We start from the raw sequence: 72089 nt of genomic DNA on the forward strand, positions 1-72089 counted from the left end.
CGCATGTGCGGCACTGAACACATGCTATATGCATTAAGGAGCACTTTTAATGCACATTTCATTATAATGTGCTTTACCAGTCTTACTGGAAGTAAAGCAAAAGTGGGCATAACTAAACTAACTAACTAATGCCCACTTTAAAAATAACTAAATTTTCAAAGCAAATTGTTTTTTCATTTCCAGTATGTTATTACTATCATAGGTTTATTTACAAATTATGGATGTTTATTTTTTTGCAATTTCTCTCTGTATTAATAAAGTATCTGTTAAAAATGTTTGGGATCACCATCAGCAATAGAGAAATTCACAATCTGATTAACAAAGGTTTGCACCTCAGCTTTAGCTACCACAAAAAGTCATATATGAGGACAATCAGCAAAACATTAAGCATGTACATTTAAATAGAAAACATCTGCTTCTCTGACTTACCGTGTCCACTGTCCAGGAAGTCTGTGATAATAGCAGCACTACACGGCGACCATGGGCTGGTGCGGTTTATCCGGATCAGTGTCGGTGACATCATGTGATTGTCCTGAAGCTTTCCAAATACATCCTCACAAGCTTTCACATTATCATGGGGCATGTTGAATACATGGCCTGTGAAGAAAAGAGAAATTTTGCTTCTTTTCACTGTGCCAGTTGTGTCTGGATCATCGGCAAACCTCAAATAAACCAGTTCTGATTTTTTTTGCACTTAAATTCACCAACACTGCTGCTCTTAGGTTATTATCATGTCATCCATCTAACCACAGATACGTGAATCCTGTCTCTAGTACCTTCAGCACCTCGAGCAACTCTCCCTCATTTACTCAACTGGCCTTGCAAACCTACTTTACCAAAACCAGAGATGGAGATGGAAACAAGCGACTCAAAATAGGGCTCGTCGCCTTACCTCGGCTGTTTCTCAAAAGCCTAAAAATGAGCCTCAGGGATTTTACTTGTTGTATCTTGGGATATTCAGCGCACTTGCTGACAGTAGGTTTCAATAGATTTGCCATAAAACCGTCAAGTGGTGCCATCGATACGAACTATGAAAAGCAAATTCGGCATCTTAGACTATAATAATTTGGTGGCTTGGCATGTATACTAACCAAGTTCATGAGCAGTGGTGAATGCAGATGGCAAGCCATCGTCCTCGATCACTGAGCAGCTCCTCTTTGGGTCACACATTGTCCCAACGTCTGCCATGCCCAGAGTGTCACACGTAGAGGCTCCACACAGATCCTGGATCACATAAGGAAAATTAAGTCGAGTTAAGAAATCAGATACAAATTAGCTGAAATCCCTTGAGTAAGGTAAATTTCTATAGCAAACATTTACTGATAATTGGAGGACAGGATGCAAATCTGATAAAGCTTTTGAGAACTTCTGGTAAGCCAGGTTCTAGAAAATGTCCACATACACTCACTAGACAATTCATTAGGAACACTTTACTAATACTGAATAGGTCCGCCTCAGAACGTCCTCAATTGCATGTGACATGAATTCTACAGGGTGTTGGAAATAATCCTTTAAGAATATTGCTCATGTTGATATAACTGCATCACTGCATGCATCAATTCATCTTATTACAAGGGGAGTTATAAATTCAAATTTTCTTTGTTACAGTACATACACAACCAAACACAATATGACGTGCAGTGAAATGCAGGGAAATTGCAGCTTGTTCAAGTCACACCAGGACTTCTGATTTTCAGAAAACCAGAATACAGTTAAGACAGTAAATTTCATTAGCTGAGTGTTTAGAGAAATTGCCCTGGTGTCTAACCCATGTGACTCCAGGAAGAAAGGGGGATACACCCTGAAGGAAAGCAACAAAGCCTGGGGTGGACAAGCACACAGTCCTGGGGTGGGAAATAAATCCTCAACCCTGGAGGTGGCACCCTTGTATTTTCCAATCATATTATATTAAAACCAGTTCTGGTAACTTGGAAGAACACTAAAGCACACTAGATGCATTGTCATGTCCATGTAACCAGTTTGGCACATTATGATGCTGGAAGTCATTATAAGATGGATAAATTGAAGCTGCAAAGGGCTGCACATGGTCAGCAACAATAATAAGACTTGTTGTGGTTTTTGAACAATACTTGGTTGGTTTTAATTGGCCCAAAATGTGCAAAGGAAACATTTTCCACACTATTACACCATCATCAGCCTGTCCTTGGATTAATTTTGTTAAGGCCAAATTGTGACTCTACCATCTCTATGTAGCAGGAGAAATCAAGATGTCCTGCCGCTGTCCTGTTTCAGTGAGACTGTGCCCACCGTAGCCCCACATTCCTATTCTTGGCTGACATGAGCGGGACCTCATGTGAACTCCTGTTCTGTCACCTCAAAGTTTAATGTACTGTACAATTTGATATAATTTGGGATGCTTTGGGATGTGGCATAGCAGGAGATTCACAGCATGAATGTGGAGCTACAATATCTGCAGCAGTTATGTAAAGCAATGAGGGCAACACAAACCAGAATCTCAAAGGAATGTGTCCAAGACCTTGTGCAGTTCATGTTATAAACAACCAAGGCTCTTCAAATAACAAAGAAGGGTCCTGCCCAGTATTAGGATTAGGGTCAGGAATCACGAGTCGCCACCTGATACAATATTATTACAATACCTAGATGGCGATTTAATGAATATAGGTATCACAATTAAATAAATATCACTCACTGACTTACTCATACCACTTAATCATTTGTACAGGGTTGCGGAGGGGCCTGGAGCCTATCCCTGGAAACTCAGGGCCAAGGTGGTGTACACCCTGGACATGGTGCCAATTCATTGCAGAGAACACACACACTTATTTACACACTACAGGCAATTGGGGAACGGCATCAGACTAATCTGCATGTCTTTGGATTGTAGGAGGAAACCGGATTACGCAGAGGAAACCCACCAAGCATGGGAAGAACTCCATGCACACAGAGGCAGGAACTTAACCCCTGGAAAGGCGACAGTGCTAACCACTAAACCACTGTAGAATTTAATTTTCACTTGTCTGTCATCCGCCATGAGTATTATTTCTAAACAAACTTAGCAAAAAATTCACTCCTATCAAACACGACGCCAGTGTGGGAATAGTTCAGAGGGTACAGCCTGTAAGATTATAAAGAAACAGCAACATTTTACCACCATAAATGCCTCCAAACTCATGAGTGTGTTTAGAAACCCGTGACCATGCATAGTTTCTAACACAGGTCCAATATGTGTGGCTTCTAAGGTGTCTGGTGTTTTGAAAATTATGTAACAGTGTGTAATGATTGGATTTCAAGACTAATTCGCTCACAGCCTTTGGAGAAAAAGATCAATCACTTAAAGACATGCAACTTTTGATAAAGTAATAGGAAATGCATTTCTGTTGCCCCACACAGAAGCTTATGCACTCGGCACAGAATCAATAAAGTCCGACGTGATTGGTCATACTGTAGCTGATCAAGCTAAAAAAACGACAATTCTGGTTACTCGTCATTATAAACGTAATAAATTATTTAAAAATCTATTTTCCAATCAATGTGGGGATACATGACTCACAAAATACACAAAATAATCAAGATTTGTAACTGCTATGTAATATTGCTATGATTTGCCACAGGCAGACACAAGCCCACAGCGAGAGTGCTGAAGCTAATTGTCATCACTTCTTTCATTTCATCTTTAGCTGACAAGCTTTTACATTTTATGCCAAACGTAATATTTCTAAAAAAGTATCTTTTGCCATGTCCACTGATGATGTCACTAAAATCACTGTAGTAACCGTTTCAAATCAGGAAATGAAATTTTATTTGAATACATACGAGTGAAGTGACGCATACAGTGAAGCTCTTGGACTGCTTCTCAACTAGTCAAATTAGTGGACCTTTAGTAACTGGTGTATAAAAGTGAATAATCACAAACCTATAAATAATATATTTAAAAAAAATAGTAGAGTGTGTATTCCACTCTGCAGAATCTGCAGTCCCATTCACCCATGCCCATGAACGTGGGATAGGTTCAAACTATAACACTACCGAAAAGACCATCCTTGATACAACTTACTAATGCGATGACCCAAAGGAATCTTGAAAAAGTGAGTATTTGCTTGTGGAATCTTGATTTAACAAGAGATATTCCAGATGCCCAGTTAAAGATTCTCTTGAGTTTCAGGGCTACATGAGGTAATAGTTGCAATAAAACGCAGTGGTGTGAGCCAAGGAAAAGAAGTTTCCAGCTGACCTATATTTTGGTATCACACATCTCAAAACACATTTGCTCAAAGTATCCATGCTAATTATTTATCTGGGATTGATATACTAAATAACAAACTTTGAGGAAAAGAAATTATCTCAAACATAATAATATAGAAAAATAAAAAAAAGTCTTGTTTACTGGCCAAATTAATTTTGGCCTTCATGTTTCAAGCTAAATACACCGGACAGGCATGGTCAGACATTAAAGTGTGTCGCATAAGCTAACGTCCAAATCAATTGTACAAATTGTGCACTGGAGTTGTTGACCATTGAAAACATGATCCAGATGTGGACATGTGAGAGGGAGGATGGTTATTTGCAAATGCTCAAGACAGACATGTCTTAAGGAAGGAAAGAAGAAACGTCCCCTTTTCTTTTATGTAACAAGCGTATGTTTTGTAACCCAGTTCTTCCATCTGCAACCTCCTCTTAGTGTGAATCATGAGGGGTTGCATTGTTTACTGGTAACAAAAGCATCAGTGGCTTTTGTGTTAGTGTATTGCTTTGAAGAAGCATTCATTATCAACCGACAGAAACATTATTAACTGAAACACTTCTGCCACTACTTGGGAATTAAGGTTTTTGGAAAACTTGGTAGAAAATGTACCCCTAAACAATGAATGTCATACAGTAGATCATTTGCATTTTGTTAATATGCTCTTGTAGCACACCAACAGTGCGAAAACAATTAAGAAGTAGACAATTTTATAAGTTGCATAGCAAGGCAACATTTAAAGGATTTGACTGCAAGAGTAATGATTTCTTGACCTTATTAGTTTTGAAATGTAAGCATATCATGTCCTGAACTCTCTCATTAGGCAAAGGCATGGCTAGACACCCTTAGAAGGAAGGGTGTGAGAAGCACTGTGCTTCCTCTCTTTTTCTGCTACTCATGACTGAGTGTTTCCTTCAATTCTAAGTTCATGTGTAAATGAGTCACATTGAGCCTGGTAACAAGTATATACAAAACAATTCAAAATGGGAACTTAATTAGATTACAAAAGCATATAATGCCCTGTGGTTGTGTGTGGTGGGGGAAGCTGTCATGGAGAAACATATTTTCTGGAAAAAGGCTAGTCAGCCATGTAAACCTCACGTTACATTAGACGAGTGGTTGACATATTACACTGATAAAATAAACGATAGACCTTACTACTTACAAATGGATGTTAATCTAGATTTTACCGGATGTGTTCGAGTTTAACAAGAAGTTCATATAAGGAGTTGTGGATGAGTGCTCCTTTAACCTAAGTGCTTAAAGTCTAGAAGCACGAAGCTGAGGTCAATTGATTCCTTGTGCATTCGTAATGCCTCTTTGACTCTCTGCCTTTAAAGAGAAGGTATAACTGTTTTACCTAATATACACTTAACAGTCAATATATATAAATGTGTGTGTGTGTCTGTGTGTGTGTGTCTGTGTGTGTGTTTGTTCTGACACCTTCCTGACTCCTCTATTTGAGTGAACAACACCAGCCAGCTTTCGCTGACAACATGCAGCAATGATTCTTGGCCGTCCATGATCCTGTGGCCAGTTTATTGGTTTTCCTTCCTTGGATTACTTTCAGTAGGTTCTGACCACTGCAGACCAGGAACATCCCACAAAAGCTGCAGTTTTGACCCCTGTCAAAATCAATCAAGCTTACACTTTCTCATTTTTTTTCTGCTTCAAACACATTAGCTTCAAGGACTATCTCTCGCTCTCTTACTCTCTTTTCATCTTCTACCATATACTTCTTTTGCTGCTACAGGATAACAGCATATGTGCCATCTATATTCCTGTCTCAGGTCTGCATGCATGGAGTTCTTCCATTGCTTGTTGGGTTTCCTCAAATAATATAAAATAATATAAATGATGAATGAATGAATGAATGAATGAATGAATGAATGAATGAATGAATGAATAAATAAATTAATTAATTATTAGCTTTGTTCAGGGGTTAGAGAGGGCTTCGGAAATACACCTTTGTGGTAGAAGATAGTTAGCTTGCTTTAGCCTTAAACAAAGCAGTGAGGTGAGTCATGAACCTGTCAAATGTGTTTTATTGCTAAAAGTGCTACTGTGACTGGTTTTGAATGTGAGTTTTGGCAGGCAGCTAGTCCCCTATTTTCAGTACTGAGTACCGCCACTGAACCTTTTAGTGGTACATGGTACAGGACTGTCTCTGCCTACTTTCACCCATGCTTATATGTAATGAGGAGAAAATCCCTCACTTGACACAGAGACAAGTCTTTCGCTCACACTCTCTCTTTTTTTTACTCACTTGTTTGATCTATCTACTGTACATGTCATCTCGGTTTCTTTTAAACACCTCTCAAATAAATACCCTCTATTACTCTAAGACTGCTTATAAATGAACTCACTGCTGCAAATATGACATAACTTGAATCTTCTGAGCTCATTGGCTTCCAGTTAAATGGGATTTGGGGCTTAATAAATCGCCTGTGAGTCATCACTGAAATGGTAAGACTGGAATACATATTCTGTTCAGCCTTTGCATGTTTGTTTCAGCATACTCCATAAAGCCTCAAAGAATCACTGTGGAAGTCCCCTTCCAAGGTTGTATAACATGGTCTGTAATAGATTATACGAAGAATGCTGACAAATCAAAGACAACATGTGTACTGTGATGTGGCCAAATGTGCCAGCTAAGTTTAGCCTAAACTGTGCTAATTATTTAGAGCTTTTAAACTTTATAAATATGCATCAGCACAGGCTATGAAAAAAAAAAATCACTCCCTGTGCGAAATACAGTAATTTTCATGAGTTTTATCTGTTCCAAATGCTCCAGGCGCACTTTGAGAAGTGACTTAAGCATAAATTATATAACAAATGAAGCATTTCGTTCCTATAGCTGTCATCGCTACCACGTTTTTGGAAAACTACCATTTTTAAAATGTTTTATCCATAAACTAAAATCTGTGCTTCATATCTTTGATCTTTAATCTTTATTAGCCACGTCAACTATGTTTGTTAATAACTTGTACTGAATTCTAAATACAACTATATTTTGACAAATAGGGATAGTCAGTGCTCTGTAGCATTCTGCATTACCCACAATCCCGGCTGGAAATCTTCAATGCTTCAAGTAATAGCCATAGACTTTATAAAAATCAGTTCAATAATTAGCTTTGTCATTGTTTAAAAACTTTAAATGTCCTTTTACTAAGTTGCCATGATATGAAGAAGTTGCAGTGATTGTAAATGTCAAATGAAAAAAAAAAAACTCCCACTCCAGACTAGCTTAAAGAGACAGCAAAGTACTGTAGATAGGTCTGAGAAAGACTGTTGTGCTACAAGTGCTGGTGGAAAAACAGGAATAACTTGGAAGAAATGTTGCAGAGCCCCAGAGAATGACTTTCCCCATGCTGCAGCTGGAAAGGGCTTCTACAGCAGGTGGGCTTTGACAAGGTGGGATTTAGGGGGCTCTCCCTCTGTCTTTGGTAATGGAAAACAGCCTTTTTTTCCTGAAATGATGGGTGGAAGGAGAGGTGACATAGGAGACATGGTATCAGATCATTCCCAGCTGGAAGTGTGGTTAAAAGAAAATTCCATAGAAATGGGACGTTTCTTCTTGTTTTATATATTACACCTCTGTACAAAAGACCAATTTCCCTACTTGTAAATGGTCACTACAGCTGAACAAAGCCATTCAAGTTATTAGTGAAAACTAAAAAGTTGACAAAAATATAACAGAATGTTTTTATCACCTCTCTGGAATAACAATACATTAGCTAGTGCGTGAGAAGTGTGGTTTAGTAGATTGCATGTTGGAGTTCTCAGAGGAGCCAATACTTGGCTCTTATCACTGTCTGTTTAAGTTGTTCATGGAGTAACATTGTACGAGATTTGTTACAGCTCTGAATGCTTAAAGTAGCTAGACTATCACTGAACTTTGGATCCATGTTTATATACATATGCTCACATTGCTGACGTTCCCTCTCTTCTATTGAACGCAAATGATTTCTGTTGCCTAAAAATGTATTTGTCCTTTGAGAGCATTAAGTGCAGTGTAACTATAAAAACGTCGAAATGGAAGATCTGCACTTGGGCTATGACATTTTGCCGTCTCTTAGCAGAGAAGAACTGCTAAATCTTCAAGACCACTGGCCCAGGCCATGTGTGACTCAGACGCTTAGTTAGGGGAAAAAGACTTTGTTTGGTGTGTGAAGGACTGGCTGGGTGCCTGCACATGTAGGCGTTCCTGAGCAACAGCTGACAGTGAACGCTGACTTCAGTGTGGGTTTATTAGGGGTGAATCAGTGCAAAGCTTGACCCTACTGCACATGTTTGCTTAAAGACAAACTGCAGAGATCTTGAAATCTTGAACCCTGCTGGTCTGATTGTAAACTGGCACACTTATGAATAAGCAGCCAGATGAAGATATGCGTAATCTCTGTCTCGTACACATGACTGTAAAGACCCATCGTGGAGTATACACATTATGCTCAATTAATGTTTAAATATGATCTGTGGATGTCTAATATCCTAAGTAATTTAAAACAAGGAGCACAATCAGATTGACATTCATTTGCTAACAAGGGCATTGACCTGTAATCATAACTGACCCCTTAAAATTTCATTATAAAGAGTCGGTTAAAGCAAAGGGTTACCCTAGACGAAGGGAGATAAACTCAAATAGATATTATCCTTGTACACTGTATATTGTGTAACATGATCTAGTGATCAGACTAGGTTCACATATTTTCTTGAGACTGGATGACCTAAAGTGCATGCAGGACAACACTGAGTGTACTGTATGCATGTATTAAGTATGTATTTGACGTTTTCATATTATGTGATGCAGGTACATAAAGGTAAGTTAGGTATTTATATCAGGTCACTTTTTATAGCAAATGTAGCAATAATTTAACACGACATCTGCGAGAATCCATTCAATACCGATGGCTCGCAACCTTTCCTCACCTCTCTTGTGAACAGGATGGCGGTGTCCCAATACTCTGGGTGCTTATCGCTGTTCTTGTTTATCTTCTTTTGCCACGTGCAGAAATTGCGCAGGGTCATGGCTGCGTTACCAGTCACCTTGGGTCCTTTATCTTCGTCTGTAATCACAAGGAACTTGACCACCACGATGTTAATAGGGTTCATGATGCTTGGGTGTTTGTAGAGGCGAGCCGCCACTGCCATGAGTGTAAGCACGTAATGCCTCAGATCGTCACCGTGGAAATTGGCCATCGACTCGTCAGCCACCACGAGAGTCTCCACGTATCGAGGGACCGAGGCGAACCGCTTGAGCCGACTCCTTTGTGCGGTGGTTTTATCGCCGGTCAAAGCTTCGTCCGAGCGTTTAAACTTCTGCAGGGAGCGTTCGACGTCGGGTGTGAGACCACCGTCCACGCCACATCGCGTGGTGCCGTTGCCTCCAAGCTCGGAGTTGGCGCGTCTCCACAAATGGTGCGCGCTCTCCGCGCTCCGGTGCGCGCTGGAAGATACAGAGTCGTCGCTGGCCGGCTTGACAAAGTACTCCCAGCCGTCGTAGCCAAACGCGCCGCGCAGGCCGTCGCACAGACTGACAGCCGCGTATGAGAGGGGATCCGAATTCACGGTGCCCGCGTAGAAACAGCTTCGAAGGTCCGCGCGCTCGGACCCAAGCGGCATGCCCAGCGTGGAGAACGTGGGTGCAATGAAGCTAGAATCCGTATGCAAGTCGAGCACAAACTCCTGCCCAAACGCTTTTATTCGGAAAGCGACTTTCTTCGGCGATGCGCTCATTTCAGAGCCAACGAAGTTACTATCGACATAGTCAGGATTATCCAATCTGACAGGTTCACACAGCTGACGCTGCATGCAGCGCGCAAGTTTGCAAATCACAAATAAAAAGTTCACAAAAAGCACAGCCCGTGTAAATAAAAGCATGATTGCATGCAAAAGGCTGTACAGACCAAAAGGACAAGACTCAATGTTTATGAGAGGGGGAAAAAAGTCCTGTGAAATAAACCAGTTAAAAGTATTTAATCAGTGCATTTAAAGATAATCCGAATAACGGAAAGGGAATAAAATATCGCCTGTGAGCGTCCGATCCATTCCCTTCTTGCACCTGGATGCTTAGGAGTTCCTTCTCTTGCGCCGGCTTTATGCGCGCGGGTCATGTGTAAACTGTGAGTGCATGTCACCGGGGTTTTTGAAGGAAGGTCTTCGGCTGCGCTGATTGGCTAGCGCCTCTGTGCTCGCGACAACATTGCCGCAACAGTTACGCTGGGATCTCCCTCCCACTTCGCATGTTCGTGCGCTCTTGCAGCTCTGTGAAATTTTCTGAGAATAAAGGTACTTATTACACGCTTGCAACATGCCAAACGCATTCCACCATAGTAGCAAGTAAAATTAATATGACACTGTATATGAGGACTTTATTTTGACATTTAGCACGGTACTGTATGATTGTGGGATGTTTTTTAACGCTTTTGAACGGTAAAACGTCTTTTTTTTTTTCTTTGCATAAAAAAAAGTTTGACAGTTTGAGGGATTGGCAAACCCGCAGTGCCTTTCTGTACAAGCTATATTGTACTGATCAGGGCTTAAAACAAACTTTCTATAAAAGTATGCAAAGTAAACCTTTATATTTATTTTGTCTTTAGAATGTAAAAAGGGGGTTGAAGGCTGTGACATGCTTTGCAGATATCAGATGTTGCAGTTACAGCTACAGGCAGAAGGCCACATCAGGTTCCAATCCGGTCAGCCAAGAACTAGAACCTGAGGCTATCAAGAACAGAGGCTCACCTAAACTGGACACATAATAATAATAATAATAATAATAATAATAATAATTATTATTATTATTAGTCTGCAGCTAAAAAAACTCCCAGGAGTTCAGCAGTTTCTGAAACGCTTAGATCAGTCCATCTAACACTAACTTTTAAAGTCAACTTTTAAAATGAACATTGCTTAAATCACTTGACCTATATCTGCATTACTTTGCATTGTGTCACTTACATGTATTTGGCTGATTTGGATAACTGCTTGAATATGCAGGTATACAAGTGTAAAAGTGGACAGTGAGTTTATTTACTTATTATTTATTTACTGTACATATAAGACAAACCAACTGGTTATCATTTATCTTTACCATTGATTTTGTTGTAAATTATAGAACACTCAGCAAAATTTGTACTGCACATGTCTATCATGATTAGCTACATTAGCTTTTAACTTTGCTTTGAACTATCATCCTTTGTGTCCTGGGCAGGACTGCAGTTGATCCAGAGTCTGAACCCTTGGTCTAAAACAGGATGCATGGAATGTTTGTCCAGTGCAGGGCACCATGCACACATATTCCCATCTTGGGCATACTTATCAATCCATCTAATTTAATGGGAGGTAGGAGGAAACTAGAGAACCTGGAGAGGACACCCACATAGGGACAAAGGGAGATCATGAACAGACTCTCTACACAGACAGTAACTCAAGCTCAGGATTGAACCCAGGATGGGATCCTGGAGCTCTGAGATGGCATACCCACTGCACCACCACATCACACATTAAACGTGTATACTCTGTGGCTTAGTGGTTAGCACTGTCACCTTGCATCTCCGGCGTCCGGAATCGATTTCCACTTCAGGAAGTGAGTGGACTTTAACTCGGGCATGTTCTTCCCGTATTTCCCGTACTTCCTCCAAGTACTCCAGTTTCGTCCACAGTTCAAAGACATGCAGATTAGGCTAATTGGCATTCTCAAATAGTGTGTGAATGTGTGCATGAACATTGACCAGAGTTCCTACCATGGTTGTAAAAAGGGAATAAATACAATGGTCACCATTGGACTCCACGTCCCTAGTTGGATTACAGAGGTTCCTAGATGGATATACTGTTGTGTATACAACTTTACACCAATCAGCCATATCATTAAAACATTAACATTAAAACCACCTGTTTTAGGTTCCTGTTGTTTCACTGAAACAGCTCTGACCCCTCAAGACACAGACTCCACAAAACCTCTGAAGCTGTGGTCTGTATCTGGCATCAGGACATTAGGAGCAGATTCTTAGAGTGCTGAAAGTTTCAAAGTGGGCCATCTGTCGATTGGACTTGTATTCCCAGCACATGCAATGGATGCTTATCAAAATCCCTGAAGTCTTTGCCTGCTAAGCCCTACATACATCCAGCATAAATTATTTCAGCAATTTATGCCACTTTTTTGTGGGATCAGGCCAGATGGGCTTGCAGGCATGAATGAGTCTTGGGTGCCCATGATCCTGACATCAGTTTACTCATGGGTAATTAATAATAAATATTATTTAGTTTGCCTGGCCATTGTGTTAATATTATGGCTGATCACAATGACATGCTACACGAGCAGTGAAATAGGAATTTATGCTGTGAATTATTAGCATAATAATAGCATTATTATTTCCAATAAAATTGGCACTCAAAATTAAAGGTCAGATCTAAAAACTTCAAAAGATCTTTCATTTTCCCATTAGGAGAATCAAAAGGGTTCTGGATAGAACCCTGAAACCAAGATTGCTCCAGGAAATGTTCAAACTTGAATCTTTTAAAATCCTTACTTATACAAAGAAGATTTCACGAATCATTTACTAAGTGGCAAAAAAATCTATAGGCTACGTAATTAAATTCCATGCATCTCTTCACCGTGCAATCAGTTAAAACTGGTGCATGTGCAGTACAGTATAGTCTTTGTAATACAAACGTGCCATCTGGTGGTAAAGAATAAGAGGTAGAGATGATCTAAGGATTTCCTGATGATTTATTCAGCAATAGATATTTTATTTTATTTATTTTTTATTTTTTTGCTTTGTCTCGTTTGACAGGCAGATGTGATTGTGATTTTGTTTGTTATTATAAATATTTTATTTTATTATTTATTACGTGTAACACAACAGAGCGCGCCAGCAAAAATGATGCAGTGGCGCCACCTACTGGAGGTTTGATGATCGCCAGTAATCTGAAAGTTTACAAATAAGTTTCCTGTGTGTTATTTGTTGTCACACATTTGGTTATTTTAACAGGAGTTTATTGAGCTATTTGTAGTTTTAATGTTATTATAGACATATTTTTATTATTCGAAAGACGTGCCATTAAAAACACGCAGTATTCCACATGCTCTCAATCCCAATCGCGTAATTGGCCAAAATCCCATTGGGTCTAACTTGCACGTGTTTTGTTTACATTTCAGAACAATTTTGATAAGATGTTTTGTCATAAATAGTCTAATTTGCTTGTTCTATGACAGCTTACATTATTTCAAACAGTTTCATTCCAGGGATGAGTAGTCGGGAGTGCCAGACTGTGTTGACTGCTTTACAGCTAGTCCTTGTTTAAAACCCGCCCCGATTCGCACCACTATAAACCTGTCTGAGTTGTAACTGTGCCAAACAATATATATTGGGCCAAGGCCATTTTCTCCAACCCATTATGATTAAAAATAGCCTAATTTGCGGGAAACATTTCAGTCGGGAAACATTATCACCGGGTAAAACATTCCACGCATTAGAGCAGCCCGCGCGCGTGTGTGTGTGTGTGTCTGCGTGCGCGCCGTGTACTCGGGTAATAATAGGCAGCGCTGCACTGTTCTCAGGGGGCGTGGCCGGGAGTCCCCATTGGATCAGAGCGTTCGCGGTCGGTGCGAGTATCGGAAATAAACCGCGCAAGTTCAATAAGATTGCGAGTGTATAAATACCACCGACAAGGACGCGCACACACTGAGTGTACACAGGTCGAAGAGCGTTCTCCTTAATGGCGACCTTATGTTCAAAAGTGTCCCTTTGGTCTTTTCTGTGAATAGAAAGGCGCTGTTTGTTTCATCTAGTTTCTTCAGGTGCAATTTCTGTAGTTTGTTGTTACAACATTAACGTAAGTAGCTAATTAAGTTTTTAGTTTTATTTAGAAAATATTTGCATATCACCAGTCACCATGATTATCACCGCACATTTAATGTTGGCCACGGTTTTGTTCGCCGGACTTGTGCAATGTAACCGCGTGGATTTGGACGAGACCGAGGCGATACCTGTCAAAGTTTCTTTAAAGAAAGGTGGCCTTTGGCGAAGTGAGAACCGGCATGTTTTCCGAATTAATGCATTTGGGCAAATTTTCACGCTGTACCTGAGGCCGGACGACAGTTTCATGGCTCCTGCGCTACGCGTTCAGCGCATAAAAGCGAAGCATCTTTCGGCTGTTTTGAATGACTCTGAGCCTGAGCGCGTACTTGAGGAAATCCTGCCTGAGCCCAGAGAACACCAGCAGAAGCTCAGGAGCTGTTTCCACACCGGGACGGTAAATAAGGACGAGGAGTCGCTGGTCTCTGTCAGTCTCTGTCATGGCATTCGAGGAACTTTCGTGACGCGCGGACGAGAGTACTTCATCGAACCAGTCGGCGCGCGCAGTGGAGACGCGAGAAAGATTTCCTCTCAGCCTCACGTCGTTAAAAGGCGAGTGTTCTCCAGAAAATCCGGTGACGAGGACAACAGTCACGTGAAGCACGTTACCGATCAGTCTGACGAATATGAACAAAAAGCACCAAAGCGGGAACGGAGGTTCGTGTCAGCAGCCAGGTACATCGAGACCCTGGTCGTGGCGGACGCCTCCATGACGCGTTTCTATGGAGATGAAATCAAGGTAAAGTAGCGTTAGAATAAACTAAAATCATGGGCCAGAAAGCCACCTGCCCTGAACAATTTTTCATAAAATATAGTTTAATTGAAGCATAATAGGGTAATGCTAAACTGTTTTAATTTTGTATACTCAGGGTAACATTAACAACCTATTCATTTGTCCACGCAGGAAAATATTGCGGGCGGATGGTCTACAGAAATAGTTGTAGAAGCAGTTAGTCCGTGGGCTGGGCTGATGGGAATTGTGGATTCTAAATTGCTTTAAAATTCGTACTAATAAACATGTCTATTTATGAGTTGTAATACTTTCCATCTCAGATGAGATATTACAAAAGTTCCAAGAAGCGATTCATTTTGCGTGGGCGGAAGCAAATGGCTGTGCGTAATAGAGAGGAACTGCGGCGCTCACGCGATGAACCCGAGCACAGCCTGTGGGATATGTCAAAAACAGCACATTGTCGTTATAAATTGTATGGCTGTTATACTTAAGTACTGTAGACAAGAATGGTGACGAGCCAGTAAACAAATGCGTGATGAAACCATGTGCGAAAGCGCGCCAAAGCGTTTCCAAAGCAGCTTTATCTCGTGTAATTCGCGTTCCATGGAAAATCCACGCATCAGTTTTATCCATCAGTTAAATCCTCATTAGCTATGACATGTTATCTCGATACTGTCTCTGCTGAGTTTTTCCACGTTCTCCCACTTCCCAAAAATATTAGTAGGTACTGTAGATTGCCAACTCTAAATAGGCCCCAGATGTGAGGGGCCAATTGTAGGTGTGCTAAGTTCTCTATAATGGACAGGTATCCCATCCAGTTTAAGTTCCCTCCTCCCATCCTGCAACAAGCTTCAGTTTCAGTAACGATGGGCGGGATACAGCTATCATATAAAAGGCTATTAATATACTACATTGTTGAAAAAAGTGATAGGATATATGATGATGCACAAGAATACACCTTTATTATACTTCAGAAACCAGAAAATCTATGGTCCCTGATCTCTTGTATACATTATTTTAATATTATAATCAGTTTATGGCCATATATGAGTGAGTTAATGAACCCTGCAAATGCATCATCACGCATACACTTCCACATTAATGATTAATGAATTTTGCTCTATCTGGTTCTATCTGTCTGCCCACTACCCACTTACTCCTGTGATTTTAGCTGGTATCCCAGTCACAATACATACTACTGTATTAAATACTAGTATCAAATTTGTATATATTTAAAGCTCATTGGGGTCTGTGGGGGGTAGCTTGCTCTTATGTGCATCATGCAACAGCTAGACCGGATCAGTGCATCTCTGTCTGTTTACTAAGAAAAGGGTCATTACTGCATTTCTTTGCATGAATCGGACAACACAGTCCAGCCATGTTTATCATCTCAGACTTCGCACACAAAACTTGTGATCACAAATGTTTACCATGCTTCATGTTTTGTTGATAGTGTTTTACCAGCATCATGTCCTTCTGTAAACAGAGGATGCAGGGGAGGATTATTTTAAACTATGCTGTTGATAGTTGCAAGTCGTGTGTAATTAACTGAATGTGATTGCTGACAGAGCTGTTTTAGATACACTTTTTCTTTCTTTGTCCTCTTCTTTTCAATATATTAAAGAAGACTGACAGTAATAAACAATTTGTGGGGTAATTTGTCATAATTTTATTAATATAATAAATATTTTTAGGTGGCTCAGTGGTAGGTGTTTCGCCTGCCATGTCAAAGGCTCAGGTTTGATTCCCAGCCAGTGCCCAAAACCCAGCCACTGGATGCAGTGCTGGTCCCAAGCCCAGATAAAATGGGAGGGTTGCGTCAGGAAGGGCATCCAGCGTAAAACCTGTGCCAAGCTTGTATGTGCAGACCAGGTGGCGACTCCTTGCAGGGTCAGCCGAAAGACCAAAAACAACCTACTGTAACAGCAGTTTTTTCCTCATGCCAGTTGCAGTACTAAATGTAACATTATAGCCTGAGAATACATAATACATTTCCTACATTTATAAATTGCTTATGTGGTGTCATATAACATTTTCCAAGTAACAGTTCTCATATATTATGCAAGGATCATGACATCAGCAGTTGTCTAAGCATAAATAAACATACCAACTAGTAATAGTTTATTCCTAGTCTTGTTAGTGTGTTACATTATAATAATTTCATTTTCAGTAACTGCTTGACTCAGCATAGGCTGGGACATAACTGTGTCCGAAGCCTTTCTTGGGAACACTGCAAGTAGGTTGGGAATAACATTAGAATGGGAAGATTGGTGGTAAGGAATGCCTACCAGCATGTTTTAGGGAGGTGAAATGTAACACAGAAGGACATTAATTAGCGCTCATGATCAAACTAGGGACCCTGCAAGTGTGAGGTGGTAATATTTCAACTTAAGCCAACATGGCACATCATTAGAAATGCATGGAAATGAAATTACTATTTGAAATTACTACCAGAATTTCAACCAGAAAAGTACTGTTATTAAGTCAGAGATCTCCATTAGCTGTGATATTATGTACAGAAACAAAAACTCAAGACACCCATGAAATGAATGGGATTATGGATAGGCAAAAGGAGTTTGGTATTGAGCACTTTCCAGCTATTTTATTGACAAGAAATAGTTGTGGTATTTATAAATATTTGACTTAAAAAGATGTGTAGATTTTAGTGCAATTGATCATATGTACAGTGTTCAAAAAAATGTAACCAATTTACTACGACCTTATTTGCTATTTTTCTGCAGCACTACATATTAACCATAATGGGGATGGCCGCACAACTTTATGGCCACCCTAGCATTAAGAATGCTGTGACCCTAGTGGTGGTGAAGATGTTGGTAGTGGAAGATGAGGATGTTGGACCCGAGGTGTCCAGAAATGGTGGAATGACCCTACGCAATTTCTGCACCTGGCAACAGCACTTTAACCCAGCAAGTCCACGCCATCCTGAGCATTATGACACTGCCATTTTGTTTACTAGAGAGGTGAGCCATTATCTCTGTTTTAAATGTGCTTCTAAAACTTGTTAGGCATTTGTAAAAAAAAATTACATGGTTTGTACTGTTGATTTTTCTATCATTGATTTTCTATCAAGTGTTTAAGTTCTCTCAATTCAGAATTTTTTTCCCAACCACATTTATTCCACAAAGTTGACGGTTCAGCATAATCCTTCCAGGTTGTGATAATGTGTTAAAGGGTTTTAAGCCTGTTCCAGTCATTTTAAATATCCTTATTCATTTTCTTTGCTTAATCCAGCTTAATAATTTGACCCATTTGACAACTTTTTTTTTACCGGGCAGTAAAGATAAGTCCTCCATACACCTATACACACATTCACCCCGAAGTGCAATTCACGTCAGTAAAGCTGGCATGATTTTAAGTTTTAAGAGGAAATAAGAGAACCCAGAGGAAACCAACATGGTTACTGTGAGAAACACACAAGTTCGGCACAACAGTAGACTGTAATGAGGATCACAATTGGGATTGTGAGGAGCTGTGAGGCAGCAACACTAGTCACTGTGCCGCTGTACATCCCTTAATCTTTGATTACTATTTGATGGATAATAATGACTCCATGATAGCTGTAGTGATCAGGGTTTTGTTTGCTGGGCAGTTGTACCTCAGTGGGCTAAGGCTCTGGGTTACTGATCAGAAGGTTAGCGGTTCAAGCCCCGGCTCCACCACACTGTTACTGTGTGCCTTTTAGCAAGGCCCTTAAACCTGTCTGCTCCAGGGGTGCCATATCAAGGCTGACCCTGCACTCTGACCACAGCCCCCAAGCTGGGATATGTGAAGAAAGAAATTTCACAGTGCAGTAATGTATATGTGGCAAGTAAATGCTCAATTAAGTAACCTTTCTTTTAAATATGGTTTAGCTTAGGATTTGTAAAATATTCTGGTATTCTGACATTCTTCAATCATCCTCATCAGTATATTAACTGTGCTAACACCTTGCCATCTGCATAACATAATCAGAACGCTGCAATATAAGAAAGATTTGGCAGAATTTTGACGTGTCTCATTAGAAAGCCACTTTTTAGGTCAAATTAGACAGAAAGTGAGAGACTATTCTAGTATCTAGTACAGAAGGGTAACAGTAAAAAAGCTGAACTTAAAGCTGATGTTTGGCCAGACATTCTGTATCTAAAAGCAACAGAATTCATGTTTGTCTGAGTCGGACAGGCCAGATGTGTAGCAGATGCAAAGCTTTTGCTTTTCTCCAAAGATTTCTGAGAAGTCCTCCTTCATGGGCAAAGTTGCTCAATTCAGGGGTAGCACACATTTGAGAAAGGCTTCAGTTCTGGGAGTGAACTGCGAGACCAGCCATCTCACAGTTAAAAATTCTCCCTCACTCTTTTTAGTCTGCCATGTATTTGCTTCATTTTACGATGGAAACACTGACAAATATGTTTTGCTGGCAAGAGCCTATTGGGGGGAAAAAGGTCTGTCTGGAACTAATGGAGAGATGTCTGGATATCAGTGTCTGAAATCTGTCCCTCCTCTCCTTTTTTCTCCTCTCCTCTCCAACATGTTCTTTTCTCTCCTGTGGTTGCTGTCTCAACCTGTCCATCTTCCGACCGAATCCCTTATACACTTTGCCTCTTTTTTTACTATACTGTCTGCCTTTTGCCATTCCAGGATATTTGTGGACATCAGAATTGTGACACGCTGGGTGTAGCTGATGTGGGAACCATGTGTGACCCCAAAAGAAGCTGTTCAGTCATTGAGGACAACGGCCTTCAGGCAGTGTTCACTGTGTCACATGAGCTTGGTACAGGTCACATACATACAGTACACACACACACACACTTGCGTGCACACTGCACCAAATTCCAGCCCATGCCTCCATCTGACATCTCACACCCACTGAGTGTCTGGATCAGAGTGGACAGCCCAAATTTAGACTTAGCCATTCATTAATATGTCTCTAACCGTCTCAGTTTCACTTGAACACTTTCCATGATCACATTTGTCCCATTACAGAATGGTCAATCTGTAATAGCTTCAGGGAATATTTTTATTCCATTAGATCACCTTAATTGCACAGCTATTGGAATTAAGCATGTCACAAACAATTAAGTTCATATAAAATAAATTGATAAAAAAACGAGGTTCAGTAGCAGCTATGCTAAGCTAGTATTCTTTTATTTGTGGTTGTGCTACATGTATTTTGTACATAGTATTTTGACATTCTTCTCTCTCTGCCTTGCCACAGGTCATGTACTAAGTATGCCGCATGATGACTCCAAAACCTGTGAGAAATTGTTCGGTGATATCGATGGACACCACCTTATGGCTCCATTCTTTGTCCACCTCAACAAGACACTTCCCTGGTCACCATGCAGTGCTCTTTACATCACAGAGTTCTTCGACAATGGGCATGGTATGGCCTGAGTCATCATACAGATCCTATCACATTTGCATAAAAGTTCATAGGCAGTTCAGCCAGTATAGATTTTTTGATGATCCATGCATGTCTAAACGCAGCTGCTGCAAATAAGGTGGCTGAAATTAGAGGAGCAAAAATAGGGAAACTAACTAGACTGTTGGGACATCAATTGGAATAAATGAATGGAAAGGGGATGTTTGAAAGGGGATAATAAATAGACACATTTTCTACTTGACTGATCTGTCACTTAAACAAGGGGGCAGACTTTGCTTTAAGCATTTTTAATGATATAAGAACACACTAGAATATTTTCGTTGCATGTAAGGAATAGCATTCTAAGTATGTGTGAAAGTATTTAAGAATATGCAAAGTTAAACAAAGCCATACCTATTTATAAATTACACGGCTCCTTTTAAGATGTGGTTTTGAGTGTTCCATCGGTTTTTGGCACAAGTGCAGGTCATATTTCTTCAAGATCCATCCATGTCACTTAGTACCCATTTCAATACTGATATCTTAAATCTTAAAGTTGCTGTTACTTAGTTAAGGGAAGCTTGCCATAGAAAACAACCAGTGCAGTGGAAATCTATAAAAATGGAGGTCTCTGTTTTTACAAGTTTAGTCACACTTTTTTCATATGTCTATTTTGCCTTTACTTGCTCTCTAACCACTAATAACAGACCTGGAAAACCACACTGTGTAATTTTGCTGAGAATGTCAAAATTAACCACCTATGTAGAGTCTGCTCTTTTTTATTTCTTTCTCTCTTTTTCTCTCTGGGTGGTTTTTGCCCTCAATACAGCTTAATGTAGTCAGGTGACTGACACATGCCAGGCATGTCTGATATTGTTACAGGAAATGTGTTGAAGGTTTCCCATGGTTACTGTCTGTACAGTCTCCCAGAGGAGTAACTCATGCTTCAGCATTCCCTCAAAGCCTGAAAAAATGAACAGTGCATTGAAAAATAGCAAACATATTTTTGCGTGAGATTGATTTATCTGTCAGTATTTTAGTCTGAGCTCCTCACTCCCACTTCCTTGTGTCATCCTTAGTGACTAACACATTCCAGCTTTAATAGCTGTTTTCCGTCACTCAGATGCTGCTATTGGCAGGCACAGTTCACATCTATTGCAATTGCTTCCGCCATAGGTACACAAAAGCACCGATAAAAATGGCAAGACCTAAATTTTCAAGATTATTAGACTTATGCAAACTGGATGCTTAAAAGCCCTACAATCTGCCTTTTGATTCTACTTGAAATACACATGGGTTATGATGATATTCTGTGATTTAGAGCCCTGTAAGCACCAGTGTTAATGACTGAGCTGAAGTTGGTTTGTTCTGAAGCTGCAAAGTTATGGGTTACATAATGGAAACCTCCGGGTGAGACCATTCTGATTTACGCACATAATGAAATATTTCCCTCAAGCTACAAATGTGCACACCTGTTTATTCCAAATAAGTGGTGGTTTCAGCCAACTTAAGTTTCACATGCTAGTGTTGATGATGTCAGTGACTAGGGGGATTAAAGAAAGCAGGATAGCTAATTAAAGATGCATGGCTGTCTCTTGATTTGTGCATGATTGCATGTGTAGTTCGTTGAAAAAACAGTATTATGTCTTTCATTTGTCTGTCTTTAGGTGACTGCTTACTGGATGTGCCAGATAAGACCATTCCCTTAAAAGCTGAGCCTCCAGGCCACATGTTTGGTGTGGACCGTCAGTGCCAGCAAACGTTTGGGGAGGAGTTTGCCCACTGCCCCAATGCCCCAGAGGACCAAGCATGCATCCAGTTATGGTGCCGTGAAGAGGGCAAACTTCAGTGCACTACCCGTAATGGAAGCCTGCCCTGGGCTGATGGAACACCCTGTGGTGAAGACCAGAGCTGCCATGAGGGGGTGTGTTTGTCGAGCATGTTGACAGTGAAGGAAAATAAGGTATGTGTAGTAATAAACAAGCTTGAGTAAGATTCATCAAAACAAAAATTTTAGTACAGTAGATGTTAAATTATTGGCTAGTACTAAGTAGATTCAAATACCTACAGTATATGGGCAGTGCTGTTATCTTCAGTGTATCTGAAAATCTACCACGAAGTTCTTTTTTCACAAAGTGCATCACTTTATTTAAAAAATTCTTAAGTTAAGGTCACTATTTGCCTGAGATATCTTTTAGATGTCTGGACACTGAGTCAGACTATTAATTTTTCACTTTAACAAAGTAAGCCAGCTGCTGCTGTTAGACTCCATCTGGGTCCTTTCTCAGAGCAACATAAAATAATCAATCTACTTACAATCCAGTTCCATGAATGCCAGACATTCCTGTAGCCAAAGAGATAGAGAAAAACAACAAATGGCAGGTGTGACATTGAGTAAAAGATGGAGAGGCAGATAAATAAAAAAAGACAGACACAGAGAGAAAGAATGTACAGTACAATCTACCTCAAAAGTGTATTGAGGTAGATTATTACAACATCATATAACCACATTGAGCTCCACTACTGTCATCCATGAACAGGAATCGGACACTATCATCGGCACAAGCTGATAAAGATTAGGGGGGGAAAAACACCTGGCTTTTTTCCAGTTTTACCCTGTTTTATTTATTTATTTATTAATTTTTTGTCAGCTCAAACTAATCTAGTTCTTCAACCCTAATCTCTCTCATAAGCGAAGTGTTTGGACCACTCACATCTTCTTCTTCTTTGTCTTTCGGTTGTTTTTTTTGCATTATTCTGTGTAAACTCTAAAGCAGAGCAATAATTCTAGTCCTGGAGGGCCAGTGTCCAGTTTGGACACTAGCTTTCCAGGCCTGGGTTTGGACATCCCTGCTCTAAAGACTGTTGTGTATGAAAATTCCCAGATCAGAAGTTTCTAAAATACTTTAACCAGCCCATCTGAAATTAACTACTATGCCATAGTTAGGTCATAGAGCCACTTTATTATTATTATTATTATATATTTTTTTTAATTATGTGAAATGTATCTGAATGTTTTTTTTTTGCCTTGAGCTGCTGCTATTGGATTCAATTTAATTTTAGTTCTATAGCGCTTTTAACAATTGTCATTGTCACAAAGCTGCTTTGCTACATGACTGCCATCCTGCTTTTTATCAGGGTATGAAATTCATCCCAAGGTAATTAGATAAATTAGATTGCTGTTTTAGACTTGTGAAAAATAGGTCACTGCTCCAGACACTCCTGCATGCTTTTTACGTGTCACTTACTTGATTATTGTTTCCTCAATCCTTCCATATGTTTGTCATATGGATTTATTCTTCTTCCAGGAGTCAGTCAATGGTGGCTGGGGTGCTTGGGGTGCTTGGGGTCCATGTTCTCGTACCTGTGGTGGTGGGGTTGAGTTCTCCCATCGTGAGTGCACAGATCCAATGCCACAGAATGGTGGAACCTACTGCGTGGGTCAGAGAGTGAAATACCAGTCCTGCAATATTGAGACCTGCTCAGAGAATCATGGTAACATTTTATGAATACTGTACTCCTACTGTATGTTCTTTTCAGAAACATTATTGTGTGTTTTTTTGGTAAAAGTTAATATATTTGACATTGTGCACATTTCATGTGAAGTTGTGTGTATTGGTTCATTAATAGCCTTTAATTGCACAGGTAAAAGCTTCAGAGAGGAACAGTGTGAGAAATACAACAGTGATCGTTACTTGAACATGCATGGCAAAATAAAGGAGTGGATCCCAAAGTATGCTGGTGTTTCCCCCAGGGATAGGTGCAAACTTTTCTGCAGAGCCAGGAACAGCAATGAATTTAAAGTCTTTGAAGCCAAGGTGCAACTTGTTCTGTAGCTTTTTTTTTAACAATATAAAATATATAAAATATTTAAATTATTTTTATGATTCACATAAGATTTTACATATAATTTATTTTTTACAGCAATACTGATATTTTTGTGTATCAAATTTATTTACATTTATTTTAATTATGAAATTACCTCAGTAGTAAAACCCTCTTGCTGATATTTTGAACATAGTCAAAAGTTGTACTTTTAAACAGTAACCACTGGAAAACACTTGTTGTTTATGTGTTGATCAGGTCGTGGATGGTACAACCTGTGGTCCAGATACAACGTCTATCTGTGTCCAGGGACAATGCATCAAGGCTGGCTGTGACCAGGTCATAGGCTCCAATCTTAGGCTGGACAAATGTGGTATCTGTGGTGGAGATGGTACAAGTTGCAGAAAAATCAGTGGCACTCTAAACAAAGCTATGTAAGTGAGAAAAATCTCTTAAATTATTTGCAAGACTAAAACAGATAAAAAAAAAGTACTTACAGAAAAAGTAATTCTACTGGTGTAAAAATTTATAATAGTATTATATTTTCACAGCTTTGGCTATAATGACATAGTTACCATTCCTGCTGGGGCCACCAACATTGACGTCAAGCAGCGTAGCCAACATGGTATTAGGCATGATGGCAACTACCTGGCAGTGAAGGCCGAGGATGAAACCTACATTCTCAACGGGAATTTCTCAGTATCCACGGCTGAACTGGACATTCCAGTGCGTGGTGCTGTCCTTCGATACAGTGGTTCGTCCACTACCCTGGAGCGGCTTCTCAGCTTCCAGGTACTCCAGCAAAGCATAACCATCCAGCTTCTGTCAACAGCAGGGGACACTTCACCTCCCAGGGTTAAATACAGCTTCTACCTGCCTCGTGACCTTCCCTTCAGCAAGCCAGACTCAGAGAGGAGCCTTTCGACACATGCTATCCTGCCTTTTGGAGGAGCCGAATGGGTTCTGGGCGAGTGGTCCGAGTGCTCCAAGAGCTGCGGTTCTGGCTGGTCCAGGAGGAGCGTTGAGTGTCAAGACAGAACAGGAACCCCGACTTTCTTGTGCGACATGGAGCTGCGGCCAACTGACATCCGACCGTGTGGTGATCTGCCCTGTCCTGTATGGCAGATGGGACAATGGTCAGCCTGCTCTCGGACTTGCGGGGCTGGTGAGCGACAGCGCATCGCGATGTGCATAGACTACACAGGCAAGACCGTGGAACCAGAGAAGTGCAACCCAGATAAGCGGCCCGAGGCTGTTTCCACAGAGTGCTTTTACCAGGACTGTTAAAACAGGTTGTTTCCTGCAACAAAGCACAGGGGCAGGTAGTGGCAGAGGTTTAAGATCCATAGGGCAGGTACTGGATGAGAGAGCTTTTAACCCAACACCCTTACTATTGTGTATGAGGCTGATTATGCTTCAGATGCAAGCTAGGAAATGTTATCATACAAAATAGGTACAAATCATCTGTTAAGCCTCATAACAGTGTTAGATATGAGGTTTTATCTACATGATTAATTCTGATTGTTATTCATAGTTTTCTGTTTTACCTTTTAATCATCTAACCACTATATTAATATATTTTCCTGCCCCACTGAGATCTACCTCAAAGCGTAAAAATGTTGTAATACTAAAGGAAATGATTCTGTTTATAACTTTACTACAAAGGAATATTACCTTTGCAAACAATACTGCTGAACTTTATTCAGATATGACTGGTCAAATACCTCCATTTTAATGCATTATAGTCCACATCAGACAGACAGATGTTCTGTGAGTCTGTTTATCTAACTGAATTTAAAGCTACCTGAGACATGAACATACCAGCTTCACATGCAGGTATGTAGGTTCATGTTCCTCTCTTTAGGCTTAATCCAAATTCAGCTGCCTTTTAATAGATAAATATTCATACATATGCTTAAGTGCTATTTCACAAGTTTAATTTATTTGCCAGTTTGTATTCTATAACAGTGTGTTTATTATTTGTTAATACGTCTAATAATTTAATGCTGGGTAATATGAAATATTTCAGATTTATGCATTTCAACACTGGAACTTAGTCTTTAGCCACATAGGGATAAACAGACATTACCTAGGCCAACATGAGAGCTATTAAATAGTGAGGGCATTCAACGTCTTACTATCTGCTTTTAACATTCATCTGCTTTTTTTTTATATTATCAAGCTGCTTTATAGTTTGTCACGGTGTCAAGGTGAACTTGCTCAATCTAGACACTCAACTCCACTTTTGTATAGGTGACCATACTGTTTTAAATAACTGTGGTAAAATATGGCCTCAAACTCATCTAAATCTACCTTTTACTTTGTGTTTTCTCTAAACATCCATTGCCCTCTGGAGAAAAGTACTTTTCATACTATAATGCCTGGAAATTAGTAGGAATAAAAAATCTGAGACTAGCCTTATAAAATAGTGCAGTGCAATCAGAATGTTGTTATAACAAAAAATCCTTTTAGTTTTTTAAGCTGAAATGAATTTGAATTAAAACAATAGTAATTACAATACATAGACATGCAAAAAGTAAATAGACTTCTATAGTATGAATAAAATGTATGCATCAATATTTGTAAACATTCTTGTGCATGTAAGGTTTAGCTAGTAATATATTATAAAATGTTGGCTTAAAGAGGGAAAATGAAAATGAAAAGTTTGTTCTCAACAGATCTTCAACTGAACTACAATTCTGGTAGTTTTTCGAAACGAGTATTTAAAGATTCCTAATTATTTTTATCTGGCAAACCTCATTGTCAGATTGACCAACAATCTAGCCTTTTTGAAAATTAGAGATTTCTTTCTCATTTTCATTTCTAGGCGAATTTAAACAAGTCTAATCTGAATCCAGTCTGAAGTCATTTAAACAACTACTACTATCAGGTACTTCTTGCATGTCTGTGCATATACATTTGCATATCAGTTTAAATGGACAAGCTGCATTCCATGAGTATAAGTATGTTTCTCTGTTTGTATTACTCCGCTAGTCCATGTTCACTATATTAAATTCCAATTCTAGCAATAGTGTGTTACATTGAAACTGTTACTACAGTTAGTGCAGGTTGTCAGTCTGTCTGTTGCATGGCAACACTTATGACTCTAACCAGGTGTCACACCACTCATGACTCTGTCCATGTGTGACATCTTTGGGAACTATTTTCATTGCCGGAACAAAAATAAACAAAATATTTGGCCAGATTGTGATTGAAATGTTGGTTAATCTACTGGTTGGTAGTTGGTTAAACTTGATTAAAGTCGGTTAAACCTTTTGTTTTTAGACCTGTTGTATAAAAACAATAGCACGCTTACATTTGTGCCATTCTCCTGAATATCAGTATGACTGTATTTACCTGCAGCCACATCACTGCTGCACTTTTATTTAGTACAACAATCTTGTCCATATGATATTGTTTAAATGTTTGCCTGTCTCTCCTCAGATAAAGAAAACACAACAAAAAACAAAAACACCCACATAAATCCTGAATTTAAACATGTTAGTCCAAGGATTTGCATTCCTTCTAAATGAGATGATCTGAAATTGTGTAGATCTGAAACTAGGGCATTCTATCCCTTCAGTGAAGGTCTGTATAATGCTATTGTTATAGCTTCCTTTTTAAGGTATTTATTTTTTTTTCTAACTTAAAACACCCTAGTTGTGTTTTATTTCTTGTTGCTGATGTCTGTCCTATATAACTGATATGAACTGAATTCATAATGTTGTCTACAGTAAACAGTATGTTGTTTTATTTGGTGTGATAACCTGAATAAAACCTAATCAAGGTCAGTGGAAGACTTTTTGATTTAATTACATACATTATTAGGTGGCACGGTGGCCTCGCACCTCCACGATTCCTGTCGGGGTCTGTGTGCATGGAGTTTGTATTTTCTCTCCATGTTTGGTGAGAAACAAAGTCCAAAGGCATGCAGATTAAGCTACCTGGTGTTCGCAAATTGCTTGTAGTGTGTGAATTTGCGTGTGAAGGTTGATCGGCGGCCCTACCACGCTTAAAAAATGGGAATAAATACAATTACCATTGGCCTTCATGGTCCCTAAGTGGATTATTACAGAGGACATACATTATTGAGATTTCCATATAGGATAATTTTGACTGTCATAAGGTTTTCATGTCTACATGAGTGAACTAACACAAGTTATGGTTGATTAGATGATAAACTCTAAAAACCTTCCACAGCCAATGTACTGCACAGGCTATGTGGAAGCCAGCCAGAGCCTTTTGGGCTCGTCAGTCAAAGTAGATATCCTGAGGGCTACGCGAAGGGCATGCTGGGATAGAAGATGTAAACACCAACTGGCCCAGCAAAGGAGCTGCAGCTCCGATACGGCTAGATTTTTTTTTATTTTTCCACCCGTTATATTTTAAATACTTTTTTTCGGTAGAAGTTAAAGCAGTTAGTCACGACGTACAAGAATGTGACAATTTGCCACAAAAGAAAGGGAGAGAAGTAATGATGAAACCGCAGCACCAATGATAACACTGCCGAGCTAGCTAGCCCGCGCTAATATGGATAGCTCGCTGGTTAGCTTCATGCTCACGTAATTTTTTCTTTTCTCATGACAAACCTTCGTGTTTTTCCTGGTTTCGTTTAAAAGGTGAGTACACTAGATGTTGATATATGTTGTACGTGACATGTCGTTGCTTGGTCGTGAACAGACTCAGACTTTTAATGGTCGGCGTCATAGAACGTTACTTACTTAGCAAGCTAATGAGTTAGCCAGCCAGCTAGTTAGTTATATGAGGTTGTGGCTGTGTATTACTCTTAACATTCTGTGAAATACTCACCAGTAGCTTTAATCGTGTGTAATTGTTTTGTGGTTTTCTAGTTATTCTGTGTAAATAAGGTTATTAAAAGGTTTTTTATTATTCTGTCTACGCGTCACTTCGTGTTTTGGGTAAAATATAACCTCCGAAAATGCGAGAAATAATGAACTTTCGTAAAGCCGCGGGCTGAGCGGCACTGTAGCGCGTGCTGTTTTGACTGGAGGCAAGTTTACTGTTCAGCATGGGCGCATAAACAAAAGCAGCTCGCGCGCACAGCCACGCCCCTTTAACTTTCCCTCAGCAGGCCTTCTCGCAAGTTCTTAGGAAGAGAATACTGTGATGTACACTGCCTGAGTGTCTCACACACACACACACTAATATTCCATTGGCTCACCTTTAGTTGTACAGCACACAATATGGTGTCCAGATTATATGTAAAAAAAAATTCCCTGTGCCATCAGGAAAGGAAAAAAAAAGATTCCTTTGGTAATAGGAATTCTTTTTGTAAAAAAGTGATAACCTAGTCACTCAGTAAATTCTTGTCATCGGCTAAATTCATTTTATTGTCACACTAGCATTAGTACCTGTCATTTGACGGTTAAAGAAATAGTTAAAAATTTAAAGCTGAAGAAAAGCTAATCTTATTAGCTATTATTAGCTAAAAGCTATACATTATTAATATAAAGTTGTGTAAGATTGAATATCTTGTGATTGTTTACACTAAGTTGTACTTCTATCACTTGTATTCCGATTTATATTGAATCTGCTCAGACATTCAGTTTTTAAATCTGCTTTGAAAACTTACCTTTTCTTTAAGGCGTTCAATATTCCTTAACTTAAATTTCACTTCTTTATTATTTACAAAATTATTATTTAAATGCTTTTGTGAAGCACTTTGGTCAACACTGGTTGTTTTTAAATGTGCTATATAAATTAATTTGTATTGTATTGTATTGTATCACTTCAGCGCCGTTGTTTCAGCAGTGAAAATATTACCTAGTCCCAGTAAAAATATTCAGTATAGATTTTCTAATTAATATCTATTGGCGCATGTGTTTGTTTACATTGAGCAAGTAGCTTATTAGTATTTTAAGTGGATTATTAAATCTGGCGCATAACTGTTCATATCATCGGTTTTACACAATTTCTTTTACTGATTTCACTTATGGTGCAGGTTAAAACTTAAGGCAGATGTCTAAATACCGCAAAAGTTTCATTAAATTCCATCCAACGGTCAGACAAATGGCAAACACTTGAGGACTGGCAACGTTTCATTAAATTCTGTTCAGCCAGTTCTGAATGATGTTGTGACAAAATCTGTCTGGACACACATAAAGACAATTACATAATACATAATACATACACAAAAGACATACAGGCTAGACCTGACCAACTGAAGCAACCCCAGATTGTAACACTGTCTCCAGAGGCTCGTACAGTGTGAATGACGGGTGCAGGCTTCTTGCGCTTTTTTTCTTGCTCTGAAGCTCTTTTATCGGTCAGTCTGAACTCATCAGACCATATATATATTTTTTTTTTTCATTGCTTCAGACTCTAATCTTTATGGTTCCAAGCAAATTGATGCCTTTTTTTAAATTACTCTTACTAATGAGTGGTTTTCTTATGTCTAAACAGCTGTTAAGCCCCAATCTTGTGTGTTCGTATCACTTTGTATACATATGGAAATGCTTGTACTTTAATTTTTGAACATGAGGTTTTTACTGTTTTTATTTTACCAAGTGTTTGTGATCTCCATTCATGATTTATTTATTTTTTGACCACATTTATTACACAAAATTGACAGTTCAGCACTATCCTTCCAGCTTTTGATAATGTGTTCCAGTTCCAGTAACCTCAAATCATCTTAGCTGTTTTATTTTTACTTGATGCAGCCCTTCAAGCAAAAATAAAACTGATCCTTTTGAAATGAATTTTTATTTGTTTAAGTGAATTAGATTTTTTAAAAACAAATTCAAATTAGAATTGAAGATACTACGTTCATGTTAATTAAACACTTTATTCTTATCAGTCCACCATAGAGCCTCATGCACCCAAACACACATTCACATGTAAGGGCAATTCACAGTAGTCAGTAAACCTACTGGCATAATTTTAAGTGGTGAGAGGAAATTAGCGAATTTTGAGGAAACAAACATGACTGGCTCTTGACCCAGTTCCAGTCATTTCAGATCTCCTTCTTGTTTTATTTTTTGCTTGATGCAGCCCAATAATGTGACCCTTTTGAAATGCCGACTTTTTTTCGGCCTGGCAGTGTACATTATGCTATTTTGTCTATCTTATGACTATACTTTTAGCATCAGAGTACAGGTATCATTTTTATTTCGGTCTTATGATTAGAAATTTCCAGCATTAAAATGTATAAATAAAAGCAAGAAATTATTCAAGTGCAACTTTAGGATGTCTTGGGCGGGTGGGACAACTTGTTATTTATGGCTTATACCACAGCACTGATCGAGTTGAATCGAGCTGGTGCAAAGATCTTGATCAGTTTTATTTAATACCAGCTTAAACAGTTGTGCCAAACTACAGTTTTATATTGAGGTGATTATGTTGCTATAGTAACAGCTCCTTGCCGTGACCTTGTATTGCAGACCCTTTGCATAATTTAAGCCTAATAATAAATGGATTAAAACTGTTGATATGTTAAAACCTTGTGTAAGAGGTTGTTCCCCAAAAGATTAAGTCATATCTTAGTATTGCTGATCTACAGTTCATCTGAGATTAATAGATAAGATTCTCCATATTTTGCATTCCACAACACATAGTCATTGCAGAGTGTTTGTGTTTTCCCTTAGCGTCATGCAGATTCCAGTTTAAGAAGACTGAGTCATAGCTAACGGTGGAATGTAAATCTGTCTCTTTCTGTCTTTCTCTTTCCCGGATATACTTATTAGGGCTAGATTGTAAAATTCTTCTCTGGATTTAATAGTATCCAGCAGTTGACTTCCATGTGTATTTGGCCTTTTCCCAAGATCACGTTATAATCTTGCCATTAGATCTTTATTTTATATATATGTACTGTATTATTTTAGGCTTTTTCTATCTTTTCCAAGGTTAATGAAATTTGGTCTGCTTTCATCCAAATTTAGGATTAATTGTGATTTTATTATTTTTACACAATTTATGTTCAATCATTTCAACACTGGGCACAAAAGTTATATGTCGTGGTGTGTGTCTGTCACTGTCCATATTACAGCACAGTTAAGTAAGGATGATTGCAAAAGAGCAAAAGCAGCAGCACTCTAGGAAGGAAAGAATTTAGTGAGATAAAAGTTGGGTTTTTGATTTAAAACATAAAGCTGTGGGTCTGGTCAAGCTCAGATAAAATGTTCTTGGACATTGTAAAAACACTTTTTGTAAAATGCATGCATTGTAGGGAAATATTTAGTGTGCACAGTTACAAGAGGCTTTCAAGTCAAACTGGGACGTGTAACATAAAAACAATTAACGCCTAATCCTTGTAAAAAAATAGATAACCTGTCGTTAGACATGTATTTCTGTGGCAACTGTACACACAATCATTTGTGAACTTGAAAATTACATCTCGTCTGGGAGTTATTGCCACATCCCTCGTACAGTCCTGACCTCGCTCCAAGTCACTTCCACATGTTCAGGTCATTAAAGGAGTTCTTAGATGGGCCAACATTTTAGATGTTAAGCAGGCAGTCTGATCACGGCTTCAGCGTACTGAAAACTTTCTGACCTGATGGTATCCAAGTTATAGTAAATGGCTGGGACAAGTGCATTAGTGTAGCAGTGGATTTGATAGAAAAATAAATGGAGTTTTTCCTCTAATTACTGTGTTCTATTATTCTGCAAAAGTCCCGGTTTGCTGCATGAACACCCCTCGTATTAAGTAGCCATTAATTTACACAAATATCAAGCAGCTACATTTCTTTTTCACTTGTTTCAGTTTTAGTCTTAATGTATTATTGTTTAGCAAATAATTAATATAACAATTAATTAAATAAACTGCTACCTTCCATTCACTCAATAAGTTTCTGCATCTGATCTTGATCCAAAACGCTGTTCAAAGGAGTCTTTTCTCACTGTAAATCTCAAGCTTCAGAATGGTCCAGAAGTTTTCATAGGATTTAAATAATCTTGTCAGATTTGATGCCTTTGCTGGCTAGCCAAGTAGTGGTTTACCTTGATGTATATGGTGAAGCATTCTCATGCATAAAGCGCATGGATTTCTTTAATGTTGCTGGTTTCTTTTTATATCACAGCTTGAAGAAAATGTCTTCTAGAAACTGGCAATAGGGTACGAGTTGATTTTTTGATCATCAACACAAAATGCTCCGATTAGTTCTTCATTAGGAATCCCAGTCCACAATTATACCTCTTCTGCACTTTGCTGGTTTCTTCTCTGAATTGGTACTCTGTGTCTGTTAGTGATCCATCCACAGGTCCAATGTCAGAGGTGCATCTGTTTAATGTTAACTTAGAGTCACTCTCATTTTTAATGTCTGTAAAACCTTTTATAAAATCAGTCAGGTATTTCCTGACCCAGTCATGGCACTTGACACATTTTACTTGCTGACTGCTATGCTGACAGAATCATTGTAAACTTGTTTTATTTTTCCCAGAGTCTTTTGCAGTCACCTTGCACCTTATCTTTACCACATGTTTTTGGCAACTGTGTCATATTCATAAGCATTTGATTGCCCAGGGGTCAGACTTCAACAGTTTTGCAATCTGCAGTGAAATGCATCCCTCTAATAGGCATTATCCATCTTGGTTAAATCCATTTTTATGCCCATTTCCGGAGGTTCAGAAACTGCCTAATAATTACACTAATTTAAAATACAGTGTCTACATCATTTTAAGCAACATACTTCTTTATAAAACACTTTCATTTCATCTGAAAATAATTTTACGCAATTAGCATTCTGGTTTATACTGTATGCATTAGAGTTGGATAACATGCATAGAAATAATAAATATGGAAATACTGACTGCTGAATAATTGTGCACACAGTGTAGTTATGCACAGTTTTAGCTATTTTAACAGCTATTCTAATAAAAGTTTTTCTGTTTCCAAGGAAATCCATCCTTTATCAGTGGCGAAGATGGGAGTGAAGACATTTACCCACAATTCACCCAGTCACAGCCAAGAACTGTTGGACAAGCTCAATGCACTGCGCAGTGAGGGACACTTCTGCGATGTTACTATCCGTGTTCAGGGCCAGCTCTTCTCTGCCCACAAGGTGGTGCTAGCTTGCTGCAGCGACTTCCTTAAAGCTAAGCTCTCAGGGAAGCCAAGCGAGGACGAGGCCAGCTCGGAGGACAACAAGGCAGTTCTGGATCTTCACCATGTTACCGTAGCAGGCTTTGCTCCACTGCTGGAATACGCCTACACGTCCACACTGTCTGTTAGCACAGAGAACATCATCGATGTGCTGGCTGCTGCCAGCTACATGCAGATGTTTGCGGTAGCCAACACCTGCTCAGAATTTATGAAGTCCAGCATTTTGTGGAACTCGTCCTCAGCTTCCGGCAACACCGCCACTCTTCACCGGCCCCAGGAAACTCCTGAAGGTACCACGACTTGCACTCTGACTCCACTGGATGCCCTTTCACCGTCGCCAGTGTCTTCGGAATGCAGCGCACCCGAGCGGCCTGTCCCTGTGTGCCGTGAGTCTCGCCGCAAACGCAAAGGCTTCGCCAGCCCACAACCAACCTCCTCTTCTTCTCCACAAGTACCAAATCCTTCACCTTCTTCTTCTTCCTTCCCTGAGAGCTCTGCTCAGACCCTAGAACCCTCACTCGCTTTTTCTTGGACTTATCCATTTGGAGTAGATCGACGCTTCACATCAGAAAAGGCCAAACTTCCCGAGGGGTTGCTGGAGTCTAGTGGAGCATCCGGTCAAGATGGGGGCAGTCGGGCCCTGGTGGAGTACTTGTCCTGTGAGGGCCCTAGGTCTCTGAGTGTGGGTGGGACGGCCGTAGTAGAGGGGGAAGAGGAAGATGTGCAAGTGAAAGTGGAAAGGCTAAGTGATGAAGATTCACACGAGGAGGCATCTCAACCAGTTAGCGCTTCACACAGCACTCTGACTGACCAGCAAACTGTGCCTGGAAGTGAGCACACCCAGGAGGATCTGCTCATCAGCCCTCAGTCTTCATCCATAGGTAGGAATAATTTTAGTGAACTTAATTCTACCATGCTTACACAACTCCCTATTTGAAGTTTTATGACATAACTTGTATAGGTGCACCAATTGACTGGCCAGTGATTGGGATCTTTTTAAATCCCGGCTATCAAGGGGAGGGATGGCATATTTGCACCCTCATCACCTATAGCGATACTAGCCACCCTAACGATGCTGTTAACTGGCACGACTTGTCCCTGAGGATTCATGTGATTGCTAAAAAGCTCAGAGGATGAAGTTTGTCAAATAATTTTTATAGCCATTAATATTGAGTACCTTATTTTTGTCTAAAGCCCGCTATTTACAAGGGTGAGTCCAAAAATTATCCTTAGTCCCTGACTTATCAGCGTTTTCCATTTAAGGCTACAGTCTCCTGGTGTGAACACGTCACATCAGTACATTTGTAACCGCGGTGCGAGCAAAAATGGATGCCCCACTTGTGATCTACATGAAAGAAGAGCAGCGGGCAGTGATTGTTTTTTTTGTGTGTACCTGTTTCTGAAACAAGAGGATAAGCAGAAGCATTTGGATATCTGCAAACAAAATTTAGACAGATACACTAAGGAATCATTACTGGCGATGAGACACGGATTCATCACCACAAGCCTGAGTGTAAACGGCAGAGTATGGAATGGAAACATCCTCAACTGCTGACCAAGTCAACCATCAGCTAAAAAAATTAATGCTTACAGTTTTCTGGGATTCTCAAAATCATCCGAAAAAAGGTTTAAGAATCAACAGTGCTCGTTACAGTGAGACGCTTATTGAAGAGTTGAAGCATAAACTTTGCATGAAACGCAGAGGACTGCTGTCCAAGTGCGATGTGATCTTGCATGTCCATGCAGGTCCGCACATTTCTGCCCACAGTGTCGACACAGCTTTGTTTTGATGTGTTAAAGTATCCTCCCTATAGTCCTGATCTCACTCTATCGGACTTTCAACTGTTTGGCCCCTGACGGCAGCGCTACAAGTATGAAGATTCACTTCTGATGAAGTGGCTCTCAGCTCAGCCTAAAACATTTTTAATAAGGAAATATGTAAGGTTATTAATAGATAGACAAAATGTATTAAAAAGCAAAGGAGATTATGTCGTGGAAATTCAAAAAGTTAAAGTAAATTCTCCAGCCAGAGTGCACAAAGTTTGACTCACCCTTGTAAATGGGGCTCCTAAGGACAAATATGGAATTTTGTGGTGATAAATGGCAAATTGATAAATTGATCAGTCAATTCTTTATGGAAAACAACATGAATGATTTATCCTTAGTTGATAAGTTACTATTAAGAATTTAACCGATTATTAATGTGATGAGCTGATGAGGTTTATTTATGTGTTGTGTTAACCATGACAAACCAGCTGTAATCTAATGTGTAATCTAATCTAAGCTGAAATGTAATGCTACCCTAGCTATCCTTATTAAGGAGGCACCTTACATGCTTGCAAATAACATTTGAAAATTTGTATCTCTGCAATTCCTTTCATGAACACCGGATTGAGTTGCCGGCCTACAAACAACTTCCTCTTCCGCCATCTTTATTTCATGAAGAGCTCAAACTGTCAGTTAAAGAGCATGTACTGTAATGTTTGTGAGAATTTTATGAGCGCTTCATGTGCACAGCGGAAGAGGCGGGGCCATTTTAAATTCTAATAATAATAATAATAATAATAATAAGAAGAAGACATTAACTGATATATTTCTGTGATAAGAAACAATGGCTTGTCCTGTTACAACTGTTTAAATAAAATTTAAACTGCGCATGCGTCTGGTTATCATTAGAGATGAAGGGCGAAAAAAAGTTTGGTAATGCTTTACAATTCTTTGTGTGGTCGCCACACTGACCCAGTAGAGATATGCGCTGCTCAATAAAAATGTTTTAAACTCTTTTATTTGAAGTTCTTTTGTGTTGTTTAAATGCTGCCCTTAGGTTTTTAAATGGAAATGTGTTGTAAGGAATGGGCTGCATTTAATTTCTAAATAATGCTTTAGAGGTATGACTTTAACCTGTTTAAATGGTTCAAAAGTTTAATATTGCAACAACATCAGAAATTAAAACAATAACATCTTAATAAAGTGGTGGTGATGAATCGGATAATAAAATCAAATCGGCACTCAGTTATCGTGATATCATATAGGGTGTTCCCTGGTGATTTCCATCACCATGAATTAATTGGTTATATATCGATATATTATAAATATATATTATTTTAATTATTATGTTTTGAACTATCATTTTAGAAAATTGTGTAAAATTTGTGACTCTAGAAGGTTACTATATATCAATGCCTTAACCAAAAGTTATACTGTATTTTAATTTTTGCTCCCAAAATCACTTAAAATTTTCTCCTGTCAGACAGGAACATGTCAAAAGGCTCATGGGTTAAACAAACTTTTAAATCATCTACAGATACGAGGGATGTACTGAATGTGATGCAAACTTTTTATTAACTGACATAATCATTCAAATTGCACATTTTGGTCGAGTAACGCTTTCTCTGTATAAAGGTACTGCTCAGCATAGCCTTCATCACAAGCCATGCATCATCAGGCTGTGTTAATTGGTACTTTGACTCCAAAATCTTTTTTTCATTATTTATTTATTTTTTGTTTGTATTTGAGGCGATTCTATACAGTCCTGCAGGTGGCAAGCTCTAAATTAGTCACAAATTATTTGGCAAGTTTGTTTAAAATTGTACGGGAAAAAATTAATCATTATATTTATATACAGGATACTTATAGAATCACAATCGGCCAAAACATGGTATTCGTGCTAAAAGGTGTCTCACCTAGGTGAAAAAGTTAATTTTTAGATAGAATCATATAACACCATTTTTTTTTGTAATACTTAATGCTTCTTATCTCCCAATCCATGCTTCGGTATTTTGTAAATATGCATACACATTTATATTTTTTATCAGATAAAAAGAAACACATTTGCTAAATACAATTTCATGCCTTTTTATGTAGTGTCCGTAACCTTTTGAATTCAAATCTTTCAATGATCTTGAATGCCATTCCAAAGAAACTTGGCCAATTTAGATTTCACATGAAAAGACGAAAGCCTGAAAAAGTTTATTATTCTAAAATGTAAAATTAACATATTGCAAAATGAATATTACATTTTTACAAAATTAATTGAATTGAACATCATTAATTTTTAGAAAATAAATTGAACAATACAGATTTTTACCAAAAAATAATTTAAGCAACAATTTTTACAGGTCATATGTATTTAGAAGCATGCACCAATTTTTGCACAATACTCATAAAAGAAATATGAATAGTAAGCAATTATCATGATTATTATTATTATTATTATTATTATTATTATTATTATTATAAATTATTATTGTTTTAAGCAGGACAATAAAATGATTTCTCCAAAACAGCTAAAACTTCCAACTTTAAGCAGGATTGGTCACTTCAATATTGCATAAACCTAGCTTTTTTTTCATGATACATTTTCTGTATTATATGTAACATGAAAAATAAAAAAAAGAAATCCACACCAATTGATTTGATTTGGCCGAGTACTAATCAAATCAGCATTTGGATATCTTGATAAAATCGTATCTGGTGGTCCCTGGAGATGCCCATCCCTAGTCATAATAATATGCCTGCATTGTTCTACCTGATTGACCACAGACAATTCTAATTACAGTATACCTTTACATTTTACGTTATTCTTTTTGTCAAATTTGTGTTGCTGACTTGCTCTCCAAACATCTTCAATGCCCTCATACATTAACATCAAACCATTCCCATAATGATGTTATTATAAAAATAATAGTAAAAAAAAGAAAAGAATAATTATATTTATTATTTCATCATATTTATAACTAATATGTATTTTAAATCAGTATTTTAATAATATTAGTTCATAAATTAGTCATATATATTCTAAAAATGAAAATGAAAATCTTTTTTAGGCTCCATGGATGAGGGGGTGACGGAGGGCCTTCAGTCCATCCAGGGCACCCCGAACACCACTGGCCACATGGAAGAGGACGAAAGGTACAAAAGTTTTTTTTTTTCCCCCCTTTCTTTCTTCAAATACAAAGTCGCATTTTTACAATGTCTCACTTTTACAATGTTGTTTAAAAAAAAAAACAAAGAGGAGGGCTTTAATTTCCATTCTCCATCTTATAAATAAGGGGAGGTGGCTTACGTGGTGTTGTCGTGGCTATTAGACATCAGCAAGATTTGTTGCCAAAGGACCAGAAGCTAGTTGGCTAGCTGTCTGGAAAGTTCTTGACTCTTAAATTTTTTAGAAACACAGGGAGAAAAGTGAAGGGACATGATGCAAAACAATAGGGAGAAGAGAAGCAGCACAGCTGTACAGCCCTAAAAAAGTGGTCTTTTTAAAATTTTATAGGATAACTTGATATGCCTGAGTAAACTTGTGATATGTTAGGCTGAAACCTGTCAGCCCTCCAGTTTGTGGAACTTTGGAAGCAGACATTTTTGGTATTAAAAACCCTGTCAGGTTGCCAATTTAAACTATTTGACCATAACCTTTTAGTCATTATTAATAACATCTGTGTTACACATGCACTCTGTAAAGTAACAGGAATTCTCCCAGATGTTCTTGCATCTCTAAACTTGACATGCCCATTATCATTGTCTTTTTTCTTTTTCTTTTTGTTTTTGTGTTTGTGCCCTCATTTCTTGGTGTCTTTTGTGTTCTTTCCTCTTTCTTGTCTTGTCTTCTTTTTGTACTCTACTGTCCTGTAGGCTGGAAAATGTTCAGTACCCTTACCACCTGTACATCAGCCCTTCCACACGCCCAGGACTCAACGGGCCTGAGCGGCCGTTCCAGTGCCCAACGTGTGGAGTTCGCTTTACTCGTATCCAGAACCTTAAGCAGCACATGCTCATCCACTCTGGTGAGAGCAAGTGCCTCTGCTCTTAACTAACATTACTTTAAGGACGATTTCAGCTCTCAGAATTAGCCTGCCTCCATTCCCTTCTGTTTTTAATCTAACCTATAAATAACCAAAATGTAAGCTTTTCTCCTTTGGTTGCTTTCTTTGCTGGCATTGTGGTTGTTTTTTGGAAAAAAAAAACTACTGTAATCTATACATGCATAATGTGATTTAAAAGCTTGATTTGGCACTTCTTGAAATATCAAACAGTGGACTTTGTTGTGACTGCTGACTCGTTTGCTCGGCAGGCATTAAGCCGTTCCAGTGCGACCGCTGTGGGAAAAAGTTCACACGGGCCTACTCCCTAAAGATGCACCGTCTGAAGCATGAAGGTAAACGCTGTTTCCGGTGCCAGATCTGTAGCGCCACATTCACATCCTTCGGTGAATATAAGCACCACATGAGGGTGTCCCGCCACATCATCCGCAAGCCTCGGATTTACGAGTGCAAAACGTGCGGCGCCATGTTTACCAACTCCGGCAATTTAATCGTACATCTGAGGAGTCTGAACCATGAGGCATCAGAGCTAGCAAACTACTTCCAGACCAGGTGAGGAGGAGCCGAACATAATTAGAATTGTCTGTGCGAACAGAAACACCAATGCCAGCTTAGCTAGTCATGAGGGTTTAAAATGGCAATAGCTAAGGCGCGACATGTCTACAAGTCCACAAAGATGAAGTAATTAATCCAACCAGATCACCTTTCATTTAGAAAGTCCCAGGATTAGAAGCGTAAAAGGCGATTTGTTCTTTCATTTTGTAGGGTATAAATTCTTTTTGCTGTTTCATCAAGAGATATCATTAACCAGTCTACCATTCCTATAGTTCTTTTGATGAGAATAAGCGCTGCTTATAGGTTTCATGATTTCATTCTTACTCTGTGACATGGCACGTGGTTTTTGCATTTTATTGTTTTGACGTCCAAATTATTTCATATCTACTTCTACCTTTCAGTGATCTTAAAATATAATCCTTTGATGGTCCTTGTGTTGTGCGCATCCCGGGAATATCATGTATTCTTTCGGTTAATAACACTGTATAGGGTCATAAGGAGGAGTAGGAGGCGGCCCCCAGGATGCAAATTTGTGCTAGTAACAATGATCTAATGAAAGAGTTATGTGTTGTATTTCCAGCTGATGGTTGTGAAAGGTTATTTAATATGGGCTTTATTAGGAAACGAGTCACTGCAAAGGGCAGCATTAGTTTAGGTAGGGAGACAGTACCATATTTGAAGGACTTGGATTTGAACACTTAGTTACATACAAGGGTGTGAAAGAAAGAATGTGCATGGACAGCTATTGTAAACCAATTCTTTAAGGCTTAGTGGTGTCCTAAAAAAAGACCACTCGTTAGAAGCAGTTCATTTATCCTGAACTAGCATCCTCATTCCTGCTTCCTGGAAACCCTCAGACTTCAGTACCTAAACCACAAATATCCAGTATTTCGTCATCCATTCCTCTCTCTCCGTCATTCTCTCCCTGTCCAATCTGTGTGCATCCAGTACAAATAAACAGTGTGTGAGCCGAACAAGCCTGCAAGAATGAGGCAATAATTTGGCACTTTCTCAAGATATGAAGCAAAAGCATCCAAACAGAGACCAAATTCTGGCAGACAGTGTGGCTGCAATTTATCTAGAGATGCACTTTTTTTTTTCTGCTGCAGTGACAAGAACAAGTCGCCGTCTGCCTTTTATTAATCTGTTGACCATTCCTGCAGAAAGCAGGTATAACTCTGGCCAAGGATGAAGACAGAGACCCGGAAAGTAAAATCCTTAACAGTGAATAGAATTTATTGTCTATAAATGTAATGTGACAGAAATGCCAGTGATGCATTTTAACTAATACAGTGGAACTTCGGATTAGGAGTAACGCGGTTTACAAGTTTTCCGCAAGACGAGCAAAGATTTGTAATAATTTTTGACTTAAACATATTTTATTTTGTGTTTAAGCGTGTTTGTACAGCACGCGTGTTTGTACAGCACGCGAATAAAGCAAAATCAAGTCTCATTAGAGGGTAAAGATCTATTTTTTTCCTCCCTCTTTGTATCAGCCTGGCGTTTTTCATTTTAAGAATCGCGACAGAGCAGTTTCTGTGTAAGGCAGAGCGTGTGTGCGTGCGTGCCCGCGTGTGTGGGAAACCGAGAGGAGGAGGGGGTGGTAGGGGGGCTGTAAAAGCGAGAGAGAGTGTGTGTGTGTGGTTCATAGACAGCCAATCTTAGATGACCAAATAAAATATGTTTCAAAATTAAATTTATTTTTAAAGATAATCTGAGCCAAAAATGTAAATGTACTGTAATGAACTACTAGTTAACATTAGTTCTCCAGTTATTGCTTTTAGCGTTTCCTTATGAAATAGGGTTTTATGTATAACCATAATAATGTAACCCTATCCTTTCTTTAAATATGCCTCATTTTTTTTGAATATATAATGCATTAGTAAGCCATTGCTTAAGCTACTGAATACTGCATAACATTTCCTAACTGTTGGGTTCATGTATGAAATCGGCCAGATGTTGTCGAATTAAAATTCAAGAAATAGGTTCATATTATCTTTTTCCTTCTAATGATTTATCATTTCCATAATCAAACACATTTACAGGGACTTGCAGGATAAACACTTGACGTAATATGAACATAATATTTAATGGATTTAAAGACGTGTTTTAATTTAACGAAGAAAATTGTTCATTTATTCATCCACTACCAGTCAAAAGTTTCGGAATCTCCTTTGACGAGTGGTGGTGTCTGCTACTTATGCATTGTAAAGCCTTTACAATAGCTCTAAATTTGAGCTGCTGTTGAGTTGTGATTTCTGAGGCTAGTAAACTCTAAATTAACTTCTCCTCTGCAGCAGAGATAAGTTTTTGTATTGATTCCTGTGATGGTCTTCATGAGAACTAATTTAATCATGGTGATTAATGGGTTTTGGTTGACAATACAGTTCTTGCAAGAATCATTCCAGAAAACCTGAGTAGTTCTTGCAAGAATTCTATTGCCTTTGTGTCTTAACTGACTGTTGTTTTTGTTGTCGTTACTTAATTACCTAATGCCATGTGTATAATTTCATAGTTTTGAAAAAAATTCAGTATTGTTCTAGAATGTAGAAAATAACTAAATAATTTTAAACCTTTTGACTGGTACTGTATGGTAAAACTTTCCGTAAGGATACAGTTGTTTAACGTTTATGATGTAACATTTATGGAAGGAGTTACGGGTTTCAGCACTTAACTCTAAGTTTTCTGCTATTCAAGCGTCTTCGAGACAGATAACTGATGAGCTTTTAGGTTTTTTTTCAGTAACAAGATGTTTTGCATCTTTTTCTCTTACTAACTTTGAGAGTAAGAGAGAAAGCAAGGTAACTATTTATGGTTCCCATAATGTAAAAAAAACAGGAAAGAATTTGTCTGGTGGCAGTTCCAAATCATTAAACATAACTATAAAAAGTTAAAAGCATGATGCGTTGTTCATTAATACAGGAGAACACAAACAAAGCATACTATATCATAATTTTGCACATGTTCAGTAACACATCAAGTTGAATTGTTGTACATCTCATCAAAGAGAGATCGTACACATACCGATCATAAAAGACCTTTTTTCCCCTCATGTTTTTAACCATGTTTTAAAATAATATTTCTCTATAAGAGCCCACAGCATTACGTGCTCTGTGTTAAACATTTTAATATATTAAAATTTGACAGTGACTGTGGATTACACTTGTCAGGACATGGAACAATTATTTTTCTTTCTGTCATGCTTTGCTAGTATAAACAACTTTTTGTTTTGTCACTTTATATGATCACCTAAAGTTAGTTACCCCGAAAAAGGTTATTTCGGGTTAACTTTATTTCTTTGTTTCGTAACTGTTAGACCTACAGACCTTTAAGTTTTTCCAATTTTACCAATGTGCTGAACAACTTAGAACATGGCATTTTGTTGGCAGACCACCCAATTGTTGGGTGAGCAAAAATATAGGAACAGATGGTCTGAACCCCTTTTCAGACATAGGATGCATACAATTGCTGCCTTCATCAATCCATTAAAGCAACAGCTTTCTGTCATTTAGACATTGGTCACTTTTACATTTACATTCCTTCTGGCTTCATACCCATGCCTGTGAAGGAAACAGCCTTCTTAGACATGCCATACTTGAGATTCTACAGTACATCAAGTGATGCATGATGTTTGAGGCTTAACCAATTTTCAGACATTTTTGTGTTTTTATTTTTGCTTAAGAGTCTATCGAAACATTTCTCTTTTTTTGTAGTCAAACCACCAGCTTTTGAAAAGTGGCTCGGATTAAATTGTAGGTTAGTGTAGGGTTGCCAGATTATGTTGATAAAATCCTGCCTAGGCAGTGCAGAAAATGCATCGGTAAAACATGTGTTGACAATAAAACTTAATTGTTGCGTTTACTTAGTACCTGTAACTACCCATCACAAAAACAAAAAACAAATTAGCTAAGCTTTTTTTGCCTGACTAAGACACAATTTCCAGCCCAAAATTATAAAAATTAGCCCAGTTAAACAAAAAAACTGTCTAAGCCAGAAATACGATACAGCTTTTAATACATTACAGCATCCTACATCAGTACACCTTTATCTTGTGTATGGCTTTGGTTGATGTGAGTACCTGCCGTTCAGACTTATGCTCTCTTAAAACTGACCGGGCTGCTCATTTAGACATGAAGTCTACATGTTCAGGTGCCATTAGATTAATATATAGTGGCACATAACTAAAAGAAGCTTTAAAGTAACATTTAATATTTGGTTGCATATCACTTGCTGGTGTAGGAAAGCGTGTTTTAAGTCAAGCTGTCAGACAGAATTTTGTAGACCTTTGAATTCATTCTGCTGCTGCCATCATGAATTCTATCATCAATAAAGATTAGTGGGCCTGTTCAAGAAGCAGTCATGCAAACACAAGCCATGAAACTGCCTCCACATTGCATGATTGATAAGCTTGTATGTTTTGGATCATAAGCAGATCCTTTCTTTCTCCATACTTTGACCTTTCCACCACTTTGGCAGAAGTTTATCTTGGTTGTGGTATTGCCTCTGTATTTCTGCTCTCAGAGTTTTCTCCAATTAGTGGACTGTGATGCGTCCATCTACCATTGACCTGGCAGGGATGTTGATGATGTCACTGACTGTTTTGGGGGGGGAGGGGGTTCCATTACAGCTGTCAAAAGACTCTTATGTCATCATGTTATGGCTTTTTTTGGTCAATGTCTGGCTGTTGGGATATCTGTGTGTGGGGGGGGGGGGGGGGTTGTTTCTTTTTTTCTTTGTTTAGGACATTATAGATTGTTGTTTTGGTGTACACTGCCAATTATTGATTTCAGTAACACATTTTTCAGTCTTTTCTCAGCATTAAAATGGCTTTCCTCCCATAGCTGTCTCCCTGGTCCCTATGTTGGTTTTAGCTTTAACAAATGCAGTCTTTATGGGCTCAAACCACTCTGACGTTTACAAGTATCAATTCTTTAAACAACAAATGTAATAGCACATTTAGCAGTAAGAAATACCTGATACATATTTCAGTATTTTGATCCTTTGGAAAAATGGGTGTGTTTAAACAATCAGTGCCGTGCTCCAAATTGTTTAACACATCTAAATGTACCTATGAGGAAATGAAAACTTAAATTCTTATATTCCTCTTTTGATTTCAAACCCAAACTTCCCCAGTGTATAGCAAAAACAAAAGAATTTTACCTTATTGTTCTAATATTTTCTGTCTAGTTTACTTGCATAGAATTGGTAATCGGCTTTAGACTACTTTTGCACATCAGATACCCACAATGTTGAGAACCTGTACTTTGTCCCGTCATATACGTCTTTCACATTGGTAATTAAAAAAGGCACATGTCATATTTTTTATTGTGATCTGCGCTAATATAAACCTTTCTTTCTTACCTCTAAAAGCAGCTGATCACTGATAAAGATGGTTGATGATTCTTTACTGCCAGCTTATTACCTGACTGCTATTGTTCCTTGAAGTCTTTGTTCTTGATTTTTTTAAATCAGTATAACCTACAGTGTCATTTTTAGAATGTTGCAGAAAATGGTACAAGACTGTGTTTAACCTTCTGTGCTTTGTTCCTACAGTGAGTTCCTCCTCCCAGACTACTTGAGCCACATGCAGGAGGAAGAGGAGGAGAACCTGGCCCATTTTGAGATGACCGAGCAAGCCTTCGATGTCACCCCCACTTCCTCCTCCTCTTCTTCATCAGTACAAACGCCCGTCATCTCCCAGGTTTCCTCAACCATGAACTATGACTCCCGACCCCCTGCCTCCATGGCCCAGAAATTACCAGGCTCTAGAGCAGGCAATGGGAGTGAGGAGGGAACAGCCGGAGAGGAGGCAAAAAATGCCATAGCTGTTACCTCTTTACCAGAGCCAGAGAAAGAGGAAAGGGAAAAAGAGGGTGGTGAGGGACAGAATCAAAAGAAAGCACTTGTGTCGATTACAATCGAATGAGAAGCATTCCATTTGAATTCTTTTGGATTTTGTGTAGATGTTTTTGTTTTATTTGTTGTTGGTTTTTTTTTTCTTTTAGATCTTGTTGCCTGCGTCAGTGTAATGCAAAAGAAAAAGTTAACACTGGACTCTGCGTGGAGAATGCAAGTTGAAATACTTATTGTAGTTGACTTTTGAACAGCTTCATATGTAGTCGTGAGCAGTTCTTTATAGGAATGTTATTCTTTTTATTTCCTTTGTATAGAGGTAACATAAAGGTATATGTTGTAATTGTTTAAAAAAAAGTCATTTATTCTGAAATTCAGATATTGTAAACTTGAATGTTTAGAACTTTTTTCTTTTCTTTTTTTTTTAACTGTCCTGTAATTGATGTATTTTTCCCTGAAGCTTTATCAGTTAAATAATAACCCTCTATGAGGCCCTATGTCAAATGGTTTTTGTGTATGAGTAAAAAGCTGTGAGTTGATTACACCTTCGCCTTATTCAGTCAGGCTGGATCATGCTGGACAATGAATAGGAAAGTTGTTCCTCTAAGATTTTTTTTTCTCCCCCTTCCTCCTCTCTTGTCTCTTTAAAGCAGTTTGTTTAGTCTCGTAAAGCAGAGCGCCTTAACTGTAGCACACTGCTCTTCCTGGCCTGAAACCTGAACTTTTGAGGCTAACAAGTTAAAATGTGAAAGGCTGTGCTTCTACTTCATCCTTTTTCTTCTGCAGCAGAAGTCGTCCGGGATGATGTGCCACGTAGCCTAATTTAGTAAAATAAGCTTAGACTCCGTTTAAGAGATCCCTTGTTGGTTGTCTCTCATTTTACAAAGGAGTGAATTATCAGAATTTGTTCTGATGTTAAGTAAGGATTTTGAACGCTGTATTGTATTAGGGGTAAGAAGGGGAAAAGTTAACAATCAGCCACCCAACCCCTACCCCCTTCCCCCAACTCCTCCAGTGCTCCAATTTATCTTCTACTGTACATCACGCTGCTAGATTTTGACAGTTGTGCCTCACACTTTAAAACGATTGGTTTAAACATTCTCTAATAATATATTAAGAATTTAATCACATGCAAAAAGGTAAAAAACTATGGAAAGAGGTCATTCTCTTCCTCGTTGGTTATTTTCTTTTAATTTTTCTGATCAGGCTGCTGAATAAAAGTTCTTCGCTACAATCCCAGAACTATAGGTACCTAATACCTTTCCAGAGAAAAATTGTGAAATCTGTATGTAGCACTTGCTCGATTGGATCTTTATCTAATGCACAGACTTGTCACTTTTTTTTTCTTTTAGTTGACATTGCACAAGGCAATCATTTGGCCAAAAGCTGCTCCATTCCAATGTGATGTTCTCAATAAACCAATTTTTTGGTATGCATTGTGCAATATCCCGCTTTTAAAAGACACCCATGTTTCCAAATGTAGAAAAAATAATCTGATTATCTATTTATCTATCTATCTACCTATATAATGATAGGCAGGTGGATTGGATTTTGCACATTTCTCAAGAAATTAAATTTAACACGAGTTACTATTTACTTCGGTTAAGTAATAAGAAATTAAACAACCAAACTAAAAAAAAGTATATACTAAAATCAGTTGTGACATCTGATGCCATGACCTCATCTTTTGTGTCAGTATTCTGACTAAATGCATTCAGTAACCTCTTGCTTCCTGTGTCTCACCAGGGCTTTTGTGGTACATTAAAACACCAGTGTCTTCAGTCTGAGATTTCATAGTGATGCATTTTTCCCAACACGGTATTGCCTTCTGTATCTGCTCTCTTTCTGTGGTATCTGCATGTTGTCCCGGTCTGAACAAAATAAGAGCAAAAAGTTATATAGCATGGGTTGATTTTATTTGTTGGATGTTTTGGATGTGTGTGGAACTACAGTTTTTATGTACAATATTCAACTTCTGTGTCTGAAAAATTTCAACAGAGAGAAAATTTGGTGTTTCGATGGTCATGATACTCTTTCTGATCCTGCATTATAATGTCACCTTAAAGTGAAATTTTGTACATTTCTTATAGCAATGTGAGTGTAAATTGTTATTTGACTTGAGCCTTGTATTGTCTGCTTTTGTGACAATGTCTTAATGGTATTTACTCAAACCTTTTCTTTTTTTTTTTTTGTATCTTGTGCCTTGGATATTAAATCTGTAGTATATTTTAATGGCTAAAAATATTCATGAATATGACTTCATACCATTTTGTAGACAGAATGCTGGTAGACTTATTATGTAGCTAGTGACTGAAAATATTTTTGAAGTGCTATATTATTGGTTTAATATGTGTGCTTGTGTTTATTTTGATAATGACAAATGTACCTTTATTGTTTTGTACCTTTTGGTGGTCCTTATGCCAAGACAGATTTGCTGAATGATGTTTTGTAAAGTCAGCAAGTTACAACTGAAATTAAATAGTTACAACCTAACACTCCAAAATAATGAATTTGTCTCTGTTGCATGTGCTAATTTTATGCAAAATCAGTTGTTCCTATCATTAGAGGTTTTGCTAATAAGTTTGACTAATTATATTACCAGAAGGCAGCACATTGGCATAGTGGTAAGCATTCACCAGGTTGCCTCACACCTCCATGGTCCAGGTTAGATTCCCCCCCCGCCCCCTTGGATCTGTGTATGTGGAGTTTGTATGTTCTGTGGGGGTTTCCTCTGGGTTACTTTGGTTTCCTCTAATTGTTCAAGCACATACAGATTAGGTTAATTGGCATTCCCAAATTGCCCATAGTGTATGCCTTGGAATGGATTGGCACGAGGTCTAGGGTTTACCCCGCCTTGTGCCCAAAGTCCCCTGTATAGGCTGCGAGCTTGTACACAGGGTAAGTGGTGAAGAGGATTAATGAATGAATGAACTAATCAGCAGAATGGAGCTATTAATATAATAGTAACACAATTTTGCATTTAAAGTCAAGGATGTTGCTTGGTCCTGATTGGTGGTACTCCTACCTCGGGATCTGAGATACTGGACCACTATCTACTAGCCCACAACATTGTCATGACTGATGTAGATACTTATTATACTGAGACAGACCCATGATGCAAATCCCTGTATGCACACTGTCCAGCTGCACAAACAGATGATGAGAGGAAAAAAACTTCCAGCTCTAATTTTGCCTTGGACTTCCAGATAAGGTTTAAAACGACACAGCGAGTTGATCACAGACTCCAAGCACCTGCTTGTAATTTTGTGTCCTTTCATTACTGTGACCTACGTCAGCCCAGAGAGGGAAAAGGAATGAATTGATGAGTTTAGTAGTCTTGAAAACTGAGTTTGCTAATGATGTGTCCGAAAATATTGGAGAATAAAATAGATCTAAGGTGATGTGTTAGAGGAAGGACAAATAAGAAAAGCATAAGGCTCTGAGAGACTCTGGTAATGACCAAATTATGATTTGAGTTTAGAGACAGCATCCTTTGCCCATCTTGCTTAGAACAGGCATGTGAGGAGATCTGGGGACGTGGTTCATGGAACGATAAAAGGAGACACTGGTCTGATGAATCACATTTTCATTTACATCATTTGGGCTGTTGGGTCTTGTCCATGAAGCAACTTGCAACTTACAGGACAATAAGAATCTGCTGCTAATGCCTTCATGCCAGAAACCACAGCTTACCTTTAACGATGTTGTGGAGCCCATGGCTAAACAGGTTAGAGCTGTTTTGACAGTACAAGGGGCACCTACATAATGTTACTATATCCAGTGTACTAGTGTACCTAGATGATCACCTACCAGTATCACAGCACCAAGGTGGTGCTGGATGGCAGAATCTGTGGCGTGACTAAGATCATACATAGCGTGCTTGATATGGATGAAATTAAACTTTTTTAAAAATGAAAATAAAAATATAGTTGCCTGGAACCATAACTAACATTTACCAAAATGATGGAAAGGCCAAAGAGTGAGGAAAAAACAAGAATCTACTCATTATCTAAAAGTTGTCAAAGTTGTGACAGTGTCATGGCTTGGGTTTAAACGCATGGCTGATTCTGAAACAGGCTCTCTAATATTTAATGATGATATAACTCATGATGCAAATGACGAAATGAATTTAGACATCTACCAAAGCATTCTGCGGGCATTGGTGGCTTAGTGGTAAGTTTTTTCGCTAGGCCTTTCGAACCCGGAAGGCCTGGGTTCGATTCCCAGCCAATGCCCAAACCCCAGCCACTTGATGCAGTGCCGGTCCCAGGGCATCCGGTGTAAAACCTGTGCCAAGCTTGTGTGCAGATTGGATGGTTCACTGTGCTGGCTGAAAGAACAAGAACAACAACAACTATCTGCCAGCTCAGAGAGAAATCTAATCTCATTCATCATGCAACAAGACAATGAGACAAAACACAGTCAACACAACAAAGGACTTAATCAGGGGGAAAAAAGTGTAAGGTTTTAGACTGGCCAGATCGATCACCAAACATTACCCCAATTGAGTATGCATGCAAAAATTTATTGAAGGGAAAAGCTTTCCACAAAACACACAAGCGGCAGAATGCAAAAAAAAAATGCAATTGGTGGCTTGATGTCTTTATACCTAGCAATGGATATGCAACCAAACATTGTTATTTAATTCATGTTATTTAAATCAGTTTGTTCTTATACTAAACAAATCGGGTAGTCTGTCCCTAAAAGTAGCATGTTTTAATTTGATTAATGAATCTATACAAATCTATATAAAATGGAAGCTGAAATATGAAATGAAAGCAGAACTTTCATCTACATGAAAATATCAGGAAATAAAAGCTAAAAGCTGAAATGAAATTGTCCAGTGCAGGGTCACAGGAAGCCTGATAGACTCAGGGCACAAGTGGGGGAAGGGGTGGCTCGTGGTTAAGGTGTTGGACTGCTGACCAGGAGATCCCCGGTTCTAGCACCTACACCCCGCCAGGTCACCGCTGTTGAACCCTTAAGCAAAGTCCATCACCCCGAATTGCTCAGGTACAATCGGTCTCCTATCTGGCAACCCAACCCTGTAAATAACTGCCACACAAATGGTGTACATCCGTCACCCGATGTGCCGTGTGGCATGTAGACAGAACCATCCACCCAAGCATCCAGGGCATGAGCCATGGTATACCCTCACAGGTCATGCGAGCACACACAGTCACACCCTCTCTTACACACTATTTGAGCAAACGACTCTGGCCTGAGACGTACACCATCACAGGGCACACAAAAGCTATTTGGAAATAGCTGTTAGCCGAGTCTGTATGCCTTTGGACTATAGGAGCAAATCCACCATGCTGGCTGGTCTTCCTTGGCCGTGTCATGTGATCACATTGTTTAACCATCAATCAGTTAAATCACTGCAGTGCATGATGTTCTTCCTAGCTGGACTTTGTTTTCAGTAGGTTTACACAGCAGGTTACCGCAGCTTGCTTCATCAGGAGAAAAATTATTATCATACTATAAAACATGCTGCAGTAGTCCATATGTCACTTTGCTGAAACAGTAGATTTCCATCATTCCTGTGCTATGTGAGATACAGTCCGCTTCTCCAAAGAATTAAGGAAGATTTTGTAACTGGATTGTATAGTACATGCTGAAAATTACAGAGCAAAGGCTTTATATGACGTTCAGCCCAAAGCTGAGCGTAAGCATTTCCACAAGTTCCCTGCCACAGTGACTGCCATTTTCAACGGCATTGCTTCAACACTTCGATTAATTTGCCGTGTTCATTTACGAACAACAATCTGAAACAGCCTCGCAGTCTGGTGGAAACATCTAATAAAAGTTCCAGGATAAAGGCCAACAAAATCATGTCTTCTATCAAACATGGCCCTATTAAACAGAGCAGACACATGAACAGATGTACGAAAAAGTCCCTGTGTGCACTGGAAAACAGTGTGTTCTCTCTTTTTTGGCAGATTTCTTTCACTTGTCTAAACCTGAGATACTCACTTGACAAGCAACTTAATATTTGGCTCATAATTTGTCTAAATTGTAGATATGCACACAAGGTGTTAAAATATTATTCCATATGCCGTTTTTTGAAACCCCCAAATTCCAGATTTTTGAGTCAATAAGGTAATTTCAGCTTTTCCTCATGTTTATTCCAACTATATTGTTAAAGCTGTCTTATTGACCCGTTGTTATTGTTGTTGTCAAGATTTCCCCTGGCAAAAGTCTTTACACGTATCGACCTGTGAAGGATTAGGCTCAGAGCCAGCAGCACAATGTTAAACAACCATCAGGACATCGGGACATACCGGGATGTCAACCAGCAAACATCACGAATAACATGACACAGTCTGTTTTTCATTTCCAACTTTACTTCAGGATCAGAGTGCATATTCTGTATTTTTTCCCCCAAGTATGTTTATTACCATGTATGCACAAATTCGGCTTTTTCGTCTGCTTCTCTCATTATAAGAGTAAAAAAAAAAAAAAAAAAAGCTCCTGTGACAAGAAAAGGGCAATAGCTTCAGGGTCACGTTTTGTTCATCCAAAAAGATGAATAGAAAAAAACTTGGCTTGGTTTTAGACAATATAAACACGGTTTTGCAGTTAATCCAATGAGGTGCTAAAGCAATACGGAGCATTCTGTTTGCCCAGACATAGTACTATTTAGAATAGTAAAGACAGAACAACAAGATGAGAGAACATTAGGTCAGGAGTGAGGCATCCAATTATATACAAGCTTTTGTATGAGAGGGATAAAACTAATAACGTGCCGCTTGCTGCACATCACATGTGTTGAGGGGAATTATATATTTAGACACATTTGTTTTTGTTCAATTATTTACTTAAAATTGACAAATATAATATCTTTTAACTTTGGCTTGTGAAGTTTTCATACTACACATGTCATGAAATCTTCACAGACAACACTTGGGAGGAGAAAAATGCATAGCTATAGAAAAGATCTTAAACATCCCTGTAGGTACAACTGGTTTAAAAATACACAGGTGGAAAGTTCATAGAGCCCGAAGCTACAGGATGAGGAACGACACTTAGACAAAGAACAATAAACAATAAACTTCATCTTTGTTCCAACATCCCACACAAAAATCCTCTGCTACAAAAGAAGCACAGAGATGCATCTTTTAAAGAATTTAGAAATAACCAAAACACCTTGTAACAATGAACTGTTCCGCCATAAAATATATCAGTGAACTAGTGACAAGATCTTGGGCATCCAAGACTCATTTATGCCTGTTGGGACCAAAGGCTAGCCTGCCTGGTCCTATCCACAGAAGAGCTAACAACTCTGCAAAAAAGCAATTGCTAGCCATGGTAGAAAGGCACCAGAACACCACAGCCCACCAGACACTGGGCCCGGCAGTCAAAGCGCCCAATCTGCCAACCCAACCTCCAAACTCCTTAGATCCCAATCCAATCCAGCACTCATGGGATGCTCTTTGGAGGCCTTACCCTGCAACCCACAGCACAAAAAGTCCCCGTACTAGACAATCACAGGCCACACTAGGAGGCCCTGTGGAGCCAGGCCCCATCAGCAGTTGTCCCAGGTGCACATGAGGAATCTAGACAGTATTGGGCATACTATTTTGTGTTGCATAATACTATGGCTGATTAGTGTATATGCTGGATAATACTGTAAATAAATATAATAAATAAAACCATAATACTGTATATAGCTACAAGCAGAGGTCCTAGCAGCATAGACATATCACCTATTTGCCGATATTTCAATAGGTTTGTCTTCACAAGGTAAAAATGCTTATGGAATTGAGATCATTTTTTTTTCACAATAAAAACCCACTGGCAAGACCTAGCCAATCAGGTCTATCTTAATTAATTTGCTTCCGTTTCATGATATAAGAAAGCATTATTTAAAAAAAAAAAAATGATTTTTTTACCAAATTTAGGACCTCTCCTTATACAAACACACCAGCTAGAAACTTTTCGATCTCATCACCATGATCCATCAGACCCATGCATATCAACTTTTTTTTAAAAACCTTTTTGTCAAGAGTGTCTGTGGATGTTACCCACCAAATTTCATTAAGACTATTCTAAATTGCTTCGGTGTAGTAATAAGTATGTGACTGTGTGCCTGTGTGCTGCCCTACAGTGAGCTGTACCACCCAGTGTATTCTCACCTCACACCCTGTCATGGACAATTTGACATTAAATCAAATGAATTGCTGCTCTTTATAACGTTACACCTAATTTAAAGCTTAGACTGTTTGTGAGTTTTTGAAACTAAGACAAAACTGAAATTCTGTGGAATGGCCCTAACATTTCAGCTACCAGGCGTTCCAATATTGCCATTGACATTGATAGCCTTGTGGGAGAAATAAACAACGTTAAACTCACTCATATTACCCTATTTTTATGAGTTATGGTGAGATTTCCCGTTTCACTGTGTATACAGTACAAACTGCTCCTTTCGGCCTGCCAAGACAGGCTTTTATTTAGCTGAGCTTTTCTAATTGTGCAACAAGGCCCACTCAATTCACTGATCTATTCTGCTTTTTCTCCCTATCTTTTATTATGAGTTGTTGTATACTGTGACACATCTGTCTTGCATCACCTAAATTATTTTATGACTCTTTTTCCTAAAATTTTAAAAAGATGTGTCACATACGTTCCAAGGAATTGAAATCAGAATGCGAAAACGTGGACTCTTATCTTTTCTGGCTAAAGATTTTGGGCTGATAACATACGCTATGACTCATTCCAAGCCACAGCATCCAAGGGTGTTATAATTGCTGCCATAATATGGATAATGGAATCCGCTTCTCGATCCATGACATGGCCGCTATGTCCACTCATGCATTGTGTCGTTTAATGTTTGCAGCTGTTGCCAGGGGAACTGTCCACGTGGATTACTTTTACAAATTAATTTGCAAAGGTATTTGTTTATTTTTGACAAGTTACTTTGCAATAATGTAAACGTTTTATTTTTTTATTATTATTGTTTTCTTTCTTTCTTTCTTTCTTTTTTTTTTTTTACTTTGCTGCAGTTTATATATTTCGCTGGTTCTGTACTTCATTAAAGTGGGTCATGGTGGGACTTTCAGATTGCTCTTTTCAGCGTTTTACTGTCTGGATTTTCTGCAGTTATAAGTTAAAGAACTGGCTGTTTCATTTTAAAGTGCTTACTCACTTCCATCACTAATTAACAGATGGCCAGAGAAGTGTTCTATTTTTTACTTAAATTCTTTCCATGTTTTTTCTTTTTAATGACAATGACCCTAATTCCGGGTGTCTCTGAGACATAACCGAGTGTTGTGAAAATCATTGTTTTTCTCAGTGTTCATATGGACACTGAAAATTCATTTAAGGACAACAGTTTTTTTATTTATATTATTTTTTTGTGTGGCTGTCTTCAACAAGCAGCTGGGTGATAGCTAGTATGAATGTTTATTTATTATGTCATTTTTTGGTTTTCTTGATTCATATGGTTGTCTGGGGGGGGGTGTTTAAATCAAACCAGGACTTGCGATGGAATTTCTTGTGAATGAAGGGGTAAAACTAACTGACATTTACAGAAGACTTCAAGCACAGTACGGCGAGTGCAAACAAGTGAGTGCAGTATGATGCAAACAGTTTACAAAAGACTGTATGTCCATGAATATTGGTGCCAGCCAAGATGGCTCGGAGCCCACTGCAGTCCTTTTCATTAACATTCAGTGTGAGCTGTTAAAGGAGTTCCTGGCAGGCCAGGGTTTCAGATGTGCAGCAGGCAGTCCGATCACTGGTGAAATAAGTAATGGTCCCATCATCTCTCATGCGTCAAGATTCTTTTCTGTTCTGGTATCTAGGTGCTGGAAGTTACCTTAAATAATTGAGCAGCTAAGTTCATAATTACATGTCATAAATGTAATGTAAATGTTTCACTCAATATCGATGGGTAGATTCCCCAACCTCTTTAAGGAATTTTTCTGGTCCAATTAGAAGTCATTATGAATTGTTTGGCTGAAACAAAGCTGTTAAGTAATGTAGCCTATTGTCCTATCATCACATTTTCATTGATGGTAAAATGTATCACAAGACGGTCTCATGATCTACAGTCGTGGCCAAAAGTTTTGAGAATTACATAAATATTGGAAATTGGAAAAGTTGCTGCTTAAGTTTTTATAATAGCAATTTGCATATACTCCAGAGTGTTATGAAGAGTGATTAGATGAATTGCATCCTTCTTCGCCATAAAAATTAACTTAATCTCAAAAAAACCTTTTTACTGCATTTTATTGCTGTCATTAAAGGACCTGCTGAGATCATTTCAGCAATCGTCTTGTTAACTCAGGTGAGAATGTTGACGAGCACAAGGCTGGAGATCATTATGTCAGGCTGATTGGGTTAGAATGGCAGACTTGACATGTTAAAAGGAGGGTGATGCTTGAAATCATTGTTCTTCCATTGTTAACCAGGGTGACCTGCAAAGAAACGTGTGCAGCCATCATTGCGTTGCATAAAAATTGCTTTACAGGCAAGGATATTGTGGCTACTGAGATTGCACCTAAATCAACAATTTATAGAATCATCAAGAACTTCAAGGAAAGAGGTTCAGGGCATCCAAGAAAGTCCAGCAAGCACCAGGATCGTCTCCTAAGAAGGATTCAGCTGCGGGATCAGAGTGCCACCAGTGCAGAGCTTGCTCAGGAATGGCAGCAGGCAGGTGTGAGCGCATCTGCACGCACAGTGAGGCGAAGACTTTTGGAAGCTAACCCAAAGAAGCCACTTCTCTCTCAAAAAAAAAAAATCAGTGACAGATTGATCTTCTGCAGAAAGTATGGTGAATGGACTGCTGAGGACTGGGGCAAATCATATTCTCTGATGAAGCCTCTTTCCAATTGTTTGGGGCATCTGGAAAAAGGCTTGTCCGGAGAAGAAAAGGTGAACGCTACCATTAGTCCTGTGTCATGCCAACAGTAAAGCATCCTGAGACCATTCATGTGTGGAGTTGCTTCTCATCCAAGGGAGTGGGCTCACTCACAATTTTGCCCAAAAACACAGCCATGAATAAAGAATGGTACCAAAACACCCTCCAACAGCAACTTCTTCCAACAATCCAACAACAGTTTAGTGAAGAACAATGCATTTTCCAGCACGATGGAGCACCGTGCCATAAGGCAAAAGTGATAACTAAGTGGCTCAGGGGCCAAAACGTTGAAATTTTGGGTCCATGGCCTGGAAACTCCCCAGATCTTAATCCCATTGAGAACTTGTGGTCAATCCTCAAGAGGCGGGTGGACAAACAAAAACCCACTAATTCTGACAAACTTCGAGAAGTGATTATGAAAGAATGGCTTGCTATCAGTCAGGATTTGGCCCAGAAGTTGATTGAGAGCATGCTCAGTCGAATTGCAGAGGTCCTAAAAAGAAGGGCCAACACTGCAAATACTGACTCTTTGCATAAATGTCATGTAATTGTCGATAAAAGCCTTTGAAACGTATGAAGTGCTTGTAATTATATTTCCGTACATCACAGAAACAACTGAAACAAAGATCTAAAAGCAGTTTAGCAGCAAACTATTTGAAAACTAACATTTGTGTCATTCTCAAAACTTCTGGCCATGACTGTAGAATATTTAGTTGTCAGTTCAGTTTAATAATGGGAGTTTACACTTGACACCAGAGAATTTGGGAAATTAAAACTTTGAAGATACAAATTAAGTCAATTTCTCTAACATATATTTTCTTTTTCAGATTCAGACAAATTAGATTATAAAGTAAGCAATATTAATTCAGACCTTAGTAAAATCAAATCAGTATCAAAATGTAGAGTTCTACTACCACCTTTGGCGATTCAGTTAGCAGTTAATAATAACCAGTATGCCATTTAGCATTACAGGTGATGTATGCAGAATATAAAGATTTATACTTTACAAAGGTCTACTTTAGGATGTTTGCAAAATGGAGCCAGGCATTCAAAACACGTAAACCACAATGTTCCACTCTCTCATTTGTAGGCTGTTTATTTTGGGCACTTTCCTAGTAGGTGTTACGATTGCCATGCGGAACGTCGAGTTCAATTCCAATTTAGAGCTCAAACATCCCGCCACTGGATGCAGTGCCGTTCCAAAACCAGGATAAAACGGGAAGGTTGTGTCAGGAAGGACATCCGGCATAAACACCTGTGCCAAGTTGTTGTGCAGATCGGAGGTTTGCTGTGGGAAGCCCTCAGTGGGAGCAGCCGAAAGACTAACAACAACTTCAATAATTTGATGATGCTTATAGATAAGTCTTACTTAGGCATATAGTTGCCTATAGGCAGGTGAATTTGTCACATGTAACCTGTGTTTCAGGAAACAAATGACTCTGAATATTAACATAATATTTTTAACAGAAACAGAATATTGTCCCATTGCTTTTGTCACTCACTTTGTTATACAGACTAAATTATTTAATGACTACTCAGGCTTCGTTTAGGAAATACTCCCTCATGAGTAAAGCGTTGCCAGGTTTTACTCACTACTCAAGAATGTGCGGCCTCACATACTTTTATTGTGATGGTCCAGAGTTATTTCATCCACACCACACAGTTTATTTTTAACAACATTTTCTATGCAAACAATATGCAAAATCGGTTTTAACTTGCGGATACAGCATTAAGAAGAAATGTAACTCACAGCAGCATGTTAAGTTCGTCAGACGTTGTGAAGAAACTTTATTAACCTTTAAACTCCTGGTGGCTATGATTTTCTTTAACTTACCTCACTTAATGCACAATGTTTGTGATGATAATAGGTCATGTTCATAATCCAAAAAACAGGGTTAAAGTTTACTGTTGAACTATGGTAACTGGTTATTAACTATTTATTTATTTATTTATTTATTTGTATTTTCTACTTCCCTAGTAGGTGCCCCTACTGTAATTACTTAATTTTTCAAAGCACAAAAACTTTGGTAAAACATGCAGGTCGCACAAATGGAGGGATCACCCCCATGACACATGACATACTACTGTTCCCTGTCCAGATTAGGAATCCATCTGACAGCTTTCCCAAAATTCCTCATTTTCTGATTTGAGACTGCGTGGCTTTATGGGCCAGAATTTTGGGCAAGAACCCCCACAAAACTGATATTGAAACGTTTGGCCGGGTCTCCCAAGTACAATGAAATTAAAATATCCCCAGAAAAAAAAAATGCACCGTTTTTAAGTTAGAGGGATTTGCTTGGTACCTGTGCCAAACCACTTTGCTCCCCTAACACCTAACTCCCAGTCATTTTGGGTCCGATCGAAAATCAAGACATGGCACATCAAGGAGCTTAAAACCCTCTACTAGGCTCGCAAACTAAACTATATTGGGCTTTATAGAGTGGACACACTAAAAATGCTATTGGACCACTTTCCAAAAACTGCCATCCAGCACTAAATTTTTGACAACCTTAAAGCCTCTTCTGTTTACCAATCCAAGAACCAAGCACTGGCACATACTGTTCCATTGCTCTAAGTAAAATAATCTCAGGAATGCAGTTGGCTTTAAAGAAAGTTGGATTCATTTTTTGTGCCTGTGAGTTTTGTGTCTCAGAGAGGGGCGACTTCAGCAAGTGGCTCAATCTACACCCTCTCAACTCACACACACACACACACACACACACACACACACACACACACACACACACACACACAAACACACACACACTCCTAGAATTCTAAGTAGTATACAGATTTAAATGTTTGAATATCAAACTGTATGGGCTAGAAACAACCTCTTTTTGTGCAAACTAGATTGCACATTTTATATTATTATTATTATTATGATAGTACTGACTTCAAACCATGTTTTTTTATTTAAGAAAACTTTGTTAAGCAAATATGTAGTAAATGTAGTGATTACATTTTTTTGTATTTTTTATACTAAACAAGATAAGAAAAAATAATATAATTCACTTTCGCTCAAGAGTACTTGCACATTTATTATGTTATCTCAAATAAATATTTCTTTTAGTGCTGAGAATAGAGAGCTAGTTATACTAACATTATTTTTATTTACAACTGTTGACTCAGCACTATCTAATGGGGCAGTTAAACACAGGAACATGAAACTCAGGGTATTTCTCGGGTTATTGTTTAGAAGGTTGGTGGTTCAAGCCACTGTTGGGCCCTTGAGAAAGGCCCTTAACTATATCCACACCAGGGTGATGTAGCATGGTGGACTCTGTGCTTTGACAAAAAAAAAAAAAAAATCTATACAGATTTACAGTAACCAACAAAAAGCAGCTGGTCCTGGCAACACACCTGGTCTGGTGTTAAGGAAATGTGAAATTATTAAAACTGCAAGTAATGATATTAATTAATACAATTCATTTATTCCATTAATTTACTCTAATGAACCACTTTAATATAAACCTGTACCTCTGCTCAGGCACTTATCCAGCCAGCCACCACGGGGCAGGAGCACAATGTGCAGGTACTGTTAAAGTACTAAAGACTATGTACTCACCTGAGTCAGTAGACGGAGTCATGAGCTTGGAGTAAAGATGCCATCTTGTCAGCCATGGGCATGGGCTTGGCTTGAAAGGCCAGCTCATCAGCCTCAGGTAGGGGCTTGGCTTGGGAAACGGTATTATTAATGAATGAATGTGGCTTAGGATGTTGATTCATCAAAATCATGTATGGGCATATCTTAAAAAGCTGCCTTGTTGGCTTTGGGCTTTAGCATGAATTGGGAAGCCACGCCATTGGGCTCGAACCCAGGACAGCCTACTGAACTTGACCATCTCCTGCTGCTGCTGGATCTTAGATTTTCTGACTGGGATCAGAATACGGAACGGTCTATCAGAAGTGACTATACCACCTCCAGAACGACCACAGCTCTAATCACATCAAGTTTTCTGAAGATTTTATATTTGTGGATCTCATCAGCAAACAATGATGTATCATCAGGAGGTGGAGCAACTAATAATTTATTGTTTAATGTCAACAAAACCAAAGCGTAGCTTAGTTACGAAACACAAATATAATAGAGAACATACAGAATCAGCACAATCTCACAATTCTTAGGAATTAAAAATTAGAAATTGGTGGACTTTTAAAAATGGTCTAGAACATCCATGTAGCCCCCACCACCAGACTCCTTTTAGCTTCTTTCCTTAGGCAGTCAAAATCCTCAACATGTGTCTTCTAATCCCTGAACTAGTCCTTTTACAATGTTCTGTGTATTTATTGCGGTTTGTGCACTCGTTTTACAATGTTACATATCTTCTTCTATCTTTATGCAGTCCTGTATGCTATGCCACGTCCTGTATGCTATGCCACTGTATTTTTATGAGTTGCACCATGGCCCTGGGGAAACGCCATTTCATTCCAACATATACAATTTATAGATGGGAATGACGATAAAACACTTGACCTTGAGTTTTCACAATTCAATTACAGCACAATGGATGTTATACTATTATCTAATCTAGCAACCAAGTCTGCACTGCCAATAAAACTCACAATGCTAGGTCATTCACCTCATAAATCTGTTTGCTGGCAGGAATTGTGGAATAATGCTGTGGGTTAGATTTTGAATGGAAAGATCTTTAAGGTTACTTCAATTTTTGTTTTATGCATCGAATCTGATAGGTCACATGTTAATGTAATGCTTATCTTGCAGTTCTACTGTAGCTCTAATTGACACAAAGATGATAGAGGTCATTTTTTTGTGGTCATTTTGGGGTAAAAGTAACTTTTTTTTTAAATACAGTAGTTACAAAATCAGTCTGTACTTTCACTTGATATGCAAACAGTAATCTGAGATTTAGTGATAAAGTGCTGAGTCATTTATTAATGTGATTGTGAACTCAACTACTGTAGAACAAGTTTGCTTTGAAATGTTCAGACCCACTGATGGTTGATCTGCTGTAATAAACTTTGAAGCTTAATTTTTTTTTTTTATGAATCTCATTTTCACTCATGTAAATCATGACAACAATTATTCTTCGCATCATTCTTATTATTATAGCCATTTTGCCCGAAAATCTTATATAGGAATTTCTGCATGTACTGTATGTCATGTATTCTTCTTATCACCGCAAACTGAGTATCAGTCAGTACTCGCTGACTGGGAGACTGGAGTCCAGCTCAGGAGCAGCATCTCCAGCACCACCAAAATGAGCCCTGGGTACCCCAGAGCTGTGAACTCAGTACACTGCTGTTCGCTCTGCTGGCTCATTACTGTGTAACAATTCAAAGGTCTAATTACATCATCAAGTTCTCTAATGTCACAACCATGGTGAGTCTTATCAGCAAGAACAGGGAATCAGTGCACCAAATTCCTATTCTCCTGGTGGAGAAGCTTAGCTGGTTCCTGAACAACAGTTAAATAGCAAGCAAGTTGACCAATGTCTCTACTTTCTGCTAAAGCTGACAGTAAAGACTCCACCCATCCTTACCACATTGTGCAGAGGGACTAATCCGAGCATCCTGGCAAGCTGTATAATTACTTGTTTTTGAAATTGCACCATCTCAGATTGCAAAGCCCTGCAGCAGCGGATACCAGGGACAGCTGAGAAGATCATCAGTGTCTCCCCATTTTCCATCACAGATATTTACACTACACACTGCATCAATAATGCCACCAGCATGTTGCATGACCACACACACCCTTAACACAAACTCTAAACCTTTTTGCCATTTGCGCCCACACTGGCCTGACCACTGGCCTGATGGTCATTTTCCATCTGTATTGCACTGCTTCATCCATTTATGTATGTATATTATGCACCATTTATGTTTATCATTGAACTACTGTATATTCCACCCATATTTATTCGGTATATACTGTATCATACAGAACTCATATGTACGTATATCATGTTGAGCATCTTATTCACTGCACAATGTTTGCTAAGTTATACTGTATATTACAACATATACCATATACCTTTTACCTACTGTTCCTCCTTTACGCCTTTACGTTAATCACTATCACCCCTGTACATAAGTACCCATACCCTCATCTACCAAATTTCTTTTGTAAATAAGCCACTTATGTGGTTCTGGTTAGATGCTAACTGCATTTTATTGGTTTTGTCCATGTTTTCTTCATTTTCTTTGTTTTATTTAAAGTAGTAATTGTAAAGTCTTGCATTTTTTGCACACGTGCATACTATTGTTTATTTTCTTCTGTATAGTTTTACCATGGTCCTGAAGGAATGTTGTTTTGTTTTACTTGTACTGTTCTGCAAACTGTATATTTAAAATGACAACAAATGGCACTTGAGTTGCCATGTTGCTACTTATTAATCTGGGAAGGCCATCTTGAATAGTGTAAAATTCACAATGCTACATTAAAAAGGATTGTTTACATGTGGAGATGTTTAAAACCCCAGTCTGTTTTTAGTAAAGTTGTAAAGTAAATATTAAGAGAAACATTATCTAAATCATAGATCTCTTTAAGCATGTTTAAACAAGCAAGTTGTTTATGTTCATGACAGCAATTAAAAATAACAAAATAAAAATTAAAAATAATAGTCAAATCAAGTAGGCTTTATTGTCATTTTAACCATATACAGTTCAGGACATAGGTGTTACATACTGTACATACAAGTCTCAAGTTTCATTTATTTATATAGCCCTGAGGATGCAGATCTAACATCAGGGGGGAGCGCATTTCATAGTCTAGGACCAACAACTTGAAAGGCTCGATCCCCTTTTGTTTTAAGACGAGTTCTCGGTACAAACAGCTGAAAACAATTGGAGTACCTTTGTGCTCTACAAGAGTTCATACGCACCAAGTCCCTGGTATATTCCGGGGCCAACTCATGAACGGCTTTATAAACGTACAACAATACCTTGTACTGAATTCGATGTTTCACAGGAAGCCAGTGAAGCCTTTCTAGAACCGGAGTAATGTGCTCCCTTTTCTTGACACCAGTAAGGAGCATCGATGCAGCATTTTAATTCATCTGCAGCTGCGATATAAGTGATTAGCTGATACCTACATAAAGAGCATTGCAATAATCCAAACGAAAGGAAATGAATGCATGAATCAGACAGAAAGGAAACAGACAGAAAAGACTTTTCGCAATAGTCTACCAGGAACTGGTAATAGAATTTTTTTACCACATTTTTAACCTGATGATCGAACATAAGAGCAGAGTCAAAAATTACACCTAGATTTCTTATTTTCGGTTGAACATATGTTTCCCAAGGGCCAAGAAAATCAGTTGAAACCCTGTCTTCATTGTTCATCCCAAAAAACAGAACTTCCGATTTGCTAGTATTTAACTTCAGGCAGTTTTGCTCTAACCAGCTGATCACCTCCTTTAGACAGAGTACCATGGATTGATTGGGGCTTGAGGCTCCAGCATTGATCGGTAAATAGATCCGAATGTCGTCTGCGTATAAATTATATAAAATACTGTGTTTCTTAAAAATAAGGCCCAGAGGTAAAAGAAACAAGGAAAAAAGAATGGGTCCCAAAACTGAACCTTGTGGAACTCCACAATCCAAAGCAACTGATTTGGAGGAGAAAGCCCCAACCCTGACAGAAAACGAGCGCCCCTTTAAATAAGAGGGAAACCATTTTAAAACCGTCCCTCTCAGCCCCACTACATTTTCCAAACGATCTATAAGAATATTGTGATCGATTATATCCAAAGCTGCACTAAGATCCAGCATAATTAAAGCTCCTCTATTACCTGAGTCTGCAATGAGTAATAAGTCATTTCTCTCTCGCAGTAAAGCTGATTCAGTGCTATGTCCTACCCTGAAGCCAGACTGAAAAACGTCTAACACATCATTATTGGCCAAAAAGTTAAGACTACCTTTTCCAGTACTTTGGAGATACAAGGCAGTTTTGAAATGGGCCAGTAATTATTAAAATCCAGAGGATCGAGGTTAGACTTTTTAAGAAGGAGCTGAATAACCGTCTGCTTAAAAGAGGAAAAATGCCTTTAAAAAGACTGCAATTAACAATAGCAGTAATACAAGATCCAGTATAATTAAATGTAGCTCACAACAAGTCAGATGGCAGAATATCCCAACTAGCAGCAGGGCGTTTCAACTTGTCAATGATCAGTTTAATATCCTCAGTAGTAACCAAATCAAATTGATAAAAACACATTTTAAAATACCTCCTGTCGAGCACTTCAAAACACGAAAACTAGCTTTGATTGTATTAACTTTTTCTGAGAATACATTTGAAAACTTTTCGCAACATTCTGTAGATGGTGCCAGTGGTAGCTCAGTGGTTAAGGCATTGGACTACGGTTCGGAAGATCCCAGGTTCAAACCCCACAACCACCAAGTTGCCACTGATGAGCCCTTGAGCAAGGCCCACAACTGCTCAGATGTATAATGAGATAAAAATGTAAGTTGCTCTGGATAAGAGCGTCTGCCAAATGCCTAAATGTAAATGCAAATGGTGGTATTGGCGCAGTGTGTGAGTTCAAAAACCTATTAATAGATTAAAACAAGGTTTTTGGCAAATTTGAGTGCTGCGATATAATTTTTACGAAGAAGGCTGATTTAGCATCCTTCACAGACTTCTGATATCCCTTACGTAAATCTACTAAAATCTGCTGCAAGATCGTAAGTTTATCCTTTTTCCAGGCCCGTTCTGCTCGCCTACAATGCTGTCTAAGCATGCGTGTATGATCATTTAACTATGCTAGACCTGAAATTGTATGGGGCAACAGAGTCTAATATTCCAGAACACACCGAATTAAAAGTGAAAAATAATTCATCAGGGTCAGCCGTAGTAGATGCAGACTCCAACCTGGATACATCAGAAAGAGAGTTGAAAATATCACCAAAAGCCTGCGGTGTAGACTGAGTGATTATGCGGGAGCATAAACCAGAAGGCTGACGCTCCACCTATTCAATTTGCATTTTTAAATTAAAAGTAACAGGCATGTGATCTGAAATGTAGGCATCCATTACAGCAACATCACAAACAGATAGACCTAAGGAGAAAACCAGGTCCAATGTACAGTATGTTCTTTCTCATGAGTGGGACCAATCAGACAATAATAAAATAGTAGATAAAAACTCAGAAAATTCTTGAATAAATGCTGGAGTATACTTTGGGGGTCGATAAACAACTATTGCCAAAACAGGCTTGTAAAACTCAAGTCTTAAGAGCTGAACCTCGAAACTCGAATAACATGGGGTCGATAAGCGGTGGCATTTATACTGCTGCTTACTAACAGTAGCTAAACCGCCACCACGATCCATTGGTCTCGGGGTATTAATTAAAATATAGTCAGGTGGGCAAATATCCTCACAGGGACTCCAGTCATCCCCTTTTATCCAAGTCTCTGTAATAAAAAGGAGGTCCAAAGCATTTTGCAATACAAAATGATTTAATATAAAGGTCTTATTTAGAATCGAGCGCGCATTTACAAGTGCCATCTGTAGCGTGTGCAAGACCGTAGGGGCTGCTGTGATAGTGCCCAACTTGTAGCATACAACATAAATTAACAGAACTAACTAGCTAACTAACACACCTCCAAGACCAAGGACCAATTTGCTACATACAAACAACATACATTAACAGAACTTACTATCTAACTAAGACAACAAAAATAACTAGCAAGTCTGACATTAATGACCTTCTTTTCAAAAAGAATACTGCATATCATGTCATTTTACTTTTTAAGAATAAATGAAATTACTCTATTGCCGACCTTGTATCTTGGGGCAGCCGAGCGCCTTCGATCCGTTTGTCGCTTGAAGGTTTGTACTGACTTTAAAAGTTGGGACCGGGCTTTCCGCCAAGTCCTTTTGCAGCGCCGCACAAAACTCTGTGCTGAAGGGACCGTTACCTCTTCTTCCTGAGAAGGAAACAGGGGTGGTTGATACCCCAAACAGCACTGAAAGGGAGACATTCTTGTAGATGAGGTGGGAAGGGAGTTGTGGGCATATTCTACCCATGGGAGCATCCTGCTTCATGAAGTTGGATTCTGTGATGTCATGCACCTCAAAGCGGTTTCCAGTTTCTGGTTTGTTCTCTCTGTCTGTCTATTTGACTGTGGATAATAACCCGACAACAGGCTAGGTGTAGCACCGATGAGTGTGCAGAAGGCCTTCCAGAAGTGTGCAGAAAACTGTGGTCCCCTGTCAGAAACAATGTCAATAGGAAGTCCATGAGCAGCTCAGCAGTCTCCTTGGCTGAAGGGAGTTTAGTCAGGGGGACGAAATGGCTGGCTCTGGAGAAACGATCAACGATGATCATAATGCAAGAATTCCCCTCTGAAGCTGGGAGTCCTATAACGAAGTCAAGAGCAATGTGATACCAAGGTCAGTGAGGGATGGGGAGTGGTTGAAGGAAGCCGGCTGGAGGTAGGTTGCGTGACTTGTTTCTTGAACATGTCTCGCATGCAGCCACAAATCTAAAAATATCCTTCCTCATAGTTGCCCACCAGAAGCGTTGCTGGATCAGGTACAAGGTGCGGGCCCCTCCTGGGTGACAGGCCAGTCTGGAGCAGTGTCCCAATTCGAGTACTTGTGGGTGAACTGATTCAGGGACAAATAGGCGGTTGGAAGGAGCGTTGCTTGGGCCTGGTTCTTGTTTCAGGGCCTGTCTGACCAGGAATTCAATGTCCTGTTGGGTGGCAGCCACAAGGCAGTGTGGTGGGAGGATGCTTTCAGTAGGGGAATAATTCTGGGGCGTTGAGAATTGTCAAAAAAGAGCATCTGATTTGGTGTTTTTAGAGCCTGGGCGATAAGATATAGTAAAGTTAAAACTTGAAAAAAATAAGGACCAGCGGGCTTGATTTAACCTTTTGGCTAATTTTAAGTATTCAAGGTTTCTGTGGCCTGTCCAAACCAAATAGTAATGCCGAGCCCCCTCCAACCAATGTCTCCTTTCTTCAAGGGCTAGCTTAATGGCTAGTAGCTCTTGATCACCAATCTTATAGTTCCTTTCTGCAGGAGTAAGTCGACGAGAAAAAAAAGGAACAGAAACGTAGCTTATTGTCTTTGGTGCTTCTCTGAGAAAGGATAGCTCCAGCCCCGGTCTCAGAAGCGTCCACCTCAACAGTGAATTGGAGAGAGGGGTCTGGATAGAAAGGATGGGTGCCAAAGTGAACCTCCATTTGAGATTAGTAAAGGACTCCTCTGCCCATTTATTCCACTAAAAGGTAAGTTTTGAGCAGGTGAGAGCTGTGAGGGGAGCAGCCAAAGTGCTATAGTTCCTTATGAATCTGCGATAAAAATTGGCGAACCCTAATCCCCTTGGAGTTCCCATTTTGAGGTGGGCGTCGGCCAGTCAGTAACTGCCTTGACCTTGGAGAGCTCCATTTGAATCTTGGAGGGAGAAATCACAAACCCCAGAAAAGAAGTGGATTACTGGTAAAAATCACTTTGCCGCCTTGACAAAAAGTTTGTTCTCCAGCAGTCTCTGTAATATCTGCCGAACGTGGATAATATGTTCATCGAGAGAGCAAGAAAAGATTAAGATGTCATCCATGTAGACAAACACACATTCAGAAAGTCGCTTAAGACATCATTTATCAGGGCTTGGAAAAACACGGGGAGTTAGCCCAAAGTTAGCCCAAAGGGTACCACCAGATATTCCGAATGATCAGTAGGAGTGTTAAATGCTGTTTTCCACGGATGCTAAATGCTATACTCCGGAGGGTACATTGGTAAGATCGGGGAACTCCCCTTTATCTGTAGCACAGGAAGGCTGAAAGGATGCAGAGAGAAGGCATTAGAACAGACAAGATGGGTTCCACCCTAGGATTGTGTTCCTGACCCAATCTACATGAGGGTTGTGTTTCACTAGCCAGGGGCATCCAAGAATAATTGGGGTATGGAACTTGTGCATGATTATAAATGGGATAGTTTTCGCATGATTGCCGGATGGGGAAAGTGCGGTAAGTGATGGGGTTGCTGGATGGCTGCTTGCAATCCAGAGCTTGAACAGGAACAGGGTGCTCAAGAGGGGAGGATGAGATCTTGAGGGTTTCTACAGTGTAGGGGCAGATCAGGTTCTGGTCAGCTCCAGAGTCAATGAGGGGCCATACTGTGTGGGACCTGTTGTTGACAGTCACCAGGACAGGAAGGCAGGAGCGAGAGATTGAGTTAGTGTCCTGTTTCTGGCCTCCTAAGTTGCCAGCTTGACCACAATAGAAGCAGGCTCTTTCCCTGCGTCGACGCAGGCGTTCTTCTTGGGTGATGCGGGTGCGATCTACTTGCATGGGTTCCGGAGCAGGCTCAGGAAGAGAGGGTGAGCTGGATGTGCGGGCCCTCCCCATTGTCTAAGACGAAGAAGGCTGTCGACCGGCAAGGTCCGTTAATTCTTGGAAGCCAGAGGGAAGTTCAAGGGAAGCTAATTTGTCCATCACAGCATCTGCCAGACCATTAACAAAGGCGTCACACAAGGCGCGCTCATCCCAACCACTGGAGGCCACCAGGGTACGAAACTTAATGTCGCAGGTTGAAGATTTGGGCAGCTGCTTCTCGTCCGGTATAGGAACGGTCGAACACCCTTTGCATTTCAGTGGTGAAAGAGTTGAAGTCCCTGCAGCATGGAGCCTGAGTGTCCCACGGGGCTGTGCCCTATTCCCGGGCCCTACACGAGCGTAGGGTGATGATGTATGCCATTTTGGAGCGTTCAGTGTGGAAGAAAAACGATTGCAGCTCTAAAACCAGGAAGCATTGGGACAAGAAGGAGCAGCAGGTACCAGGGTTGCCATCAAAGGAAGGTGGGTCAGGTAGGCGGGGTTCATGAGTTTGCAATGGTAAAGGAGCTGCCGCTAAAAGAGCAGTGGGGGCCGGGGGCGGTGCCGGGAGAGCCGCCTGGAGGTGCTGAATTTGTGACAAAAGGGCATCGTGGGAATCTGTAACAGTTTGGAGAGTCTGGTTGATGTTTTGGAGATCCTGCTGGTGAGAGCCCAACATGACACCCTGGTTCTTCAAAGCTGTTCTTAGCCTGTTCAATTCTGCTGGGTCCATTTTGGCCAGATTATTCTGTCAGACACGGCAGAAAGATGAAGAGAACTAGAGGAGCAGGACCCAAGTGCAGACCCCCAGACAGCGCAAAAGGGGCGTGGTTCGGACGTGAACTTGACCGAGGGAGGTGTGGCATGCCTAAAATCCTATAACGTAATTCAGAGCCGGTACAACAGGTCAAAAAGCCAGTAAAATAATTTAGTGCTCTGCGCTTCCTTAAATGCCGAGAGAAATTAGTTGTGAATGGGATGCTGGTATGTAAAGAGGCGGGTCGTATGAAAAAGCATGACAGCCAGGGGGAAAACATGAGCACGTGAGATAAAGAAAATGAAAACTCCTTTGTGATTCCTCATGCATTTAGTCAAGACCTTTATAATTATTCCCCCATCATCACTCAGTGAAGTTAGTCCCATAATCTGTTAACTACTAATAGTTTGTTTTAGTTAGTTGAGCGCTGTAATTACATTTCCATCTTTCTGCGCGTCTGTCCTTATGGAATGTCGGGCGGTCGCAGAGGCTCACGGTACCTAACACCACTTCTCACCGTGAGTCAAACCACATAGGTGAAATAGGGGTATAACAACAGGAATAACAGAGAGGGGGCGGTCAGAGGGAGCCGGCTTGTAGGATGACTTTCACATATACACACTAATGGAATGACTGCTGTCTGGCTTAGTGATTACATTTCTGAAAATATAACTAAACAACTAAGTACAGTACTTAAATGGCGGACCTAGCACGTTAGATTACCTTGTAGATTAATAAGATCAATATCCAGATTGGTCTGAGCTGCCAGGAAGAATTTAATAACTCAGGAAACTCAACCTGGAGGTAGATGAGCTATGACAGCAGAAAACCACATTGGGGTCTACTTTTATCAGCCATGAACAGGAATTAGAAACAGTAATGGGCACAGACTCAACCAAACTCAACGGTTTGCCAGTTTTCAGCAGCCCAGTTTGGTTGTGGCTGTGCCAACAATAGCCCCACATTCATGTTTTTGGCTGACAAATGTACCACCCTGATGTGATCCTCTCCTGTTATAGCCCATTCCCCCTGTTGTGTTCTGAAATGCTTTTTGACTCCTTGCAATTGTAAAGACACCGCAGACCAGTCTCATTATTCTCTCCTGATTTCTCTAAAAACAAGATGCTTCTACTATTCTGTGTAGAAAATGGAAAATAAAAAAACACTCTAGAGACTGTTTTATGTGAATATCCCAGAAGATAAGCAGCTTTTGAAATTCTTAGTAATCCCAATACTTGTGCGACTGGACAACCCAGTGTGTAACCTGTGTTTATCCATCTACAAGAGGAAAAGAACCAAGGCTTGGTGCTTCCTATTATAAAAAAAAATGTTTTAAGAGGGAAAAATGACCTGGCCACAGACACCAGCATGAGCGTCTAATGACACTAGCATGTGTGCACATCCCTGTCGTTCTCAGAAATTCACTGCGATGGCTTTCCCAGACACCAACCGGAACCCAGGCTGGAGCTAAGCCTCAATCCGCCCTGTGCCTGTCTGTCCTTCCCATCAGGCTGGCAGCCTTCCATCAAATTCCTTTTCTTAGCTTTACATATACAGTCCCTTTATTTGCCATTGACAGTATTCCGTATTCTGTCATTAATTCTACCTTTATTTTTCTACTTTCTTGGCAATAAAATTGTAAAATAAATTGTTTGTGCTAAAGTATCCTTCATGCTTACTAAAACTAAACTAAAACTTCCTAACTAAAAACAGACACTAAATAATTTAATAAAGATCATGCAGTGTGTCTTTTCCAGTATTGAGATAATCTGTCCATTGCCATTAGGGCAATAAGTCACATCATTTCTGCAATCATGTAATTAAAGAAATTTAGAAGGAACACCTGTTGAAAAATAGCTTGTTGTCTGATGACCCTGGGTTAAGTATAACATAAAGTTTAC

General features: G+C 39.2%; 3 protein-coding genes across 4 annotated transcripts in view; 2 read left to right on the plus strand and 1 right to left on the minus strand.

Moving 5' to 3' along the window:
- Window positions 1-10324, minus strand: part of adamts15a (ADAM metallopeptidase with thrombospondin type 1 motif, 15a) — a 21920-nt gene extending 11596 nt beyond the window's left edge. Inside the window, exons 1-3 of the mRNA XM_053484916.1 lie at window positions 9152-10324; window positions 1092-1224; window positions 430-597 (exon numbers count right to left, since the gene is read on the minus strand). Of these exons, the coding sequence (XP_053340891.1) occupies window positions 430-597; window positions 1092-1224; window positions 9152-10102 (1252 nt within the window). The 5' untranslated portion in view covers window positions 10103-10324. The remainder of the gene's footprint in view (window positions 1-429; window positions 598-1091; window positions 1225-9151) is intronic.
- A 3593-nt stretch (window positions 10325-13917) lies between these two features.
- adamts8a (ADAM metallopeptidase with thrombospondin type 1 motif, 8a) lies at window positions 13918-27784 on the plus strand. The gene is made up of 9 exons (XM_053485863.1): window positions 13918-14815; window positions 17551-17790; window positions 19445-19577; window positions 20022-20189; window positions 21836-22131; window positions 23477-23663; window positions 23814-23986; window positions 24252-24427; window positions 24545-27784. Exons 1-9 carry the CDS (start codon window positions 14114-14116, stop codon window positions 25278-25280), a joined length of 2811 nt encoding a protein of 936 aa, XP_053341838.1. The 5' UTR covers window positions 13918-14113; the 3' UTR covers window positions 25281-27784.
- Window positions 27785-28293: 509 nt separating this feature from the next.
- zbtb44 (zinc finger and BTB domain containing 44) lies at window positions 28294-48773 on the plus strand. Of its 2 annotated transcripts, none has more exons than XM_053485504.1 (6): window positions 28294-28612; window positions 33848-34934; window positions 38880-38964; window positions 39685-39836; window positions 40124-40424; window positions 45981-48773. In XM_053485504.1, exons 2-6 carry the CDS (start codon window positions 33875-33877, stop codon window positions 46351-46353), a joined length of 1971 nt encoding a protein of 656 aa, XP_053341479.1. In that variant the 5' UTR covers window positions 28294-28612; window positions 33848-33874; the 3' UTR covers window positions 46354-48773. The 2 variants fall into 2 exon arrangements, with proteins under 2 accessions (XP_053341479.1, XP_053341480.1); XM_053485505.1 differs by having other exon boundaries at window positions 40124-40207; window positions 45981-46150.
- The last annotated feature ends 23316 nt before the right edge of the window (window positions 48774-72089 follow it).

This window comes from Clarias gariepinus, chromosome 24, assembly GCF_024256425.1.
Source record: "Clarias gariepinus isolate MV-2021 ecotype Netherlands chromosome 24, CGAR_prim_01v2, whole genome shotgun sequence".
In the NCBI taxonomy this organism is placed as follows: Eukaryota; Metazoa; Chordata; class Actinopteri; order Siluriformes; family Clariidae; genus Clarias; species Clarias gariepinus.

Bases quoted from the DNA above. Each gene is read 5' to 3' on its own strand.
- adamts8a (XM_053485863.1), top strand. From the start codon at position 14,114: ATGATTATCACCGCACATTTAATGTTGGCCACGGTTTTGTTCGCCGGA. The intron at 17,791-19,444 runs GTGAGCCATTAT...TTGCCATTCCAG, and splicing joins CCATTTTGTTTACTAGAGAG to GATATTTGTGGACATCAGAA. The intron at 20,190-21,835 runs GTATGGCCTGAG...GTCTGTCTTTAG, and splicing joins GTTCTTCGACAATGGGCATG to GTGACTGCTTACTGGATGTG.
- zbtb44 (XM_053485504.1), top strand. From the start codon at position 33,875: ATGGGAGTGAAGACATTTACCCACAATTCACCCAGTCACAGCCAAGAA. The intron at 39,837-40,123 runs GTGAGAGCAAGT...TTTGCTCGGCAG, and splicing joins GCACATGCTCATCCACTCTG to GCATTAAGCCGTTCCAGTGC. The intron at 40,425-45,980 runs GTGAGGAGGAGC...TTGTTCCTACAG, and splicing joins GCAAACTACTTCCAGACCAG to TGAGTTCCTCCTCCCAGACT.